Source organism: Amblyomma americanum, chromosome 1 (assembly GCF_052857255.1).
Source record: "Amblyomma americanum isolate KBUSLIRL-KWMA chromosome 1, ASM5285725v1, whole genome shotgun sequence".
NCBI lineage: Eukaryota > Metazoa > Arthropoda > Arachnida > Ixodida > Ixodidae > Amblyomma > Amblyomma americanum.
This window is the reverse complement of record NC_135497.1, coordinates 478,337,877-478,402,310: the sequence shown is the minus strand read 5'-3', so window position 1 is coordinate 478,402,310 and position 64,434 is coordinate 478,337,877. Positions and strand designations below refer to the sequence as shown.

Here is a 64,434-nt window from a genome sequence, read left to right as displayed (position 1 = left end):
CGTGCAGTTTGCCATCCGTCGTGTGTCATCCGGTTGTGAGAGATTGATTTCCCAATTCTCGTTGTTCTTTCTTTTCTAATGTGTTATCAAACTGATTCAAACCTAACGTTAAGTTAGCTGCTGTTAAAACGGACAGCCAAACCTTCCCTTCAAGCAAGCGCTTACCGATTGAAGAACAGGCCTGTGAAGTCGGTAGAAGCCTGTCCCGGTAATGCACATGCTTCGAGGTTCGATGGCATCATGTAGGAATTGGGCCTGGAAGGTAATCACTGTGTACAGGCTTTTTTGTTATATTATTGTTCAACACAATGCATAACTCACTGTGCTCAAAGCAGCAGCCACGGAATTTTTTGTGGTTTTAGGTTCTAATCCTCTCATCAGATATTACGTCACATCACGCAAATCGGGCTATTTCACGGTTATGGCATCTGTTGCACTGGTACGTGACATTGTAGTTCTTGTTGCATCCTCAAAAAATAAATTTAGAAGGCAAACTTACTCTGGCCCGAATCCAGAGATAAAGGGTAGGTTCTTGAGCTCTCCAGAACTTTTATAAGTGTTGCTCACTGGGCCTTAGAAATTATGAACTGCAATACAGAAAAACTACTTTGGATCTGTGAGATCTATAGATGCGGCTGGCCCCGCGATATCACATCATTTTGAGCAAAATATTTGAATTCTTTATTAATTCCCCTTAAGTATCTCATATTACATACACTCAGCTAAAACGAAAGTTTAGGGGGATTTATTTGTTCGTAAAACGCGAGTATGACAGTGTCAAAGCCATGACGTGAGAAAAAATGACGTGGCCACGAGCGCCGTTTCATTCTTCAGTCATAGCGTCTCAACTCGAGCCTTTGTAGGGCTCTTTTCAGGTGCCTATCACTGCGTCGGACACTGTGCGGGCTGGCTAAAATAGACATGAAAAACCAACATAGAAGCCTCATTTTCCCATCGCCTGTGGCAATGAGTTGAATTGCATGGACAGTACGCATGTTTTCATTGCCGAACGTAGACGAACCATGGGTAAGGGAGGAATGGTTCAAATCTAAGAGCAGCGCACCTGAGCAATTGTGTCGCTCAGCTCCACTCACCTGACTTATGCAGCAACCCCATCAGAGGGATATGGCGGATAAAACCCACGAATTTGTGTTCTTTGAAAAATCCCATATGTCTTTTTGTCACTCCGTTCAAATGCAAAACAGTCGTTTACTGCTGAGAACGGTAAAATGAATTTTTTTCACTCATATCATGCCGATAGTAGGGCACATGTTGGTACCCTCAGTTTACTATTTACTTGGTGGGCTTGAGCTCAAATTAAAGCAATCGTGTCACGTCTACGCACAGCGACTGTCATTTTATAAGCGGCGCCGTGGCCGTTTGCGTTGGCATCGCTTATCTAGGAATAGAAGGCACATCAAGGCCAGATATTTTTACCTTAATGCTTAAAATTTCAAGATTGCAAACGAAAGGCATACGCGTCCGCAGCATTTTGTCTAAGGTGGTTTGGTGCTGGATGGATTATTTTAGAAACGCATTTAAACGCTCCCTATTTTCACTGATGATCACTTAAATATTCCAATTACCAGTTCGGAATAATCGTTGCAGTACTCCCTTTCGGTTTAGTGCGTTCTTGCCTCCTGTTCAACGTATTCCAGCAATCATCTTTTTGCCAGGTTTTTTCTATCGTTGTCATGTATTTCTCTTTCCTTCCTGCTTTGATTCCTGTTAGTATTAATGGCAGGACTGTTCAGTATTTAAGAACCAAATACAGACCAGTATGTTCCATGAAGTAATGGTTGACGTGAAGCTGTACGGGTGTTTTCGCGGTGGTATTTGTAACTTATCGCCAAGAGAGACATATGTTGTATCTATCCGTTCCTCAAACGACGCTCGCAGTTTTCGCAGCGTCCGTGACCCTTTGGGCTCGAAAAATTGTTTACACTGTAGTGCATCGTGGCAGCGAAACTGAGCTAAGTACATTATCTTACAACTGTTGCGGATAACGCTGCAGATAATAAAATAATAGAAGAAGCAAATCTGCGTGCACAGCGTCAGGACGGTTCATGTCCACTTGCTGATGACTTTAAGAGCGAAGTCTTAGATGACTTGACATTCTCAACTGCATTGTGGTAAAAATAGTGCGCTAAATTCACATCAGCCGGATCAAGACGGAAAAAAATTTAATACAGTCGAAACTGGATATTTCGTACACAAAGCATATCAGGAAATTGGTCGATAGATAAAAGTTGCAACCGAAAAGGTAACTTGCAACCTAGAAGCAAGAATGCATTCCACCAGCACTTGTGATGAGAATCTTGCAGCGACGCGCCGGACGCCAGTGAGCTGGCATCGCACCGCTCGCTAGGCGCTGGTATGTCTAACCTGCTAAGCATGGAAGCCGCAGCTGACGGTTCCTTAGAACTAGCCACTGCCTGTCGTAGGATGTCTAATCCTGTAACCAGTAAAATATGAATAAAATAACCCGTCGTCAAATTAAGGGACAGTTAACAACCACAAAACGCTGCAGCTTTTGTGCATCTGCTTTGCATGCGGGAAGTGCAGGGTTCGATCCCCAGTGCCGTCGGGTACCCACAGGTGGTATAATGGGTACAAGTTTTTTTACCGGCGTGGCGTCCAGTCTGTCACGGGTGAAATGCTTTAGTAAATTGTTCTCCGACCCAAGATGTGCAACAGAAAAATACGTCATACCATGGCGGCCTTTAGCCAAAGCTGCTCTTACGCCGTTGAGATTCATCACCACCACCTTAAACAACGCCTTCGGCAGCGAAGCGAATAAAGCACTCCAGGCGAGGGCCACAGATAGGTTTACTGAAGTAGGCTTCAAAGCAGGGCAGCAATATGTCGTGGAAAATGGGTATAAGAGATCGAAACCCAGTCTCTGTTCATGAAACCTCTTAGAAGGGCGTCCCTAATGCGCGGAGCGCATTTCGAAATATTGAGCGACAGGCGAAAATGTTTGCTTATAGTGCGCCTCTTTCCTATACTTTTCACATGAGTTTCAAGATGGTAATCTCTGTGTCTGATATAGTCAATAATTTGAAATATCCGGTTCCGGTATATCTGGTATCGGATGTAGTCAGTTGCCGTGTAGCAAACTCAGCATCTCAAGCGAGGTAACCACGCCTAAAATCAGTTCTCTGTAATGTGCGTCCCTCTTCGGTGCTCAAATCCTGGCTATTCACCGCCATCCCGAGGAAACGGAGGAAACAGCAACAGCGGTAGCACAGCACCAGCCACGGGTCCAAGCGGCCAGTGGCTTCGACGATGGGACACTAAAGGCTGATGCACTGCTTCCACACAGGCACGCGGAGGACTTGAAGAGGGCTGGGTTCCAGGGGTCGTTGAGGAATACGTTAATTTTCGTGATCTTGGCCTGCTTGCTGCGTATCGCTTCGAGCGACGGGGCTATGTCAGCGCCACAGTGCGCCAGTCTTTAGCGAAGCTAACCGACCTGCAATGCCCGAAGCTGGGATCGGACATACCACGCCAGAACTGCTGAGGTGCAGCTCAGGGCGAGGTACATAAAACTCGTAAAAGACGAACACGGCATCGGCCAGTAGACTCAAGATTACAACCGCTTCGTCCCACTCTTCTCGAACGGGGGTCAAGGGTGTTTCGAACAGTGCTCCCAAAAGAAATCCAAAGCTGGCCGTTGTCGCGGCCAATATACCGACTCTCAGGAATGCCAAGAAGAAACTGCTTCTGAAGAAAATGTGGCGACTGGGATGACAGAGACCCGTCGTGTTTCTGGAAGAATTCGAGGAGTCTTGACGAGCGAAGCCGTTACACAGTAGATGTTGACGAGAGCCTTGATTACTGCGAACACGCGAATTGCGAGTAAAAGGGCCTTGGTGAAACTCTTGTTGGAGGCAATGCTATGGATCTTCTCACGCAGCAGGAACCCATGGAATGATGAGGAAATCACTATCCTGGACGCATGATAGCAGGTGGAAAGTGGTTTGCACCTCGTATTTGCCCCATCCAGAGTTGTTTACCCGAGGTCTTCAATGTAGAAACAACAGAGATATATGCATAGCCTTGCGTATCGGAGCGCTTCGCCAGTAACAGCAGGCGCGTCAGTCTTTTTCTTTTTTCTTTCAAAGAGAGCCAGGGGGATGGTCACTGTTGCTCGGCGTCCCGAACGAATCTGCGGCAATGTTTCGCAAAGCAGCGTTCTCAGTAAGCTGAAGTGGCATGCAGAAGAGCAATGTGGTGTTTGGCAGTCTGAATAACACTAGGCAGCTGAATATATTGAGAACCTCTGAAAACATGGAATACCAAGCACTTCACCCCATTTAGCGGAGGCTACAATAAAATAAGAAAAAAGTTTATTTCTACATCAGAACGTTGCATAAGTGCAAATACAGGGAGAGGTGTCATACCTCAAGGCTCCATCGGCCCCTTCTCTTAGTGAAATTGTAAACACAGTAAAATAAAAATAACACCAGCAGTTGTCATGCATAAGTAGTTAATTAATGTTGCAAATTATTTATTTATTGATACTGCGATCTTTTACAAGACCTTCGCAGGGTCTTGTCATAGATGGTTGTAATGTGACTGGCTTGATTTTGGATGTGTTTAAAAACAGTGATAAATCTGTGTGGTAGGTGTTTCCCCATAACGTGATACAGTTTGATAAGTTGCTGTGAACGAATGCATAAGGCAAAATTGCCATACACTGTTCAAAATAGTTCACGTCCGAAGAATTGTTCTTATTCCGTACGACCATTTAAACGTTGTATGAGTATGTTCGCAAACTTTAAAATAATATGAACAATGACACGAAGAAGTGTACACTTATTAGTTTGCAGGAATGTAACGCTGTTCAAAAGTAATCACCAGAGCAAATGAAAAGTCATTAGGATACGAACACAATACCATAGCATTTGCTTTAGCTCTGTTAATGTGCGAGCTATAGCGGAAGCCCCGCATAAGTTGCAGTGAAGATGAGCGCCTCACTTTGCCTTAAATAATTATTCTAAAAGAGCATAGTATAGTTTTAGACCAACATAAGGCGCTCAAAACGAACTCTATAACGCAATCATGCCATTAATATCAATTGAAATTAAGAGGGGGCAAGTATTGATCTTTTGTGGAACTGCTTTCCTAGTTCGCCTCTAGTTGGAAAGTTCACCCGAGATACGCGCAACATGTTGCGGATAGCATCACACCTAGCAAATAAAAATTCATAATTAGTTTAGTCAAACGCTTTCGTGAGGTCAATGAATACACTACAAGCTTAATAACCTTGGTCAATGGCAGTTTTATTCTTGTCGGTGAAGGTATTGAAGCTAAACTAGGAGAAACACTAGCTCGAAAACTGAACTGGTGCGTGGACAAGTTAGCAAACCTTGTTAAGTATTTCGTCACGTTAATTTTGAGAACATTTCTCGATTGTCCTACAAAACAAAAAAGCCTGTCGGTGCTCATCCCTGAAGAGACGAACTTGAGCTCAAGGTGGTCGCATGATATTTTAAGTGACTTTTTTGGGTGGGCAAACGGTGCTTTCTGTAAAGCAAATTGAATACGAATAGTTTAATTAAAATACGGAATACAATACGAATCGACTAGTGATTGAAATGAGCCGAATCGAAGGTTTTGGGCTAATATTCGCCACTTGTGCGAACATTTTTTTCAAAACGAGCAATCGTGCGAAACACTGAAGTGCCAGAGAAGATCCTGCTGTGCGGTGCTATAATTAAAAGGTGCAACACTAATTTCCACTAAGCAATCGCACCACGAATCCAGTATATTAACTGTATTACGGCAAAGTGATACACAAAAGATAACTGCATTTCCCACTCGCTGACGAAACGGAAACTGGACCAGTCGACAGCTGCGTAGGAGCCATGGCCTCCGAGATCGGGCATCAAAGCAGGGTTTGCTGATTTTGCCTCAGCACTGCCACGTCATCCGCTGTTGGAGGGTATGTGTGAGCATTTGGGGTTTTAAAGCGAAAGCTTTACTGGCCGCAGGTTGAGCAGTTTAGCGTGATTCCTGGAGAGCAGTGCTGCGCATGCGTGAGGAGCAGTGACGACATACGGCGCATTTCTCTCTCTCGCTCCCTAGTCACAACTGCGCATGCGCCACTAGTAGCAACAAGCCACAGGTGTGCCGCCACTGCGCTGCGCCGCGCCTTTCCTCAAAATGTAACTTTCAATTTTCTGTTTTCTCTTTCTTTACCTCTTTCCTTTATCCTTTCTTTTACAGCGCTGTTCGGGTGTCCACCGAGATATGTGAGATGGTTACTGTGCTTTGCGCGCTCGCCGCGCCATCTGGCATAATGTCCCACTGCGCGGCTTACCGCCACCGCCCTTTGGTATGACGTCACACCACGTTCCTCAACGTTGCGTGTGCCTCCGCTGGCTTCGCCAGCTGCGTCGCATGCATGATAACATGTCCGATGATTGAAAAGGAGAGCTCGGGTGCGCCGCAACGACATTTGTGTCGTCTTTAATGCGACATCATAGCTAGTCAACCAGACAAACCTGAACTTGCAATCAAGATTAACCAAGGCTAATCATGCTATGCCTTAGCTTCCAATACGATACGTACATCATGGCATAGCCGTGCTTAGCCACTGCCAATATTGTGATGTGTACCATGCCAGGTATTCTAATCGCGGCTTAATGGTACGCGGCATCGGTTTCAGTCCCGCATTTCGAAAAGTCGTCGAAGATAAAAATTCAGGGGCACTTTGTTGAGCTAAAGTGCGGTGAGGCGAAAGCCTTTAGCGCGGTTTTGTTCCTTGTGTCACTGATGTGTGGTTAATATGTTAATTAGGGACACAATGATTTGTGAATCTGAAATTCTGGACGCACTGGAGGGCATTTAGGAGGCATCCATCTGATTAGACGCCTCTCTGCAAACACTCTCCAGCGTCCTAGACAAGAAATACCTATGCGTTGGCAGGAAGTAGCGTAGCCGTTAGCACGCTCAGCTGTGGAACGGAAGGACGGTGGTTCGTAACTCATCGTGCACACAGGTGTTTTGTTTTCTTATGGAGTTAAAGAGTGTCACGACGGTTGGACGGAGACCGCATGAGCCATTAAAGGCTTTCCACTTAAGAGGGCAGGGCTTATTCGAACTTCGTGCCAGTTGTTCGGAAAGTATTCGAAACGTTCACAACATACTTGATTCATTTTGAATAATGATTATACCCTAGTTGATTCCTTCAAATAATAGAGTAGTGTGATGTTCGATTCCCTACATTTTCGAATATTCGCGCATTCTTAGATTTCCTTTATTCATCTGTCCGACCGCGCTCCTTGGAGTCTCCGCGCATTTCAAAGTCTTGTTCCGCGTCGCACGCGGGAACTTCCAGGTACTGCCGGCCCTTGCGCCTCCGTCGGCGTTTCCTTCTTGCTTTGCACACTTTCAAAGCCAGAAACAAAAACCAGCGCTTGCCCGCCGTGGCTTCAGCGTCTCTCGCGTACGAACTGGCGCCTCCAGACGCAGGTGTGAAGAGGTACGAGGGTTCGGTTCCATTTCCTAAAACTGGTATATCTTACCTCGAACCGGGAGGCATGCTGCAGAACGAACGTGAGATACTGAGCGCAGTTACATCGGCAGTTCTGTACACTGTATTACGAGGCAACACTGAGAAAAAATTCTAGGGTACACTTATGCTCTGCCTGAAGGGTATGACTCGATAGGGTTGATTGTTATTTAGCGCTTTTTACGCCGCACTATGGGGCCATGTTTCAAATACAAAGCTTCTATTGGCAATTCACATATGCTTTCATTACAAGCGTAACAAAAATAAGTGGACACATCTGCTTTGAATAAGCATGTTTTTTTTTCAAGTTAGTTTTTTTTTAACAATGGCGTTTCGGATATGTAGAATGCTAATGTCGTCTTAAATGTTTTTTTCTGGTCCGTTGAGACAATTTTTTTCTTCCTATCGAAGACAAACTTTGAGCTGCCTGCAGTGTCTTCGCAATTTATATCAAGCCAATTATAGAGAAAGGCACTATGTTTGAATAACGTTTTCTTTCACCGTGCGAGCTCTATCGCAATGAGCGGTTTGGAGGCCGTGGTAGCCATAAAACACCTCACGTAGCCCGGAGGTGAGAACCCGAATGCATGCGGCCAGTCCAGCGTACGCAGCAGGCGCTTGGGACCTTGTCCGTCTGATACGTTTTAGGTCACTTGACCTTTCTTGTTCGTTACATTTTATTTCACGTGACCTTGTCCGTCCAATACGTTTTACGTCACATAACCTTGCTTTTTCGTTACATTTTAGGTCACGTGACTTTGCCCGTCCGATGCGTTTTAGGTCACGTGAACTTGCTTGTTCGTTACATTTTAGGTCACGTGGCCTTGCCCGTCCGTTACATTATAGGTTACGTGACCTTGTCCGTCCGATACGGTTTAGATCACGGGACCTTGTTCGTTACAACCTAGGAGCTTATCGCAATCTGCCAGCTGGACAGTGAGCAAACTGCCCACTGTGGCGAGTGGCGTGATCCGCCACCAAGCAACAACTGCGCATACGCAACGTGACATCGCCACTCAAATTCAAACCAGAGTAATGAGTCGCAAACGGCATTCGCATTCTTGCTGTTGAGAGATATCTAAGTGCCTCCAACGAATTTTTTCGTGTTCCAAACGCCAACGTTCCAAAAAGGAGCATTTGCCCGAAACTCAGTACTAGCGAAAGACAGCATTTAGTCCTTTTTTTTTCGTTCACGAATGCAAACTACGACACGACACGTGTTGCGGTGTGGGTCAAACCGCTGCAACCAGTTGCATTGTTCGCAGGTGGTTGCACTTTTCGGCTATCGATCAATGTCTGCTAATTCGACAGTGGTTGCGGTCTCCGCATTTCGGTGAAAGAAAGCTTGTAAAAGAGATGTGTGACTATATTTCGGTGAAATTTAAAGAACCTAAACAGGTGAAAATCATTTAGTATCTAATATTGTCTAGTCCATGATGAGCGAGACAAGCCTTTTGACACTCCCCAAAATTTGCTCACAACAATTTTCTTTTCACATGTTGTGAATTGATAGAACCTTCTTATTTTTCCGCACCTGAGTCAACAGTTCCGCTGGCGCAGGAGAACGGTCGACCGTATACGGAAGCATGTCCTCAACGTGGTGCAGGTCTCGGCCTCGAACTCTTCGACGCCATGTGCGTCGTGTCGCGTTCAGAACGCGTGTGCGGCCCGGCGCTGACAAATGCCTGTCTGATCACGTAAGTTTGCCTCAGTGGTCTGGTGACGTAGCGCACACTCAGCCCACGACTGGCGAAGCTCGCGCGGGTCGATTCAATGCCACGGAGTCGAACGGGGCGCGGATAAGGCCCGGTGGCTAACAGCACACGCGCACTCTGGTAGAGCGCCGGAGTCGTGCACGTTACGCGCGACTCTTGCGTGCTCTTTGCCACCGTCATGGTGGAGTTCAGCGTCGTGACTTCTCTTAAGTGCAGCTAGGTCACCACGGGTTTTTCTTTGACTGAGGATAAATTCGAGTTGGCCTCCGTCACTTGATTACCGTACTGTGATGCAAAAGTGTGCTTTCTCTGGACATCAATGTTTTCTGAGCTGGGAATGGCCGGAAGTGAAATACAGGTGTCACCACCAGCGCCAATCTTCACAAGCAAACTGCAGTGAAATGAACGCATGTTTTGAGCTGGTCTCTGACTCTGGACCGCACAAATCTATATTCACTTAAACAAAGGATCACGAAGTCCATGCCGTTGCTAACACGACCATGAACGCCGCGAGTTTTAAGTTGAGTTGCAATAAAATACACCATTTTCAAATCCAGATTTCTCCGAGGCGAAAGCACCTTCCGCTGCCTAACGAGCATAAACAGAGACGCAGAAAACGATATGATTGCATCTTGTTAAGAATAAAATTTGGTGCAGTGGTCCTCAGGGCTCCTCCAAGAAAACACCTCGAGTGGCATGTACACGCAGCAAAAGAGTGTCCACTCGAGACGGGAGCTGCTGATTCCAAGCTGTGGCAATCGGCGGCCGTAACTGGCAACGGGAACAAAGCGCGTGCAGTAGGTTACGCTATACGCACAACCTGCAGGATGCGGAAGACCGAAGAAAGCGTGCACGCTGCTCACAGGCCGGTTAACCCTTGCGTGGTGGCTTTGTCACCCAAACTGGGTGACACCTGAACCGCGCCGTAAGAGAAGGGATAAAGGAGGGAGTGAAAGAAGAAAGTAGTAGTAGTAGTTGTAGTAAGAAACATTTATTCCAAAAAGGTAGGATAGAGAGGCGAAAATACAGATTTTGGGTGGAGTCCTTATTTCAGGACCCCAATGTCTACCGCAGTTGCTCTTGCTTGGGATATCAGCTTTCGCGGCGTCGCCAAGTCAGAGCTGAGTAGGGCAGACTCCCACTGTTCCTCGGAGCGATGTTTGTCTAGTTCGGGTGCTTGGGACCGGAGTAGCCCCATGTTACATATGTTGTTGGAATTCAGCCACCCCAGGGGCAGATTCTGTCATATCTGTCGGGGAAGATGATGTGGTACTTCTGTAGGTTAGGACAGGTATCGTCTGTAGTCGCCATTCCCTCGCCTCTGCCGCTGTTAGCTTACGTGGTGGGGGGATAGACTTGTCTTTGTGTTCGCAGAAGGAAGAGGCGCTCGCCGTACGTAGAGGGGAGAGGGGTGAGGTCGGGGAGGTTAGTCGCTCGGTTAGTATATCCTAGAGCTAGACTGTCCGCGGCATCGTTTCCCTCGAGCCCCTCTTGACCAGGAGTCCAAGTGATTTGGTGTTTGCATGTGGAATTTTGAACTTGTGGGGTAGTCAGAATGGGAGCGACGGAGTGTGGAAGTCTGCCAGAGAGGAAGAGGCGACACGCGGACTGAGAGTCGGTAATAAATTTCAGCTCATTTCCCGTAGCATCGCCATGCTGGATTGCGAGGGCAATTGCAGCAGTTTCTGCTATTGTGGAAGAGCAGATTCGTACGGAGGCGCTGGCGATTTCCTTGAAATTGCTGTCCAAGACGACCGCCACCGCGTTTGTTGAATCGGGGTACATGGCTGCGTCGACGTATACAGCATTTTGTGCCTTTCGATGTGTGCGGCGCAGATAGTCCACTCGCGCCTTTCGTCGTCCCTTTTGTGAGTCCGAGTGCATGTTCTTCGGGAGTGGAGCTACATACACGCGAGTTCGCAGAGTTGAGGGTAGGTCTCGGTTGTCCTGGACGGCGCGTATGTCAGCCGGGGAACCCACTCTTTCCAAGATTGCGCGTCCTGCTTTGGTGGTGAGGAGGCGTTCCTTTTACGATGCTAGGACGGCTTCTCGAATTTCTTCTCTTGTGTTGGTGAGTCGCAGGTCCTCGAGGTGGCAGCTGGTCGTGTACATCGGGAGGCCTAACGCATGTCTGTAGGCGGTACGGATGATGGCATCTGCTTTGTCTCGCTCATTCCCCAGAAGTGGTAGGAATGGGAGACCGTATGACAGGCGGCTCATAACTAGAGCCTGTATCAGTCGAATTGTATCCTCCTCTCTCATGCCTTTTCAGTTGCGGGTGATGCGCCAAATCATTGTGGGAGATCTGGAGTGCAGTTGTCCGGAGACGCTGTAACGTGTGGTTGGCTTTCCTGTCACTCTGAAGCCAATGGCCCAGGATGCGGATAAGAGGGACTTCCTTCATTTTCGTGCCTTCGAGGTAAACCTCGATGCCGCCGGGAGATTTGTAGGCATAGCCCTGAATGCGGATAATTTCGGATTTGTCGGGTGCTCAGTGGAGGCCGCAATTTGCTGCTTGTCTCTCTGCGCAATTGACTGACTCTTGTAGGGTGTTTTCTTTGTCGGCAAGGGAACCCCAGGTCGATCAGATGGTAATATCATCGGCGTAGATAGTATAGCCGATGCCTTCAATAGCCTCGAGTGCTTTTGCCATGCCAATCATTGCTATATTGAAGAGGAGAGGAGAGATTATAGAGCATTGGGGAGTGCCTTTGTTGGGTGTCTGCTCTGCGCCAGAGCGGACATCTTCTATGCCAATCGTGGCTGTGCGGTTGCTGAGAAAGTTTTGATGTAGTTGAAGGCCTTGGGTCCGCAATCCGGGTGGTTGAGTTCTTTCAAGATGGCGTCGTGACAAACGTTGTCAAAAGCGCCTTTCAGATCAAGTGCCATAATTAGGTGCTCGCCGCCTCTCGGGATGTTACTGAGTACTTCTTCCTTGAGAAGGAGGAAAGCGTCTTGCGTTGAAAGACCTTTCCTGAAGCCGATCATAGTTGGTGGAGATTGTTGTCCTCTATGTAGTTTTGGAGGCGGGTTTGGATAACGCGCTCGTATAGTTTGCCCAGGCAAGAGTTGAGGGAGATGGGTCGTAATGCTTCCAGGCTTGTGGTTTGCCTGGTTTTGGGATAGTAACGATTTCGGAGTGTTTTCAGTCTGCAGAAGGCTCTCCCGCCTCCCATAGGGTGTCATTTATGTAGGTAGTGAGGCCTCGATCTGCGACTTGGTGGTGGTGGTGGTAGTGGTTTTATTAAAAATAATAGTAAAAAGGAAGGAAAAGATTTTTGCCAGCCCCGGCATCTGCCATCGATACTGAAGCACCTGAGCTGGGGCAGCGGAAATAAAGGACAGCAGGCAGAATGGAGAAATGAAATGAAAGAGGTGAGGGGACAGGAATAGAGGACAGGGGGAGAAGTAATATGTACAAACTATTTACACAATAAGTAATGTGTCCAGGTTGTGCGCGTGATTAGTTCATTTTAGAGGAATTAAATCACACACGCGCACAGCACTGTGTAGGTTACAACTGGAGTGGGGCGTCCAGTTATTAATCGTTCAAGGTAGAACTCGCGGAGCGTTCGGTCACTGCGTGTAACTACCTGACGGAGAACAGACGGGACGTCAAGCCCGTGTGTTCGAGGAATGCACAGAGGCTCACCAAAGTTCGCTCACGAGTGCGCGCACTGCCTTGCGGCCACAATAGCGTCTTGATGGAGTCTGGTAGAATGCCCTGCGCCCTATAGGCCGCGAGCATATCCCGACGAGCATCGGCGAACGCGGAGCAGCGAAGGAGCAGATGTTCTAGTGTTTCCACTGCACCGCATCCGTCACACACATCACTCGTCGCGATTCCGTGACGCACCCGTCGTTCCCCGGGCCACACGCAGCCAATGCGCGCGCGGAGGATCATTGCACGTTGCGCCCGTGTAAGTGCGCGACAGCCGGTGACACTGTCGATGCGCTCACCTCCCGCGATGCGTGGGTCGGGGTGCTGCTTTCGGAGATGGTCGTGAATGGCCGCACGCACGTACTCCAGCGCAAGGGGCAGATCGCTGGCAGGTAGTTGGTGTGCAGCGGTCGCGAGGTCGTCAGCTTCTTCGTTGCCGGCGATGCCGCAGTGACCGGGCACCCACTGTGCACGCACGGCACAACCTCTCTGCGCGAGGCGCTCGATGCGCGAGCGAATTTCCCGCACTAGTGGGGTACCGCGGCCGTTAGATTGCAGGCGGCTGAGGGCGGCGCGGGAGTCGCACAGCAGAGCACTCCTGGGCGGCGGAGGGCCGAGGGTGAGCAGCAGGTCCAGCCCGAGCCGGATCCCCATGGTTTCGAATCATCCCATTTGTGATCTTGTCCGCGCCAGGTGCCAGATTGCGTGTGGCAGATCGAGCCGCGGCGTAAACCTCGGCAGTGGTGATGGGGGCGTTCAGCCTCTCATTTGGGCCTCCCGTGTACGAGATTGCGCTGGGAGGATAGGGGGTGTCTATTTATTTGGTTTTTTGCGCGATGAGGAGGGCCGCGTCGTCTCCGGGGTACAGATGAGCGATTTTCTTGAGTGTAGGGTTAGTGGCAGACCACGATGTTTGCGGATCGACGAGGCTGCGGAGGATCGCCCAGGTGCGGGAGGTCCCCAGCGTGCCGTGTAGTGACTCGCAAAATTCCTGCCAATTCTGTTGAGAGAGGTGTTGTGCATACTCTTATGCTCCTGCCGTGATCTGTGATATGCGGAGTCTCAGTGGACGATTGAGGCATTGGCGTTTCCATCTGCGAACCAGAGTCCGTCGGGTCTGCCACAACTTCAGAAGGTGACGATCGACCGCCGGATTATCGGGTGTGCATTGTACTTTGGGGGTGGCCTCCTTGTGTGCTTTCCGAATCTGTTCACTTCATTCGCTGATTGATTGAATGGGGTCTTCCGGAACGGGCTGTGCACGTTATTTAGTCCAGTCCGTGATTTTGGCTGTTCCCAGCGTGCGACGAATGTTTGCGGAGGTGATAGACATGCTTAAAATATAATGGTCGCTACCTAAGCTCTCTCCGAGATTTGTCCACGTAGCGTTATGGATGTTCTTGACGATTGTAATGTCAGGGCATGAATCGCGCGTGACGCTGATTCCTTCGCGGGTTGGGTATAAAGGATCAGTAAGTATTTCCAGGCCCAGAGCACAGCGAGCTCGTACCACGCTCAGACCACGCAGGGAGTTCGTTTTGTAGCCCCATTCCCTGTGGGGGGCGTTAAAGTCGCCGAGTGCGATAAGCTGATGCAAAACAGCTAGCTGATCTGCCTCTTGAAGTATGTCAGAGAAATCGGCCTTGGTTGCTCGTGGCGGGGGGGGGGGGGGTTATACACGTTCAGAACGAAGATGCTCTTGCGGCCCCTCTTGTTGAAAATGACCTCGATCATGTTGTAGTTGATCTCCTGTTCTCTCTAGGAGTGTTCGACGACCATGATGTCCTTAGAAACAAGGGTTGCAACTTTTGGCGAGCTCCTGTTGTGGACTGTGTAATATCCTGGGAGAGTCGGCGCCGGGTCGGCTCCTACCTCTTGCAGGAAAATTATATCGGGTCGAATGGGGGTGACCTTGATGTTTTGTTTCAACAGGCTTTGTTTTCTCTTGAAACTTCGGCAATTCCGTTGCCAGATCTCTAGGCGGTCAGAAGTGCCTGATTTAGAGAGCGGAGCCATCCTGGTGGCTGGTAAAGCACCTGACAGATTCGTTGTCGCTACTCATAGCGACCGCCGCGGTCGCGGACCGGTAGGTTTTTGCTCGAGGGTTGTCAGAGCTGGTAACACGTTTTCTGCTAGGGGCTTTGGTGTTTATCAGTGGTTGTAGGGTAACAAATTTGTCATGTGCGTCCAGGCGCGCGCCTATTTGCGCGATTTGGGCTGAGAGCTATGAGGTGAATGTTGTGAGAAGGGGGTTTATGTTGTTCATAATGCTATTCAAGAGACGTCCTCTATTTCTTCATGTGTTGGGGAGGGGGTGGTTGTCGGTTGGTGAGGTGTGGGAGTGGGTGTTGCCACTGGTGGTAGAAGTGGTTTGGGGGAAGTCTCAATGTCCCGGGGCGCGGGAGGTGGGGGAGGTTGGACATGAGGGGCGGTGAGAGGAGTGCACTTGCGGGCTAGCTCCGCTACCTGGGATTGTAGCTTGTTGATAGTGTGTGCCATTTTTGCGCAGTCTGAGCATTTGGGTGGAGTGGGTGTGTTCTAAGGAACAGTGGGAGAGTTCTTAACGAGCTCTGCCCAGCTCACATTTTTGTCCGTGGCCTTATCTTGCCCCTGGTGTGGCCGGCTAATTTCCTTTTTTTCTTTGGGTGCAGGAGGAGGAGGTGTAGACCGGTTGGTGGAGACGGATCTCTATCTGCTCCTACTGCAGCAGCTTTGGCTAGATGACTCGTCGTCCGTGCTGAACCAGCGCGGCGTCTGAGTTCAGGCCTGGTTGTCTTTCCTGGACCGGTGTTGTTCCTTCATGGGTGGGGTGGAGGATCGGACCGATAGTGGCTTTTGCTTGAGTGGTTTGAACCGACTGGGGCACTCCTTGCTGCCGTTTCGTGTGTTCCTCCGCACAGAGCACACTTCGGCAGGCACTGATGTCCGTGAAGAGGAATTTCGGCCCCGCATTTCCTGCAGGCCGCCAAGGTCTGGTGTGGGGCACACACCGGAGCGATGACGCGGCTGCATGCACACATAACAGAATTGTCGTGCTGAGTGGTACAGATGGCAACGAAACTCCGCGCTCTTGAAGTACACAACTTTGGGGGTGGTCGGGCCGTAGAAAGTGATCAGCATTGACGATGTTTTGCCCATGCGTCGTACGTCGAGTACGGTGGTCCCGCGTGAGCGGATGTATAGGCCCGTCTGGAGAGTTTCCGGTGTCACGAGGTCCGGAATTCCGTAGATTACGCACGTCAGTCGTGCTCTGTTAAAGATATGTAGGCGTCCACGTCATGAGTGAGGTCTCCTAGGGAGAGTGTTTGATTTGTCGAAGTTCGTTGGCAACTTCTGAGTGCGGAGTGCTCGCTACGAGGATTTTGATCCGTAGTGGGGGCGGAGGAGGTACCTTCCTTCCACCTGCTGCGGTTCTGGACAGGCGTTGCTTACTGCTTGGACAAGATCGAGATTTGAGAAGTCCTTTAAAGCGACTACTCGGCCAGGTCGAATCACGATTTTGATGTCCGTTTGCGGTAGAGGCGGGAGGCGGACTCGAAGGCCGCGTTTCTTTGGCGTAGGATCTTTTTGATTTGGGGGGGGGGGGGGTCCTGGAAGTCGGTGCTGCCCTGCACTTGGCTGTTGGTTTCAGTCCGGGCTGCTTTGCGAAGCTTCCGTTCTTGATGTCTGCTCAAGGCTATCTTCCAGCCGTTGGGCAGAGGGGTAGTAGGCGGTGACGAGGCCGGGGACGAACTGGTTGTCGGACCGTTCTCCGTTCGGTCTTGAGAGTCGTTTAAGTTCATGTCGGAATCCAAGACTTAATTTGTTGTGGGTGGCAGGGACGCCTCCGAGCTCATTTTCAGCGCCGCGCAGCGTGGCGCGGGGCGAGGCGTGGGCTGGAGGACCGCCCTTGTTGTGCTAGGCACAACGCGAGGCCTAGCGTCCTAGGCCTAGGACTAAAAATTCGACAACTTATAAAACATCGGCGATGACGACGCGTGCCGTGCAAGCGGCAGAAGGATGAACGGGCTCGGCGCTGGCTGTACGGAGTGAGAGTTCAGAAGATGGGGTGGTGACTTTGCGAAGCGAGCGGCAGAAGTTTTCATGAATTACAGAAACGGGGGCCCCAGTGTCCACAAGCGCAAGTGTCCACAAGCGCAAGTGTCTTGACACCGTCGACAAACACATCAAGAAGATTCGGCGGAGAAAGCCGAGCACTTAATCAGGGCGAGGAGTGCGCAGTTCTTGCCCCAGGAACTGCGGCTGCTAGTTTTCCGAATCGGTGGGGACGTTGCGACACCTCATGGGTGACAGTGAGCGGCGGCGAGGGGAGGGTTGGCGACCGAGGGCTGGCGACCGAGCTCGCGGTAAGGAGAGATCCCCTGAGGTGGTGGTCCGAAAGGTTGGCGAAAGGTGCGGTCTACACCGGGGTAGTCCGGCAGAGGTTGGACAGGCGCAGGAAGAGTGCGTCGACAGAGGCGCGCGACGTGGCCCGGAAGACCGCAGGCGTAGCATATCGGTCTATTGTCAGCTGTGCTCCAAGGGTTGTAGGTGGCGGGCGTGAAGCGGTTCCGTGGAGCAACAGGTGCAGGCACCGCTGGAGGAACGTACGCATAAGCCTGTGGTCGCGGTGGTCGTGTGACAGCTTCGGCATACGTGAGAGGGGCGGGAGCGAGGGCAGGCGGCACGGCAACCGGAGGACCGTAGCTCAACGTGGCAGCAAAAGGGATTGGTGGGATCGGAGCATTTGGAGCCAAGGAGGCTGCTTCCCGAAGAGTAGGGAGTGCATCGGCGACCTCCTGCGTGATGGCGTGCCAGACCTCAGCACTGAGGGCGGGCGGTGACTGGTGTTGGCGAGATAGGAGCGAGAGCTGCCGGGCGACCTCGTCCCGCACGAAGTCTTTGATTGTAGCGAGAAAATCGGGGTCGATGGCCAGGCCGGAGATGTCGGCAGGCCGACGGGCGCTAAGACGTTGCTTGCGCAACTCGTCGAAACTTTGCCACAGGGTATACACCGAGGCAACGGTGGTGAGACTCTTCGCCAACAACATCTGAAAAGCACCGTCGTCGATACCCTTCAAGATGTACTTTATCTTGTCATCCTCTGACATAGCCGGATCAACACGCTTGCAGAGGTCAACTACGTCTTCAATGTAGCTGGTGAAAGTCTCGCCCGTGTGCTAAGCTCTGACGCGCAAGCTTTGCTCAGCGCGCAGTTTGCGCACGGCGGGACGGCCGAAAACCTCCGAAAGTGTGCTCTTAAGAACGGCCCAAGTGGGGATGTCGGCCTCATGGTTGCGGAACCAGAGGTTCGCGGCATCGCTGAGGTAGAAGATGACATTGGTAAGCTTGAAGCGGTCGTCTCAATTGTTATGACGGCGCACCCGTTCGTAGGATTCCAGCAAATCTTCCACATCCTGGTCGCTGTGGCCACTGATAACAGCGGGGTCCCGCTGCCGCATGGCACTGGAGCAGGTGACTGGCTGCGACGGGGCGGCGGGCTGTTGACTTGCCTTGGTCGTTGACATCGGGATGGTGCGGCTGCGGAGGTCCACGGTGATGGGGAAAAGGGGAACGCAGCAACCTCCACCAAATGTAGAGCGGTTTATTGGCACGTTGGAAGCGCCGGCGGCGAAGACTTAGTACACGTAATCGAAGAGCCAGCGAGGCGAAAGACTGGGGCACAAGCGGCAGCGTTCCAGCACGAGCAACCGACGGACTTCTTCTATATCTCAGTAAACGAGGGCGCAAGCGCTTCGTCGTCGTTGGCGTCGGGGCTGTATCATGTTCTTCGTTCCAGTATAATAAAATTCGGTGTACCACAAGGCTCTATTCTCGGCAATCTATTTTCACTTTATACATTAATGATATTATAAATACACACTCAACTTCAAATATGGTCCTCTACGCTGATGATACCAATGTCTTTTCTGGTCCCAATCTCAGCTTGCTTGAATATCGACCCAATATCTGGCTCAATAAGTGGGGGCATGGCTTGATGCAATAAGCTTGAACTAAACGCAAAAAAAAACTAAATATGCGCTTTTCCGCGCCAAAAATAAGCCTCTTGATCATAATATCCGACTAAAAGTTAATAACACAGAAGTTGAGCAGGTTAATTCTAGGGTAATTTCTAGGAGTTCGTTCCCGCAGTGACTTGGGCTGAACCGATCACGTCAACAGTCTGCGGATACGAATATCAAGATCAATTGGGTTATTTCAACGACTTCGTTATCTTCCATTCCATGTCAAAAACTGTTATATTTTTCTCTTATTCATTCTCATATAGAGCATAGTCGCTGAGTGTAGGAAAAATGTAATAAAACTAATTCGGATAGGTTTTCTCTACATAAAAGAGCCATGCGCATTTTGGGTAGATATTCTATTAGTACAAATGGCGTGTTTACCTCTTGTAAGGTGTAACAATTTTTTTCTAAGCTACAAACACTACTTAGTACTCGTTATCTACCAAAAAATAAAACATGACTTTGAATCTGTCTCTCCTTATCTTAAAAGAGAATTCACGCATAACTTGAGCACAATTTCTTTGATTGCTTCTAGGCCTCGCACTCATTATGGCACCACGACTACAGATCACCAAATAACAGATCTTTGCAACACATATCCAACATTAATTGCTTATGCCCAGGCGAGTGTCACCATTCACCAATTCAAGAAGATAATGAGCCATCTTTTGAACACCCCCGTGTGAAATTTTGTTATGCATACCTGCTGCATTTCAATGTTATTCCCACTGTTCTCTTCGAATGTGCTTTTTTTTCCTTTTCTACACCACTTACTATCGCTCGTTGTTGATGACTTCTTCAGTATTATTTTCTGCCTGACGAGTGTTTGTGTAGTTACAATGTTGAATTCCTGCCTCGCTGGGTTTGATGTATCACTGTTCTCACTGATTTGTTGCTTCGTACCATCTGCACCGACGTGTAATGCGGGTGTTAGGCCTCGACAGGAGATATCTTAGTCTTCTTTAGCCTCTCCCTGCGGACACCATGTATTGTTGTGCAAAATAAATAAATAAATAATAAAACACGAACGGTGTAACGATAAGGTATTCTATTTCTTATCGCAATCTTTTATTTATTTGGCCTCCACGTACGCGCCATCGAATTTTTCTGTTTCTTAAAATAAAGCCACTCAAAAAACAACGGCGCGCCACGCAAGCTTCTAATTTTGGGAAAAAAGTACGACAGCAGAGCACACTGAAGTGAAATGTCAAGCTACTTCAATCTCATCTTCAGAGAGTACCCTGCCCTTTCCCTCGCGATCCTCTGCTAAACATTTTGGCTCCAGTTTTTGGCAGTACTTAGTCTCTCTCCTGTAGTTGCTCCTGCAAGTCAAAGGGATGCACTGCTGTCCACAATGCGCAATGGTCCTCTCAAAAGCACCTCGTCGTCTTAGATATCATCTGTTTGTAACAGTTCCCTTCGCGTATACCGTAGTTTCCTTAAAACAGAATTCTGTGGAAACGAAACGGTCATATCAAATAATGTAAACGTACTACACAAAATTTATAAATATGTCACGTGCTCAACGGCTTTGTCCTGAGACAACTTTAGAGCGTGTAAGGGCAATTGTTCGGGACACTGACATAGGATATGTCGTTGAGTTTACGTCAGAAGCGAAGCCAGAAGGGTGCTAACATATTAAAAAATACATGTGGATTGTGTCAGCGCTTGCATTCCAGCTTTCGTCGTCTGCAAGGCAGGGGATGGGCAGGAAATAGAGGCCCACTGTTCGACAAATGTTCAAAGAAGAGGGAGAAAACACAGAGGAAATATACTTGGCGCATATGGTCTCTGTAACACATATGTTTATGAAAGTATGTTTATGAGAGACATCACAATGCAATAAGAGAGAGATCTTAGAAAAATGTACTATCGCTACTGAAAGGAACATGACGGTTTGTTCACAGAGCACAGCTGCACCTGTAGACCCGAGTGCGCACCGAAGAAGCCTAGTTCCACGCTGGCGCGTTTCTCAGCTGGTCGCACTCGTTTAGTGATAGTGGTGTTGGCTTCGTAGTTGTGGAGTGTCGTTTCCCTAAAACATAGATGCTACAATTATACAGCGCCAGACGAGCGCTAAGCAATCCTCTGTTGCAGATGCACCGCGTCTCTTTGTTGCTTAGCCACAAACCGGCGATCGCACCAAGAAGAAATATTAGCGATCAAACGTTATTTCACCCTCCTACCGGCGCGAGCTTGAAGTTAGGCAGAAGAGAACATACCTTAAGAACACAGGAGTCATCATATATACGATGGCTGAGAACACTGCATAAATTATTAAAGGCACTAGTTATCCTATTGTGAAACTGTTGTTCTGGAATATTCTGGCGATACAAGTTTACGGATTAAATTTTCTCAATAAAAACGATAACGTCGTCTCTGACTGTCTTTTCGACATTTTAACGCAGTTTGGCCTTTGATGTTGTGTTCTGTTTTGTTTCGCACATGGAATTAAACTGTGCGTAAGGTAAGGAGGTTGAGGACGCGGTTAACTCCAGAATCCCCTCTCCCGCTCCCCAGGGCCGCAGATGAACTCAATGTGTTATGTGTGCTAGCCGGCCTTTCCCGTTAAGGCTGCAGATTAACTCAGTGTGTTATGTTCATACTTCGGAATCAGTTGCCCTGATTTTGCTTGTGCCCAGCAGACATGTACCGTGTCACTAATGCTGGGCAGTGTTGGCTCTACCAGTAAAGAATGAAGACGTTTTACTGTGTACAATGAATGCGTGCCACCGTCCCTTAAACACTCCACCGCTAAGTGATCATAGCAATCGTCGGTTGTTCCTCAGTTCAAGTAAGGCCTCATCTTTCGTTGTAAGGCCTAGGTCAGTACTACAGCAGACGGGTCACGCATGCCGGTCGTTTTTTGTATGTGTGAGTTTAAATTGTCGCTCGTATCAGTCCTATTGGAAAACAAGCACTGCAAGCAGAGTACTAGACTTACTGAGTGGTGTTCTTGCATGACCCTTTTGAGAGGAAGAATGCTACGTGTTTTTCTGAATATGATTTACTTCTTTGTGTGCGAACGAACGAACAAGCTAGAATACCTTAAAAAGAGAGTTGAACTTTTGAAGTACTTTTGTCAATGCAAATTTGTTTGCTTCTGGTTTGTATTTTCCACCGGTTGAACAAAAGTTGTTGTTGTAAATGTGTTTACAAATTTCCCCACACATTTTAAAAAGCAACTGCACAGCAGCAGCAATAAAAACAGTATGCCAGGGTGAGATTTCTGCTGAGCGGTAGCTGTTGCGGTATCTCCATGAGAGGAAATTTTTACCTGTCTTGCGCACCATTGTCAATAAATATTTTTAGGAAAAATCGGAAGCAGGAAGAAATATATTGAGCGCAGGGTATTTTTCTTTATATTTTAATAAGTGCAGAGTAGCTTTTCTTCTCTTCTTCATCGAAAAAAGTTTTCGCACACTACTCGACGATTTGCGTTTATTTATTTGTTCTATTCATATTCTGTTGTGGAAGTTTTATTATATCTTGACTAGAAGAACAAAACGTTGGCTTTATTGTGTTTGTTACGCATTTGTTTAGGTAGCTGAGACCTGCACGAAACTAAAACAGAAAAATATTGCTGTAATATTCATGTACGTTGTTAACACTTTATTTCAAATATTTTTCGAAGTACGGACTCTTTCCGGCAGTATATGACTCCAAACGAAAGAAACGTCCAAACACACAGAACATATTGCTTCCAAGGCATTTGTGTATTAGCGCTTTGTGATGACGACTCCAATGAGAAAAATCCTGGACTAGGCGTAACCCGCCGACAGAGGTGGAGGATGGCGTCCAGAAGATTTTCATGGTCGTTCCCTTTTCTGAAAAGGCATGTTAAGTGCGAAATCAAGCTATAAATCCAGCTCTTCTTGAAGGCCTTTATTATGTGTGAAAGTGACGCATGGCATTTCAATAGGCGCCCCCTAAAAAAATAAAAAAACTTGCGCATAAAAAGAGTTTATTTTTTTACGGGAGTTTAATACCCTTAACCTACTCAGGCTATGACTGAGTGTCGCTTCGTTGGGGAGGGAATTGGGGCTCTCTCTTATCCTGCCCTCTGCGGGGATCACTCCTCAGAGCTATCAGGCTACGAGGGACGCCTTAGTGATTGTCTCCAGAAATGTCGACAACCATGGATCTTTAACCTACACTGACATCGCAACAGAAAGTGTGCCTAACGCATTCATGGCTTACCCTATGCCTGAGAAATCTGCCTTCGAAGTTGGACTTGTAAAATATGGAATGGTAAAACATTTTTGCTTGAAAAATAGGACTAAAGACCACCGCGGATAGCAAACAAGCATGACGAAACACCTGAACGATTCTCATTGTCAGCGGTTCGTTTTGTGCTCTCTAAACATTAATTTAGTTAATCATAGTACACAACACAACCCAGCCAAGTTAGCCCAAAAGTTTCACGTTAAGAGACGGCAATCGAAGGAGAGTATAACAACAAATAAGCGGAATTTTAGCTGAGTTGTTGTGTGCTGATCGTTTCTTGTTCTCCACTTTCATTATACATGTTTAGTGGAAAAAAAGGATGCTACAAGCGCGAAGAAACAATAGCGCCTTAGGAAATCAGGTTAAAACCCTGGAAGTCTATATTTTAGAAGAGGGGATATTTTATTAGCGAAAAGCATCTGGCAAGTTCAAGCTAGGCTGCCGTATTCAGCGTGTTTATAAGATTACCCGACTGAGATACTTATCAATACTGTGCAGCAAACCTCTAGTTTCTTGGAACGTAACAACATTTCGCCTCCTAGAACAATCAGAATCACTCTAAAAACTTTGAGAGAAAAGCCAACAAAAAATGAATATTATGCCCCCAAGAACAAACTGACTCCTGCCACATAAAGTTCGAGTACACTGGCTTAAAGAAATTGTAGTGCGAACTGGCAATAAGCAACCAAAAGGTCTTTATGCAGCCAAACAATCCTCTAACCCTACTGAGATAACTTCTACTAATTCCTTCAATAATACGACGTAATAAATAAATGGTTGCATTTGCGCAAAGAAAAACATTCAGCGCAAATTCTTTCCATCATATCGCTGAAAAGCTCCCTTTATTTTTTATATTTTCTACTGACCTGTAGGTAGTTTTTGTTTACGTGCTTATTTACTCACATGGTAGTGTGTGAACCCAAGAAGGTTGGATACTTTGCATCTTCAAGCCGTTGTGCACATTTGCCAACTACACGTAGCAGCTGTAATCCGAGTCAGGTTGACGGCCCCTCAATATGACTGTCGAAACATTGCTGTTGTGATCATCACAATTGAACGAAGGAAAATCAGAGCCTGGTCCTAAGCAGTGGCCCCAGCATTCATTTAGGAGACAGCTCTTGACACTGGATACGTGCACCAGGATTTCCACGGATGTGTTGCTAACGGCTCTGCCCACAGCCTTGAAATCTCCAGGATCTTCATGGGATGGAAGAAGGCCACACAGGAAACTATGTATTTCCTTTGCACTCTTAATATGTTTTTAAATGAGGGAAGCATCGGAGGAGAGTACGCATGCACGCAACAAGGCAGTAGCGGGGAACGACAAAGGAACGTGCGATTAAACCTGGAAAGATCAGAGTCGGCACTTTGGTTACTTATATTCGGCATGTAAGCGTCAGCTTCTCCTGTCCTGCAAATGACACTGCACTTGATCATAGTTCGTCTCGTATTTCGCCGAATACAACAACACCCAACACACCTTAATAACGTGCCTCATAAATTGTTCTTTAACGTCGAAAAATATTAACTAGAGGCCACTCATTAGTAGCTGAAATACAATCTTGGTAGGCTTATAGGAAATAACGCCTAGAACATGATGGATGCCACACGAATGCTGTACTGCAGCACAAAAAATTTATGTAAACCACCCAGCGTTATTTACGTACTCGGTCATCGCAAGCCCATGGGGGACCCTGCTTAGGGCCTCCAGTGAGGCGCTGCCTACAGGCGGGAATTAAATGCTGCCAACTTCTGCTCAGCAGTCATGCACCCAGGCCATATAAGCACTGCCAATAGTTGGAGTAATATTCTGGGAGAATGTTGCCAGTGTTGGTGTAGTGTCATTAACAGCCGGTCACTTTTTGCATCCACAACGTTGTCAGAACATGTAGCCTAGCGTGTCAAAGCGATTGCTAAATCATAATGATTTAATTTCATGGCGTAGACTCACTGCAGATGGCAGTTTCAAAGTGCTGAGGCCTCTATTTAATTTAGTCGTCTACAGTGGCGTTATAAACCCCTAAATATTTCTCCTACTAACATCCAAAACATTATTCAATTTATCCTATAGCTAACAGTTCTCGCTCACCATGACTGCAGTTAAGCTGCAAGGCAGAAGATTAGAAGTGAAAGCTGCCAAGTTTTAATCAACATTAGTGACTTCGTACACCAGCGGGGTGATCCTTTGCTGCCATATTTTATTTAGAGGAAAACAGTTTAGACAAGACAAGACTGTTGGTGTATTTCTTTATGTACTAGGTTCTACAGAATGTGCTACACGTTGACTGTTTATTTCATTGATTTGCTGAGAATAAAGAACGCTACCTCACTGCCGTGCAGCGGCACACTGTTCGAATAATGAAAAGGCGCCGCAGAAGAATATACATACTGTATTTTCACAGTTAGTTTCGAGAATAACATTCTTCTAGTTGTTGTCGTTTTTTTAGGAATATACTTCAGCACTTCCTAACATCCCCTAAAGAAGGCCACGCAATAACCGGTCAACATGTTTTTCTTAGAACTGAAATATTCACCAGTGAGTTCAGTGCTTTTCGTACGGGTCGTTCTTTTGCACTTCAGTGTGTAGAAATTCTAGACAGTGTGCACGTACGCGCTAGATTCCTATAGTTAGGCTCATAGGCAGCTGAGCTCAGCTATGCACCTAGGCCTGTAGACCACTGTGTTGTAAAGACGTATCATACTGTAGTGTCCAGAGTTTAGATTCATTCTCTCATGTCTTGGTTGCTGGTAAAAGCGCTCAGCTCCTCAATAGCCACTGTAATGAGCAAGTTTATATGCGCGCAATATTAAGCAGTACCTGCACCAGGGCTGTGTATGCCTCTGAGAGTGACGCTTGCAGACGTACGCCCAGGTGTACCGACAATGTAGGTGCGTATGTTGAAGGTGAAGGTACTGCAGGCTTCCAGGTGACCGCAAGTGAGCGGTGTCTGGTTCGGACGAAGAATGGTGCCGTTTCGGCATGCGTCCATGCGCTAGAGTTCACCACCAGCGTTTTCGCTTCCCTCATCTGAGGCCGCGATGATGTAGTAGTCGAAGTCGCCCCTTGGTCGCTCCCACGCGACGGTGAATCAGTCAACGCCAATTCCTTATAAGGTCAGATTTGTCACATCGGGCGGCGCTGGAAAGAACGTCCATTCGTGAATGCAGTGGGTATAAAATGCAGGCGACATCTTTACAGGGTCAAAACTAATTCCACTTTCAGATAAACAATGGCGTTTTGAAGAGTAGTTATATTTAGTAAGCTAAAAAACAGAACACTATTCTGAGACTATTTAGATCAGTGGGTTGTAGGGAAACGGTTTTAGGTTTTAAAGCGTAAAATAGTGATTGTACTCAAAATGAACGATGATGCCATCCCCAATTTGAGAAGTACTTGTGAACAGGTGAACTGTTGTAGCCTGCTTCATATTTTATGAATAATATTTCGCCATAAAGCGCTAAAACAGTTTCGAGGTGATTTTAGAAAAAATACAGAGGTGCATTTAAATATTCGTATATGGGAAAATACGCAAACTCACGAGAAGAGAAAACATCTTGCCGTATTTATGGGTCTAACAACGGCTGCAAACAATTCACTGACTGCATATCAGTCTCCATATAATTCCAGAAAGCGAAATGCATTTCAGTTTAACCCGAACGCATAGACTAACAATATATGGCAAGCTGTCTACTGATGGCGTTGCTCCGCCGCAACATTCCCTGTCTGGAGTTTTCACAAGCTATGTGTATTAATACGTCTTAACATACACATTAATGATGCGCAGTAACATAATGACAAGAACAGCTGCTAGACTAGGCTAAAGAAAAAAAAAACGAACTTTGTGTGGGCTTTGCTGCATAATCGCTGAAGTCAGCGAAATCGGCATGCAACCTCATGCTTGGTCGATGCTTGATATTGATCCTCATTTCCGTGTCGTGGCGTCACCACTTTCTCATCTCGACGCCACGTTCCAATTGGCCCGGATGGATGGATAGAAGGTAGGAGCGTCCCTTTTGAAACAGGGTGATGGCAGTTGCCACCGTGCTCAGCATTATTTTCCTTTATTCGTGCTTAAGTGTGTAGTAAGTTAAAAAATTCACCATTTTCTCTGAATACGTCTTCCTACAGTTTTAACCTTACGTCACCTTTCTGCTTTTGAGCCACCAATCTTCCAATCGCTTTTTGCTAATTTCCACCGCTGATTGCTTTACATGGTCATTGATATCTTTAAAACCTATAAGGCCTCAGGACAAGTGACTGTGCCTGCATCGACATCGGGATGGATACCATCACATTTCAATACGATGTGTTCTATTGTTTCTGCAGATTTACCGCACACAGTACATGTGTCATCTTCTTCGTTAAATTTCTTTTTGTAGCTGCGCCTCCTAAGACACCCTGACTTAGCTTCAAAGACTGCCTCTTGAGTTATCACAAAATGCTTCCTTCCTGATCTGCCTTTTCCAGTATGGATAAATTTTTGCACTTTGCTTCTTGCAACGTATGCCAGCGCCCTCTACATGGGCTATGAGACCTCGTTCAAGGCAATTGTCGACCAATACGTCAGTATGACTCAGGGACACATGTGCATCCTTATAAGTACAAAAAGCGCTACAGCATGCACAGTAACACAACCGCTACCCCTCCATCCCAGTGATCACATTGCAAACAACGGGCCAAAAAAGTTGTGCTATTTCAAGGATTGAAACGGCATACGCATTAACCCTCTCGCCTTTCCGAACCAACTCCTCATCCATTCGGCCAGGCGCCAGCAGCTCCGACACCGCGACCCCCGATCTGATTGCTCACAGCGCCGTTCAGTGGCGCTGCAATTATTGCTTGCTTTTAGCAGCACCTTTGGTATGCGCTGTGATAAACGAAAAAAGAAACCACCCCAAATTGGCCACGGCGTAGGATTAAGCTCTTGAGACGGCGTGCTAAAAGGTATTCATGATCGCTGGAGTTTCTTTCTCGTGGAAGAGATCTATGCTTCTTACCCAGCGCAGACATACTCTCTCCCAGCTCACCATTCCTCGACTTCATACCTGAAAGAGCTGTTCACTTTGAAGACAAGTGAAATAGTTTAAGTTTCTATATAATTATTTTAGAGCGTCCTATTTCTGTTTCTCACTCTATTCTCGCATGAGGTCGTGCGCTTAATTTATGCCAAAAAATTAGTAATTGGAACAGTCATTTCGTTGAACGAGTTTCTTCTGGTGTTCTTTTCAAATCTGCTTTTTCCTAGCCTTTCTTGGCTCCTAAACAATACAAAACCTTTCAATTGAGCGATTGCCTGATCTCAAACTAATGGTTAGTTCAATACGATTTACGCGATTGATCTGCACATGCTCAAACCAGTAACGGCCCATAATGAAAACGATATTTACAGCACTACTCTTCGCCGCTGCAATAGTAAATTCAACTATAATGTCCTAGTATACTTTATCCGTACTAAACACGTCAAAATCAGTCAAATCATCACAATCGTGCATCATGTAAATTCTGGCACTGGCCCCTGCATTGTTTTAGTCAATACTCTGGTATTAAACATCCATCTAGCGAGCGCCACCTCTCCTGGAGGATGCGGCGAATAGGGTGGGACCCGTATAGCTCGATTATTGTTTGACATAATACATAATATTTTATAGTGAGCCAGGCATGTTCATTTCTGGACCGAGTTCGCAAGCGGCACTGTATTTTTGTGAACGTTGGCTTCATATTTGCAGCATCTCACGGTTTTCTATTTCTTCTTTGTGGCACTACGCGAAGCGGCGGCGATTGCCATCGTCATGCTGAAAAAGGCTCGAACTCGAGCAGTTAATGTGACTTTGTCCGCTCTTCTTCCTGGATGCGACTTCTTCCTGGATGAGGCATTGAGTCAATGGTCGTGCCGGCTTCACTGTTCTTTTAGTTCGACATAAGACGCGCGACCAACTCTACCTATATGCCCGCCAATCCATGCCGCCGGCACCTTGTGGGCTTCGTGCCTGAATTTAGCGACTGCGTATAAAACAGACATTTCGTGTTGTGTCTGAGTTTCTACAAAGCTGTCACTGGGAATACAGCTTAAGAAGACAGCTGCCTTCTACTCCCGACAGGCAGGCAGATTATTTAGCACGCTACTCGCTCCAGCGCCCCCCCCCCCCCCCCAGCGATATTTTTATCCGATTCGCTATCGTCTAGTTTTTGGGGCTCTTCTTATCGCTAAATTTAATGAAACGTGAATTCGTTCTTGGGCTCTCCTGTAGTCGTCTGTGCGCCATTTTGTACCACGCTTTTCCTTCACTTGTACGATCCGTCTACGCGATGCTATCTGGTTGCCATTTGCTACGCTAGAGGACACTGCTCGCTTCCACACGGCTTTCCCTTGATGGCGGCACGTTCTCGCTCAAACTGATCATTCCGGCAGTCTGGACACTTCACCTAGCTATCAGAGAGATAACTGCCGAGCCAGTTGGTTTTCAGACATATTGCCGCAAGTTTCAGCTCAACGAAGACACCACAAGAAAGAGCAAAACATGGGCACTTACAACAACTGTTAAACCAGGTGAACGCAGTCGACATTTAACGACCCCCCCCCCCCTCCCGCAGGCATACGCTGCAGGATTTTGAACGGCGACTGGCTGAAGCATTCCGCCCATCTTATTTATTACATACCGCGCTTTAGTCAAAGCGCACTCATATATCATTTTCACCGAACTCGCTGACAGAGACGTCTGATCAACTCCGAAACAATATATATAAGCATGATCAGTGTGGTTATCTCCAACGAGCTTCTTAGCCAGCAGTGCCACAGGGAACCATAAAAGCATCCCATATTCATCTCATCCACACAGATTTATTTGCCATGTGTGCAAGAATGACGCCTGCATTACACTTCGCATACTTGCGCAACAGAAACGAAGGAACAAACGAAACGCACAAGCAGCATTGTGCTAAGCCATTTCATATTTGGAAACGCTGCGCGTGCAGTCATCCACGTTTTGCGCTTTGATATTTACTGGTACATACTGCGACGAAACGTGACGAGACCGCGCCACGAACTGGTGATCTTTTTCATATCAAAGTTAATGCGGAACTTAAGTATAGATTCATGATGCCTTCTTCTTAAAAACACACTCTTAACAAAAACTGCGATATAATCTGAAACCTGGCGCACGCCAAATATTCGAAAAGACCCCTATATTTTGAAAGCATGTCATTTACGGAAACAGAATAAAACGAATTGGTAGGAGTTATTCTGTGGATTAGGGGGTAGATTAATGTCAATTTGTGGGAATTATTGGCTGGATTAAGGTGGAAGAGAGAGTAGGGTTAGCATAGTTTCATGTGTCAATCCAATGATAGGTACGAACATCCTAGTTCTCAGATTTTGCAATTTGGCTGTGATAGTGACGTCATGGCCCTCTCGGCCAAACATGAAATCTCTTCCCGGCGAAACTGAGTGGTTTTCTAAAGACGACAACATATATTGCACTTCGAGGCGAAAAAACTTAACTTCTACCAAATGATTCGGCTTTCAGACGACATAAGCCTTGCTTACTGCGAACTAAGCTTGGGAAGCGGCGTTTAAGTATGTTTCAATAATCGTCCAAGGTAACTTGCATACGCTTGCGCGCGATTAATTTTAGTCGGGGTTAAGCATTCTTCGCTTCAAATTCAACTTATTCCCCGACCAGACAATATTTTTTCAAAGCTTAGATTTCATTTTAAATGATATAGCGTCAAAAAAAAATTAACCTCAGTGAGATTGGCGGTAAATACTTACGTGTTTAAAAACTCCCGCTCACTGAAACATTTTTTAGAGCGCGTAATAGCGCTGTGTGCTCAAAATAGCCGAATAAATTAGCGTGTCCAGAACATACCATCCAAATACGATGTCTCTTTAGAGAGCGCTCAGAATTGCTCAGAAGTGACCACTTGAAGACGCCATGTAGTACCCACATAAGTTTTCTCAATTCAGCGACCCCGCAATAGCATGGCTGTTTTCAGCAAAATTTAATCAAAGAGCCGTTTTCCATAAGCTCTCCATTTTAAAATGCTCATCTGGTTCTCTGGTTCTATCTGGTTCTCTGTAGCCATCCATATACTTTGTTTTTCAAGCGTCTGTGTAAAGAGACCCGACCATTGGGTAGAAGGCGCCTGGGCCTCACCATTGGCTCCATATCGCAGCCAATCAATGCCGGCCAATGGGAAGGTCTGGCCGAATGCTGTACACAGAGCTATGTGGTACATCTCACCAGTGGGTGCATACCGCAGTCAACGCCAGCCAACGGTGAGGTTCGGTCGTCAACCACGCAATAGCCAGGTCGCTTCTACACGTGCTTGAAAGACGCGGGCATATCTGATTTCCGCAATGATAGAGGACCAGACGGACACGAAATCGTAATTTTAAAATGAACAGCTTATAGAATACGGCCCCGGATTAGATGATGGCGTCATAATTGTAATGGCTATGCCATCACCACGAAAATTGACTGCCTCAAAGAAAACTGAAATTTTAAAGGGCTAGGGATTGAACACTTTACACATCCCTCAGGCGCTTACAAAATATCAGCTAACCGCCTGCAAGGAGTTGAGAAAGGCTCAGTCTTACCGAACGAGGGCGTCCTCACCAAAGCAGCCGTGGGACTGCTTTAAATGGTGTCTTGTCCACAAAGTGCAGTAGATGCGACCAGGACGCAGTACTCTGTGTCCGGAGTGGTAACAAATTCCAGCCACGGCAGCGGAGTTTCTTGATGCACGCACTTCTGGACGCCGTCGGTCGAATTGCAAACTTGGAAGGCGTCGCAGATTTTCACGGTGTAGGCATCCGTCGTGCCCTGAGTGGACGATGAGGAGATCCACTGCAAGCGTGTCAGTGATGGTGACAGGCCTGTGAATGTCACATTCTTGGGTGGATGTAGATCTGTGAAAATAAAGTGATGAGGTAAGTGTGGCGTATCTGCATAATTCGTCGCGCTATACCTTACTTGTATTCAGTTTCGGGATAAGCCATAAAATTGCCCCGTCTTGAACTGCTTACCAGATGACACAAATCATTCTTTTTAGCGAAATATAAACTCCACTTCAACTTATCGCAGCGTTCAAAAGTATAGGTTGCTTGCTCAAGGCAAAAGATTTAGAACTCTAAGGAAAACATCATTCACGCGCACTTTAACAAGTCCTCACGTATTTCTTGTTCAAACAGATTTGCGCCCAGAATGCAACATCATGCACACTCGTTTTATCAGCCGGGATACATATTCTGTCCGTGCTATCGAAAGAGAATCTGCACAGAAAGACAACGGGAGCGATAACTATTTCCTTGTCAGCGGTCGCTTTTCACAGTACAGAATGTCGGTTACTAAGCCAACATCTCATTTCAAATTTAAGTCCTCATTCACTTGAAGAGTTTGACGCACACCATTTGCTAAAGTTTTCCACAATTGTCGTCCTTATTATAACATGCCGTCATAGCACCTCTTGCTGGTATGATATTACTGAAAGCATTTCGTGTTAGAACTCGCGCTCATCCAGTGTGTCGTATTTCATGCGCCCAAGTTCTTGTAACTCTTCTCATTCAGGCCTTTCATTCAGCCTGCAGCCGTATTCTGTAACGATCCATTTTCTTGACACTCTATTCTGTGCTATTTCATTGGTTGCTCGTCCCACTGCAGCAGTGCGTTAGAGCAGACGTAACTCCTGCCGTGATAGAAACGTGGCCAAGATGCGCCCGGCTTGAATTAACGCCTCCCGAGGTCGTGTCACATAGGCCGGCAGCGTCGGCGCCTACAAGTGATTGATCACGACACACTTTACGCACCAGACAACGTTCATCGTCGTTTGGCGAAGAAACTGGTCGTCGTTTTTTACGACAAATTGGCGCCGCGTGGTTCCAGGGATTCATAACGTTTGGATGTGCAGAACAACGCGGCTTAGCGACAGCGGCGCTCCGACCAGCTGTGTGTGTGATTCGCCGAAAGCTTTACTACGTGATTCTGCTTTCATCCTGCTGACGTGGAGCAGAAATATAATGGCAATGGAATGCATCGCTATAGAATACGGTCCCCGGTCAGATATCTGTGCCACTGCGCCGTGCGAAACAAGGAAGATATGCGCGGGTGCATTACGCTCGAAGCAGAGCATAGCGTATCATCCGCCAGTCACGGCGGCGAGAGGTTGCCGTACTGTGTATCAATTGAATTCCTTTCCATTCCATTTTCTCCTCTGTCGTTAATTTCTTCTCCTACTGAAACATGGCATCAGAGAATACCATTCGCTGGTCGTCACAGAAACGCGCCCTCACATGCCGCTTCTTTTCGTGAATGCGTCTCGAGCTCCTGTGGCACTGGAGGAGTGGCCGGCGATGAGTTAGTGCAGCATGGGGCGTGTCGATCAGCCGGACTGGAAGCTGCGGCAGGACCAGATCGGCTGTGTCAATCTTTGGATGTGCGGTATTGCTACGGGCTGTTGCTTTCGCTCAGTGACGTCACTACCAAGAGAAAAAGAATATGAAGTGGATCATTAGGGATGCTGTTTTGTGGGTTTTACAGCTCCAAAGCGACTCAAGCTATGAAGCACGCCGTAGTGAAGTGCTCCGGATAATTTCGACCACTTGGAGTCTGTTCACTTGCATTGACATCGCATAGCACACTAGCCTCTACCATTTCATCTCCACAGAAAGGCGACCTTCGCGGCCCGGGACAGAACCCGCGTCTTTCGGGACAGCAACCAAGCGCCATAACCACTGAGCCACCGCAGCGGCGACAGGCCATTATAGAATACGCCCCTTGGGCTATTCGATGGTTCATCCTGATAGGAAACAGAATTTCATGTTGCAACAGCGTGCCTCCAGCCTTTGTGCAAGATAATTTTGACAGCATATATTCAATTGCACTATTAGAAAACAAACTTAATTTTATTAGAATCCCCCGTCACGAGTGTAAACACTTGAGGCTTTCAATGCAGCAGCCTTAGAGCGCGCGTTTTAGGGCAACCTCAGCGGTACAAGAAAAAAGTTTTAATTGTTCGATGATCTTGAGGATGTCAACGTCACATGGAATTGAAATCAAAAATGGGATAAATAGTTATTTTAAAGAAAAAACGTGACTCCAAATGTTTCTAAGAAGTAAGAATATAAATAAATTAACTGGGTTGAAAACAAGATTTAGTTTAAAATAGAATCAAACCAGGAAATTTGAAGTCCCGAGTCGTGCAACCTACGCCAAGGCCATCCGGAAACGAGCGCTCTGCAGGGTAAATTGAGGTCCTGCGTGTCTTGCGTTGAAGCAAAAAGTAGTTAAAAGTAGAAAAAAATGAAGTTTATAATAATAAAAACACATATCTAAAGCAATCAAAAACAATAAAATGTAAGGAGTAATAAAGAATAGTTACTGTGCCTGCGAAGTGAAAAGTCAAAACGACCCCCAGGCCACTTAGGAACCTAATAACGCTAGCTCGTGCTACACATAAGGCGGAACTTCATATCACTGTAATTACTTTTAATCAAAAAACTTGTGCTCCCGTCTCATCCAACTACACCAGCTGTTTCACCAAAGGCTCTCAGAAGCTTTCAAACAAGTATTTTGAGTCAGAAGAGCGCTTTGGTTGTCACAGCAGAGTCACAGGAGTAGTTGATCAGACTAAAAGTAAGACGTGCTAACTAGCAGGCAGGCTGTCTAATACCTTATATTTCATTTTCACGACTACCTTTAGTCTCCTCATTTATTGAGAGGCTTGTAAGCCAGCGTAAGCAATGCCCATATTAGCTTTAAGTTTTTTTTTAAATTCTATTATCGTCGCAACTGCAGCGCATTAAATTCAGGGGCCACGAAAAGCGGATACCACAGTAGTGCGACCGACGAGAAAGGACGTCAGCGCCACCTACAAATGGTCGTCACATAACGCCACTTCTGCCACGTACTGCCCGCTCCCATTCTGGCGCGGCGAGAAGATCACGTGACACTCGCATACCTGTGAGGCGCAGTTGTAGCCGTTCTGGTAGCGTGCTGTCGCTTTCGCTCATGTGCGGCTAAAAATTGCTTGCGCTGCAGCGGCTATGAGAATGGCATCTTAGAGATCCTAAAAAAAACATTTGGAGTCACTTGAACTCCGCCTCAAGGCTATCATACGGTACCATTAATAGGTTTCTTCGACAGACCGGGGCCCTCTTTACACATAAGTTCGCTGACACGAACACTGTATTTAATAATACCATCACATAACGAGGAGTGCATCCTTAAGAGAACAGAGCGATAGAATTAGTGATTCCTGCTCTGCACGTGCTCTTTCTCTTTCAACCTGGTTTTTTCTACATGGCATACAAGTTGATCTGGTCATTCCCGGCACTAAATTCACAGATCTTGGACGTCGTCGTACGCAAAAGATGCGCGACGGCGCAGGCGGGTCGCTGTTTCAAGCAGCGACAACGGTGGGAATTTCTAAATTCAGTTAGCTCATAGCAAACTTGACAAGGCTTTTGCGCAACGAGGCGTTGAGCAGATGGCAATTGAACTGAATTTATTTTAATTATTTCACAGACTCTCGGACTGGCAGTGGTGTCAATAAAATGCCCAAGACTGATGCCCGAAAGCTCTGTAAAGCAATGTAGCTCTTCTTCTTGGTTTACGGTTTAGGGTGTTTAACGTCCCAAACCGACTCAGGCTATCAGGGGCGCCGTAGTGAAGGGCTCCGAAAATTCGACAAGCTGGGGTTCTTCAAAGCGCAGTGACATCGCACAGCACATGACCCACTAGAGTTTTGCCTCTATCGAAATTCGACCGCCGCGGCCGGGTTCGAACCCCCGTCTGGGTCAGCAGCCGAGCGTCATAACCACTCGGCCACCCCGATCTTTCACATGGTGTGGGCATGTATTCAGAGTGCTCAACTTCAACCTTCATCTACCCCTACCGAGAGGCATGGCCCTCCTCAACTGCCGCAAACTGGGGTCCCAAATGGCGCTGCATGGTAAACAGGGTGCGAGACGGGGCCTGGTCGTGCGGTGTCCCAGACTAAGGATACCGACCATGTACGTGGTCTTCTCTTTTTTTTAACATTAAAGAAGTTTTTCAGCACCACCACAGCGGCGGCTATATATAGCTTTCGTGTGAAGCCTTATGATTGTAGCGGCGTGGATGATAAACCACAGTTACTCGTTTATTTGCCTTAACGTCGTATGAAGAAAAGACCGGCCGCTTTAGATGGCTAGTTGCGCATCCACGCATCGAAAATCTCTTTGCATCTGTTCACTCAACCCAGCGGGCTCAGTCCGTACAAAAGTCACTGTAGAGGTTCACTTAATTCGTTTTTATCATGACGCTATCAGCACAAAAAACCGTCTACAGCAGCTTGTTCAGCCATTGTGTAACGATAGCAATACAACGCCACCTCTTCGAGCCTTCAGCGTGGCCAACGGGGACACCGTGGCCTCCCCTGATAACGTGGTTTGTCACGTGACCGGCCACGTGGTTGGTCACGTGGTAAGGCCCAGCTCCTGCTGCCGACGGCGTGGCGCGCCGGAGAAACAGAGCTGTAAGAGCTGTGCGCATGCGCCGTGTCAAGTGGGACGAAGATGAAGAAGCAACGCCCGGCGAAAGGAGCGGCGAACCACTGAGTTTGCAATTCGACTGAGCGAGTTCTACTCGGCCACATGTAGAAATCGCGTCACTCCAGGTCTAACAAAAGCTAAATTTACCACAGCCATTTTTAAAGGAGGTGTTATTTCAACTCTACGATGCTACTGTCCCTTTACCACTAGTGATCATTCGTTATGAGCTGTTCTTCATTGGCGTTCTTAGACACAAGAAAAGTTATGTCTACGTAAATAGATAGGTAATTCATTACCAATGATGAAAAATATTAATTCAGGCAACATCCCTCTGCAATTCACAGCTTTAAGTTCGCCTACCTTCACAGTAGATGGCGAGAAATTTCCCTGAAAAACGTTTTCTCTCTCTTTAGACAATATTGTAACGTAGGGCACTTGAGTACACCTGACTGGCGCAGCGCGGACGTCATTGTATTTTAAATGCATAGCGCAAGTGAACATTGCTACCAAATATTTTATTCAAAAACTGCATGTTAAATGTTCGGATGCCACGACAGTTATTACCATAAGCCGCTGCAATGGTACTACCATCGATTACCTTTTGCCTTCAAGGCCATCATATTTCACTGCCGGAATTTGGAGTATAATGGTCATTCACTACAATTCTGGAAGCAACCGTACTACAGCATACCTTTTCCTTGTATAAATATTTCATGCACGGTGACCCCCTGGGAAGTACGTTCTGGAGGACCGTTGACGTGCGTGTAAATGGTCAGGCTGGCGTTAGTGCAGCTCTTCACGTGATGGCAAGTGATGTGCGTCTGCTGTGGTCGAAGGAGTGCTCCACTTGCGCATGAACCTACACGTTGGTTTTCGGAGCCATCAAGTGCACTGTCGCTGTCCTTGACCACCATCCAGTAGTAATCGAACGAGCCCCCGGGCCGTTCCCAACTGACAGTAAAGAAATCTTCGCCCGTGGCTGTAAATGCAGCGTTGCTCACGTCTGGAGGACCTGAGAAGACATTTTTTGATAATCAGCCTTGATTGCAACTTTTGTTTATTAGGTTTGTGTTTTGGTGAAGCGTTTTTGCTTGGTGCAGGTTTGCATCCAAGTCCCTTTTGACATACCAGGTGTTTCAGGGAAGCCGGTTACTAAATATTTTAAATGCAGGGTCTTTAAGAAAAGGGGAATTTTTTGAGCAATATTACTACTACTGTTGGCGGACGTAAGAAAAAACCGAATCATGATTAGTAAAATGATTACCTTATTTTTAATACCTTACTTTTTCACCATTATTGATATGCACCAGATTGTGATTAGAGAATTGTAGCCGACCACTCGTAATAACCATATTTGTTTTCGGAATTTCGAAAACGAGATCTCTCTTGCCGCTGTGGCCCGACTAATTTGGCCCAATTCTCGCGCCGCTCGAAATACGCGCACTTGCGGGAGGCCGCAGAGCGACGTTGTGCACATGCAAAGTGACATCCTCTGCACTGCCCTCCCTGCAGTAGCAGAGTGGCGAGGAGCGGGGAGCACTGCAGTTCGGGTGGAGCTAAGATTGTTGCGTGGTACGTGCTCACGGAGTGTCCCAATTTGATTGATGTCTCTTTGAGCCCTCCTAAAAACGCGTGGTTTTCTAATTCTGCGTGAAATGGCTCGAATGATGCGGAAAAGACACTCCTCTTTTCGAAATTTTAAAACATATATGGCTGTTACTAATGGCCGGCTTCAATTACAATGAGGTGCCTATCTAAAATAAGCAAACATTTAAATAAAAGATTTTATTTAATCACTTTAGTAATTAAAAGAGTTCGCTTGTTTTCTGACGCCTGCCAGCAATGGTATTAATACATCGCAAAAAGCTTCCCTTTTCCACACAAACCTTTTTTTCGGAATTAGTAGCCAGTTTCTCTGAAACACCTGCCAGATGTTGCACCACCCTGCTTGTAATGTCTTGCTCTGCAAGAAACACCGTTCGCGGCCTCTGATGCTGAGATCCTGTGCCATTGCGATTTAGCTGCTATCATGGAGACACAACAAAGAACCGTAGTGGAACTGGCAGATATAGTGATCAATTTTTAAGAGGAACACAAGCGATTTGCGAGAAGAACTGAAGAGACGCGCACAAGAAGAAGCTTTCAGCGGTCGCCAGACGCGGATTGTTCGAAAGTCAGACACAGGTGCTACATTTCGAATCTGCCCACTACTTTCAACAGCTCTATGTTCTGTCATGACGAACCACCTTTTCCCGTCAACCACTTTTATCAACTCCTACACATTGCAGGAAAATCACTTCCCAAATTTTGTTACCATTCAAGGTGAAAGTTTGACAGCTGTATCAGCACTAGCTCTCAACCCAGTTTCATGACACCAATGTCCACAGCAACGCCCGCGTGTCTTACCTGTGAATCCATAACGTGAACTCATCGGCAGCATTGTCTGAGTGCCAGCTGAGAACTTTATAAAAGTAGGAGTCACTTTGGCGAAGACTCAAGTACAAAAGTTCCTCACCACAAATTTCGGCGCTCAAAATGCCACCTATCGCAAAAATGTGTTATCAAAATATATTAGTGGAAGACCAAATATGCATTACCTTCGGATATTGTACCAAGTCAGGCCTGGTATGTTCTAGAGCCGAAGTGTATATCGAAGGTAAGCGTTGTGACCCATTGCCATAAGGTGTTCTTGCTCCGCTGTCTTACGCCGGCAACTGTTACGCTATTGATTCCAGGCTTGTTTGTTTCGCAGACTTCCGCTTTAGATCAAATGAGTTTTACATGAATTTAAAGACTTTAGTGAGAAAATTGCCGGGCGGCACGTTGCCCCCAAATTGAAGCACGCAAAATCGCACTTAAAGTAAGATTTCTTTAGAAAACAAGAAGAGGACTCTGATTGGTGTGACTACCTCCAAGACATTGCGTTTCTTGTACATGCAAAACGTTGATGGAAACTACTGAAAACGCTAACAGTTAAGACGGAAGAGAAGAACACACATTGTATTTTTTTCTATTCCTTCCAATCTGTTTGTTAGCACTGGCCATTCATTTCTATCTGTTTGTATCAACCATGCCGACTAAGCCCTCTTCTTGCATGCTATAGGTGCGTGAACAGAAATCGGAATTACTTACGAAATGCAGGTGTTCGAACTTCAGCTACGGCGGCGGCGCTCTGGAGAACTTCTGGCCCGCAAAGTACGGTAGTGGTGACCAAAACACAGTACGCGGTATCTATAGTGCTGTCATTTTCTTGCCACGTGTCAAATGTCTGGACGTGTGTGAAAGCAGTGACGTCTGCTTCCGGATGACACGTGCGAAAGGCGCTGCCGAGCTTTACCGCGTAGCCTGCCAGAGTGCCGTGCCAATCTGCAGGAGGCATTCATTGGATCCGGCTGCTGAAGACTCCTGCGACTATCGTCATGTTCCTTGGCGGATCCGGATCTGGTTAAAAAGCAGGTAAGAAAGCATCGCTATGAACAACGTTCACCCCACAAAAACTTTTTGCTGCTTGACCCTGCAGCAACAGAACCAGAGGCAGTAGTTTTATTTTGTTTAGGAACAGCAGCTACAACATGATTATCTTACTGAGGATCAAGTTGTCCTGCAACGTTCCTTGTGTGGAAGATACGATTTGATGACTGTGCGATGGCTGCACACAAATATCTTAACGCAGAGTTGCGTGCTAATTATTTTTTCTCTATTTCAGATTTCCTGTGCATTCAGCAACTTGATACAGGGAATTATTACGTGTGCGAAAGAACAGTAAGTCTACATTCTGCTGACTTGTGACATGATAGGAAGGGGGCATAAAATTGTGAAATATTATAGCTGTCAAGTGTTGTGTGGAAGAGTTTGAAAACGAGAATGTGGAAACTGTGTTGTGACTGAGTGCGAACATGCGTGCAGAGAAACCACTGAAAGTATTCATTACCACTATCGTTTCAAACTCTTAAAGGCGGGAATCAAGTGTTTCCCTAATTTGTTGTACTGCTGGTGTGCCGAACTGCACACATATCAAAAGCCTTTGACTGACTTCTTTTTTTCTTAATTGCGGCTTCGCTAACCCGAGGAAAAATATAAAGTCAAATAAAACAAATTGAAATAAATGACTGTCAACTGCGCACTTTTGCATGCTAAATTCATTCATGCCACAAGGAATCCAACGATAAACCTTGGAGCAATTGCCCACTCGCTCTGCTAACAGACCACTTCTTTATTCGCCTGTCGTCGTCTACCTCAACAGCAATATGAACTGCAAAAGAAAGGTTTCGGGATTCAGGCAGCCTGTAATTGTGAATATCTGTTTCTGTTCTTCGCAAGAACCTTTGTTTTTCACACACTTGCCTCCGATATAGACACAGGACACAATAGACGGCAATAGAAAAGTTCTTCATTATCCATGCAACTTCAAGGTCAAAATGCATCCTCTGCAAATAGCAGTGAATATCAATGAACACTAAGAGAATGTAGTAAATGCAGAGTGGATATGTACCTTTCCCAGGGATGAAGATGCCCCGTAGTACGGTACCTGTGGAAGTGAGCTCAGGTGATACATCGAGGTGAGTCCTCAACGTAAAGCTGACATTGGTACATGCTTCGAGGCGGTCACAAGTGACGCTTATCTGGTTGGGGTGAAGGATTCTGCCTCTTGTGCAGAATCCGGAGGGGTACGGTTCCGCAGCGCCTCTGACCGCATTTTGGCCGCCGGTCACCTCTAACCAAGTAGTAGCTGAAGCGACCTTCTGGTCGCCCCCATGTCACAGTGATGGAGCCAACGTCCACAGACGCCAAAGCAAGCTTGTTTACTTCAGGAAGGGCTGCAATAAAGTTTGTTCGCAACCTCGTATCAGTCAGCCGGTTGTTCCAATAGGCCTCATAACAAAGCTATCCTTTCGAGATATTTGCATCCACAGAGATCCATGTCTGTGGTTGTTACTTGACAGATTAAGCCTCATTTAAGATGACATACGTACACAAGCTTCTTCTTCCATGCATTGTTTCCATCCGCAAAGCTGCCAATAGCACACCGTAGCAGGTTACATATACCGATATCTTACCATTTTTATTTGACCAGAGCTTTTGAACAAATGGGACACACTGCCAAGTAGGTCCGCACTCCCAATGAGCGTAAGACGCATATATCAAAACTGGATTATTTATGCAACACTTTAAACTTTCGCCTATCGTGCTCGACTTTGCAACCATTAAGCCAACATAAACGAAGAAGCAAAATTAATAATCCGCATGCTTTATCGCCTTCGTGCTCTGCACCCTATTCAATGCCCGAACTAGACAATGCCTTAAGACAGAACACAGCCTCTTTGTCGCACTCTTAAGGATAATTTCACAAGTGGCATATGAAAATCACAGAATGTAGGTTTCTTCTTAAAATCCTAGTCAGCCGCACAAGTTAAAACAATTCGAGACCCACCCTGGATAGGAGAAGTTTATAGAACTTTCTCTCTCGCCAACACCAAATTTTTATAATTTCCCTGTCCCACATGCTATAACAGTGAAGCATAAGTTTAGGATTTCTTATGACAACTGTAATAAATATCGTATCTCTCCTGAACTTTTCTGTATCACACCCAAATCTCCGCATGTTTTCGCGCAGTACCTGAGCGCAGTTTCTGTAAGACAGACTAGAACTGAAAACTTTTCACACAGGATTGCAGACGCTATGAAATGGAGCGAGCTTCTTCTAGGACCTGGCTTATATACCGTCTTGCTTGGAGCTCAGAGCACTCATGTGAATTACAGTGGTTGTGTGAGGGTTAAATAAATAGTAGAAAGTAAAAAATCCTGCCGCTCTAAAAGGCTCAGTGTACATTTAACGCACTAAATGAATAACTGCGCCTATCAGGAGTTGCCAGACGTTTAAGCACGTTTACTCGGGGCAGTGAGAAGGAAACGAGGTTTAACGCATCTGACCTCCAGCTCAGGCGGAAGTCAAAGGTGGTACTGAGGAACGCATTGTGGCTTGCTTGAAAATATGAGCGTCATGCGATCGTATGTCTAAGTGAGTTCATCGACGTCGGTCTAGCAAGAAAAACAAACAAAGCTTCCGAGCACACAAAGGCCAAGCCTTCATGGGTTGTGTACAGCAGACAGAGCCCTTTGTGCGGTCACTGCTCCACGCTTCTGGGTCTATCGCGTTCTTCAAGTGCAGCTATCATTAGCGTAAATAGAGTTTCGCAGCAGCGTTTGCTCGGACGGTCGTGCGCATCAGAGTGATTTTTCAGTTTTAAATCAAGCAACATTCTGGAGCAAAGTTTCGTTAATACAGTGGTTTTGGCTCAGCTGGCGGGATGAAAATATTTATATATTTGGCGCCTCCTTCGAAAGAGTGCTATTACAACTTGACTATACGACGCTATTCGACGAAGCAGTTCCTTTGGAGCTTTTAGGAACCAGCGCATGAAGCAGCCATTCACAAGGGATATTATGCCTGCATTGTATAATTACATTGTGCATTGAGGATTGACATCTGGTAGCTTAATGGCTGCGTTACACATGGGATCCAGTTCAGTTTGAATTCAGTTATTCAGTTAGCATTCAGAAAGATTTTATTCAGTTTTAAAGTTTAGTTTTAAGTCATATTTTGGGGGCTTTTTATTTTTGTGCGCTTATATTTTGCACGCTTTGTGCGCTTGGGGCAATTTATGCAGCAATCAGAATTTGGTGATCAGGAACCTATGCTACCTATGCTTTGAAAAGTGAAAGAGAACAAAGTTTATCCTGAATTCAAAGCTCTAAAGTTCGCTACTGTGACCACTCTGCACATTGACCTCTGGACTTGAAGAGACATTTTTCTACAAGTACGACTTATGTTGACCGTGCTCGTCTAGTTTGCGTTTGCTTCATTTTAAAGCCTGGCGTTGGCCACTCATTGCATACAGGAACGACTTCTACTTTATGAATTTATTCATATGAATACCCGCATGCGGCAATTGTCAGCATGAACATGGCCGTCACTTACGAGTAGGACAGCGTTCCGCTTCGTAATTCACGCTTTCTTCGTAAAATCTGTGAGCGCAGAGCAAGGACATGGTGAAAGCCAGAACTTGGCGCGAGAAACATAGTTTCTAAAAGAAAAATGAGGGTTCACGGAAGTTTCTCATGGCACGAAACAGAGCCTATGCACGAATATGGGGCGCGATCTCGCAATAGGAGACATCAGCGAAACGTTTGTATTTTTCACAATACAAACGGAAGATTTATAGTGTTCAATTTTAAGCGCTAACAATTTTTAAAACAATATTTGCTTTCGAAAGTCTGTTCAAGGCTAAAAAACTGTTTTCGACGATTGGCTATATTCGGCGTCTTGAAGACAAAGCCCTCTGTCAAGCCATGGGCAAATTTTTTGCTCGTTTACGCCTATCTGCTTTTCTACTCGTTTATTGTAATGTACAGTACGCATATTTTAGTAGAGCACATGCTGAATGTAAAACAAGGTTTCCTGGCAATAGTTTTGGAATAATTCTTATTGCTATAATGAAATATCTTTGCAACAGTTTTTATCTCGGCAGTCGCCGTCATGTTTTGGGCCGATGTACAATACGCATAAATATGAGAGTACCTAGAAGGTATTCCATGCGATTGTAATATCTGCGAGAGCTGTAGCCTACTGACGGTGGCTCGATGAATAGTGCATTGCAAGCTTATATCGAAGAGAGTGTGGCTGAGGCGCTCAGTCAGTCTGTTTTTTCGGAGGGCGATAAGCGGTGGTGAGGTTATGCTTAGCGGAGAAGGAATCGAGAGCGTCGTCGACAACATTTGAGACAAAGCAGTGGCTGCGTTCGGCACAAAACTGGCAGGGAGCACCATCATGTCTGATGACACTGTTTAGAAGAAAGCCAGCAACATCAGTAATAGTACTAGAAGGGAGTGCGCACTTCATTGCGTGGCCGTGACCACCGTAATGGACAGTGACCATTACGACCGAACTACTTCCGCAGGTGGACTCAAGAAACAGATCCGAAACTTTGAAGCGCGCACGATAGAACGGTTCGGGTTGTTCGTCAGAACGTTTCAGCAGGTCCGCTGAGAATGCGGTAGGGTGCCTTTGGAGCTAAGGTGACAGGCCCAATTTTCGAAACTTCTTGGCAGCCGCCGTGGTGGCTGAGGGGTTATGGCACTCGGCTGCTGGCCCGAAAGACGCGGGTTCGATCCCGGCCGCGGCACTCCAATTTCGATGGAGGCGAAATTCTAGAGGCCCGTGTACTGTGTGATGGCAGAGCACGTTGAAGAACCCCAGGTGGTCGAAATTTCCTGAGACCTTCACTACAGCGTCCCTCATAGCCTGAGACGTTTTGGGACGTTAAACCCATATAAACCAAACAAAACCGAAACTTTATGGAAAAGGTAGCGCAAGAAAGGACCAGGGTGAAACCAATTATTTGCAATACGCTGACAATTATCTATGTTGCATGGGTATTAGGCATGTTGCATGGGTGTCGGTGTTGCAATGTGCTTGTACCAATACTAGTCACAGGTATTAGCATATCAGCGTACAGAACGAAGTAGACGTAGCCGAAAGAGTCGTCCATGCACGCGGTTATAAGCACGCGAGGCGCCCAGACGACCTGCAGTGGGGAGGTCATGGAGCTCTTTGAGGACAGCACTTCGGATGTGCCTTGGCACAAGAAGCAAAAGGTAGCGGCCAAGTGGGTAAAACTTCTACGAAAAAAAGGGTGGCGTTCTAGCATTGCTAAGCACGAAATGTTGTACAAAAGCACAATTTTTCCGGGTTGATACCAGGTGATTCCGGGTTGATTCTGGGTTGATACCTAAATTTCTGCCACCCTCTGCTACGCTCGAATTTTTTTGAAATCCACTTCGTTACCCTAAAAGACCAGGAGTTATCTTGCCTTCGCACTACATGCCCTGCCCAAGCCAATTTCTCCCTTCTTATTTCGACAAGGATGTCATTACGACGCATTTGTTATCTCGCCTATTCCGCCCGTTTTGTTATCTGCCCGCTTCCGGTCTCCTAAAGTTGCACCTATATTTTTTGTTTCCATAGCTCGCTGCGCTGTCCTTAACTCAAGCTGAACCCATTCCGCCAGACCCAACGTTTCTGCCCCATATGTCAGTACCGGTAAGATACAGCTTGTTGAAGGTGGGGATCGGTGTCGCTTCTCGACTCAACCTCGGTCAAGACGGCGCCCGCTAAGACCCAGACAGGAGCGCCGCTGAGTGAAAGAGTTTTTTAGTGGAGAAAAAAGATTTTTTTTAATTACATATTTACAAGCACGTGAGTTCAGAAGTGACCTTATCTCCGAAGAAAGGATCTTAAAGGGACCTAGAAACGGGGTCTCAGTAAAGGTGCGATATGTCTGGGATGTTAAAAGACGACGGTTCATAGTTACCCCCCAGCAAGAAATATTTCAATGCGTTTTGTGGAAGCTGAGATATATGCAGACAAAATTTGAACTTCCGCGTCTTCGCGCCTTTCTCTCTCCTCTCTCACGCCAAAACGGCGGCGCTGCTCCACCGGCCCCACTCACTCGGCCCCTCCCCTACCGTCGCCGGCTGCGGCGGACACGGAGTGGCGGCGGCCACGGTAGCGCGTGACGTCTGAAAGAATTTGGCGCTTTGAACCAATAATAACCCCCGGCTGCTGACGTCATTTGCAAGACGTGACGTCGTATGCCAGGTTTTAGTGCGAAAGCCTGGCACCACTCATCGCCGCCAGGTGGGAAAACGGGAATTTTTAAAAGGGTACTGTAAATTTCCAGCTCGCTTTAGAGGTCTCGTACTCTACATGGAAGCTCTGATGCCTGTACTCTACATAGTGCAAGCATTTTAAAGCCAAGCTCACACACCCCGTTCTGTGGTCCTTTAAGGTAGGATCATAATGGAGGACGCAAAAGGAGGATGATCTTCATTGCACTCGCTGACTAGTTTTAAACAGTTCTTCGTCCCTAGATTCCACAGGCTGAGGATGTCCTCGCCGGGGTGGGAGCGGCCTCAAACTTGCATTCCTGCGCACAAACACGCACCACCGCACATAGGGACACGCCCCCGTGACTTGTCGAGCCAGGGAGAGAGGAGAATGCCGTCGGGTCCACGTCGACTGCGGAGAGGATGTTTTCTGGCCAGCCAAAAGTTCCGACGCGGTGCTGACACCTGTTTCTTCATTCGAAGAATTCAGCGACCAAGGCCGGAGCCCCAGGTCGGCCTACTTGAACACCAAATTGGTTGTGCCTTTAGCGAGGCCGGTGAAGGTATCGGACGACGACCGCTAGCCAGCCGCCGTATTCCCACGCTGACCGTCCTCCACCGGGTTCGAGGCCGCATTAGTTCCCCCATCTTAGTCATGACCATTAGGGATTAGCTGCCGCTCGTTTACTGCGGCGGCCTCTCCGCTCCGCCCGGAATCCACCTAAGCGACGCCCTTCGGGGTACATGGTCAAGAAGGTGGGAGTGATGCTTATCGCGTGACTCGGAACCATCCCGAAGAAGCTTAGTGTTGGTTTCCAGCAGGTGACCCTTGCCGACGACGTCGCTAATACAGACGGGCGGTCACCGGATTGTAACAAGCTCTCGTAAACTTTTCTACCCAACTAGGCACCGAAAAAGGCATTCATCAGGCTTTCGAATGTGGCTGGCTCGTTGCATAAACAGAAAGGCGCCGGCTTAAATTTGTACAATCGACCAGGTGTGTAAAATGGTATCTATTCTTGGTAATGGTCACCCACTGTAATTTATCAAGAGCCGTAGCCACGATCGATGGAGAAGAAAAATTCCGCTCCAGAAAGACATTCTAGGCCGCCACTAATACGTCGCCCTGGGCAATGCTACGAAAAACCTCAACAGTAAAGAGTGCTTTACGCCGGAAAGACTGCTTAGAATAGGTCCGAAGCCATCATGTTTATTTCATTCAGTAATCATGACGTCCAAATCTTTCTCTCGCAACCACGCACTATTTGGTGGAGCTGGGTACGCTCGCCTTTTCCGAGTTCTGGCGCATACCCGCCATTCGTCTTCTTGGATTTTTGTACCAATGGCGCCATTCTCGCCTGCCCCCTACCCAACTCCCCCGCAAGACACTAGCAGCACAATCAAACCTAGCGTGATCGACCCCTACTATCTCACTATGATGATGTGATAACACTACGACAGGAGCCAGGACGGCGCCTTTTTCTCAACGCATTCGGAGTATCTGTGCTGCTTGGATTCAGGCATGTGGCGACAGGTGGACATGAAGCTCCCAGGAAAGTGCTCATTGGACCATACAATTACTCATGAAGGCAATTATTTTCATTCTATTTATTCATTTCCTCACTACCCGCACTGTACCGGCAGCATTCAAAATATATAAGTAATAGATCGCGATAGTTGCTCGATGGCCCTGGTACTGCTAAGAATGAGACTAGCCCAAAGAAAGCAGTTTTCGTTAGACTCGCAGCCACTAAGTTATAATTAAACCTATCAACATATAGTCTTGTTTCATCGTTGGCCAGTGCGTAACGACAGTGACGTTGTATGAAAGGCTAAGTTGTAGAAAAAATATCGTAAGAACAGTTTCAAAAGGCTATATTTTATTTTGCCCAGTTTCTAGCGCTACAATCCGCGCCGTTAATTCTAGCCAATTTTTTATAAATTAAGCAGCAAGTTTTGGGGCTTGCGTATGCCCTCCCGTCACCAGCCTGTGCTCGTGGCCTATAAACAGATGAAGCGGCTTACAATGTAAATTATCCTCTAACAGCACCTCGCTAAGTTTTGCGCAGCTACACGCAATGTGGGCTAATAATGAGCACGGCGCGCAATATGGTGACAAGGAACCAAGAGCAACAACGACTAACAATCGCCATCGGTCTGCAGCACTGAAAAAGTAATAAAAAAAGAATAATTTGACAATCTGAGAAGCACGTGAAAAAGAATGAGGATATTATGTCAAGACCACACTGGTGGTTTTTGCTACTAGCTGATAAATCTAACTGACCGAATGTCCTGTGAACTGGGCATGTGTGAACGACAGGCCTTAATAAGAAAAGAACGGATGCACGAACACAAAACTATAATGAGAATTGAGCTTCAAGTTGCGTCTTGAAGAAGGTCTGTTTCTTCCGTTCTCAATTTTGTTGAGAGTACGGACAACACCATTCAAGGGCAGATATAAATATGTCCCACACTAACCTCATGCACACGCCTCCGTCCGCTTTCCCATTCTTTGTACATAAAGATGATGTGCTATGTAGGCAACGATATGTCTACTCTCCCAAATAAGCAGTGGGCCTCGAGAGTATTTCAAGGAAAAATACAAAGGGCACTCACCGTCGCTGTTATATGCGCCGCTCTCAAACGAACAACTCTGTGCCTGCAAAGTGATGAATTTCTCTCATCAGTCCCAACCTTAACAATATGTCTAACTAGCATGTAATGACCCATTTCCTTTATTCCGCTAGTGGCATGCGGGCAGTGTGTCTTAATTCAAGGGCAAACTTATTGCACCAGGTGCGGAGGCTGTGCAATTTATAGGAATGTGACACTTAATCAAACCTGAAGATGTTTTAGAATTTAAGAAGCCTAACGGGGTGGAATGTGGAGGCTTCCAAATTATGCATGTCTAGCCTTTTAGTTCTAGATTATAAAATGCGAACGGTAACGCTGGAAAAAGCTGCAACCTTTTCTCTTATATTTCGTCTATCGTAAAGGCTTTATTTTGGAAGTAATTCTATGCCTTTGGGCATTTTTCGCTCTGGCTCGTCGTTATCGCCTTCAGCATATAATTTCTGAAGGCGCTCTGTGTATTTATTTAAAAAAAATGTTTTTAAGCACAACCCAAAGCGCAAGTTTTGTAAATGCTTGTGATTGTGCAAAACACGTTGCTGTTATTAGAAAAAATTTGAGCTACGTAAAGTTTTGATTATTTTTGAAGCACAGAAAAGCGTGACGCGTGCGTAGGCTATCACTACGTACTCTGCAAGACACGTTTATACTCACCCATAGTGTCTTGTACTACCTCCTCGACGATTACAGGCTACTTCACGATGATTTTTTTAAATAAATAAAAGCCCTTGAATCTATACAGCAATAAGAGATTTTTACATAGAAAACGAAAATGCTGGAATACTAAAATTTGGAGTATTCTTTTCCAATTTTACGACGGCTTGCCATCGTCACATGATTACGGTGAAAAGCAGCATACTTACTTTTGCCTAAATTTTGTCATTTTAATAGGTTTCTCTACAGGAAAGTCACGCGAATGCCGAGACTGGCCTCAAATCCAAACGATACTTTTTCTGGCAGAGAAAGTTCAATCCTATCTATATGAACATATAATCCTGAATCCTCTTAGTTATTTACTCTCATTACTCGGCAAGTTACTGCTGCCTCTGCACGCAACATTGTCAACGGTTTTCTGCATTGCCCTCATTAACTACTGAAGCGGCCGAGATTCGCTGTACATTAGAGATAATAGAAATTTTTCTATCCAATTTTGTCATTTTTCTCTGTTCACTTTCCCGTGGCCAGACAATTACAAATTAAGGTGAGCAAAGAAGTAAGTGCACACTACCTCACCCCTCTCCCGTAGTAAGAAGTAAGTCAAAGTGGGCCCCGTGACAGCAAGGCAGGGGAGAGAGATAAATACTATGATGGGGATGCGGCCGAGCATACGACGGATGTTTGTTTTAGGCCTCACTTGTTGCCGTTCATCAGGCATCGCTTCGAATCCTCCGACAAACTTTAGAGACGCATTCTCGGTTTCGTATCGAACATGCGTCAAGCTTTCTCCGCCTTCCATTTCGAACTGAAAGAAAGTATGGAATCACTCATTCCATTGCGCCTGCTCACGGGCGCTTAGAGCCAAGCATAGAGCGCTTTCAGATTCTACCTTTGCTTTAACTTCACCATAACGCTATTAGTAAAGAAATGCGCTTACTCAAGATTCAAAGTTTGCTCACCACCCTTAGAGACTTGTTCCTTCTCGTCGACTGCTTCAAGGAACAGAGCTGGAATGCGAACAGTCCTTGAGTTGCAGCAGGCAAGAAAATCCTGCCTATAACTTTAACACACTTGCGTATTCGGCATTGAAGTTAGAAGCTATGATCCAAATTCACTAGTTGCAGGGCCTCGCGGACAGTAGTCGACGAGGTCTGCGTTTGGACGCGCACTGAAATAGAGAACGCGGCGTTTCATTGCCGCACAGCCCTCGAGCCTTGTTGCCGCATTGACGCTTTACTGCCAATAGAGGGCTTCCAATTCTGAGCGCTGCGAGGATGTATTGCGCACATAGAGGGCGAAGAAAGAGGTGGTGATAGCAACAAGCAAGTTTCCGATGGGAAGAAAGTAGCGGAAAAAAGCACAAGCAGCAAAGCTCTGCCCCCCCCCCCCCTTACGGCATAATTCATACTACTAGTATAGTTGTAATCACCGGGCGGGGCACGATGTGATGCTGTAGCCTGCAAGCCAGATCACAGCGTTTTTCTATTTAATAAATGCTGCAGCAGTCGACAAAAAAAAAACGGTAACGTGGAGCGTGCAGCAACGCTGCTTTTCAAGTACAAGGTTTACGGTTTTGTTCTCAGCGAAAGGATGTGTGCTCGAGCGTTGTTTGCAAACAGAACGTAGTTGAATCGCCTCCTGCTTATCGGGAACTTGTTTTGAAATCACCTGATCTGTGTAGCTACATAGTACAAATGCTGTGCCTAGAGATGCCTGAGCCCAGGGTGCTACCAAGTTCCTGTTCAAGCGATTTCCTAGCTGCATTGAGTATGTTGCCTGCGTAAAAAATGACTAGGCGCTGTCTGCAATGTATTGCGTATTGCAGCAAAGTGGCCAAGTCATGTGTGGGCCTTTTGTGATTTTCATCACGGGCTGCGGTTTATGGGAGAGAAGATGCTAACAAAAGCACTCTAAACAGTCACTGCTCTTTTTTCTGCATTGTTGATGGAGAAAAATATAAATGATCTTTTTTTCTGTGCTTTTTAGGGGTATTTTTAAAAGAGAACAATAGGCATGAGTCTTGCTCCTACAGCACAGGTTCAAGCAACTGCTCTAATGCAGCAGAAAAAAGTATATCCTGAGTTGCTTACTGAAGGGACATTTGGCCGTCTTCATATATATTAGAAGGGCGAAGAAAAAAAACCTTATTCTAAGACAGTACAAGTGCGACTTATTAAAGAGCTCCTCTATTTCTGAGGGCTCCTGGTCATATGCCGAGTTTGTTTGTCCAGAACAACAAGCTCCTGAGCCCTCTCTTCAGAATAGGCACCACGCTTAAGCAGGATTCAATGAGTTTCACATACCTTTTATGAAACACCTCGGAGCAACCTTACATGTGTTTTCTTTTTAAGTAGGTACTAAGAGCCAGCAAACCATTTTGTTCCAATTCAGGACATCACTCCCCATCCTCTCGTGATTCATGCCCCACGCACAGTCAACGCGGACATGGGTCGCTGAGTAAAATTTACGTGTGAAACTCGCTAGCTTGAAACCGAAACTATACAGATACGCTAGTCATCGAAGAACGTACTGAAGTTTTTTTATTATATCAGATATAGGGTTCATCCTGTGTTTCCTCGTCGATGCGTTTCCTGGGCTTCCTTTTCGCAGCAGCAGCTGCTTGGCGTTATGGCATGGGTTTAGTAAAAAGGCAGTGAATGCAAAGCCCCAGCAGGACGCAACATCCACCACGCGATGAAGAGAAGTAATAAGAAAGGAAGACATTGGAGCACTCGCCACTCTTACTAGCCCCTTTAAGATGGCGGTGCCGCGCGCGGCGTCCACTGGTCGTTTCATGACCATTTGAGTAAACGCTGTGGCCTTTCTGTTTGCTTTAGAAAAACACATTTTAAGTTTTTAGAAACTTGGAAGAAGAAATCCAATTATACTAATGTTGTTCTAAGGGCTTTACATGTCATTTCATACCGGCAAATTGCGCAGTATCGTAAAGTGAATTTTTGTTCAGCTTGCCTGCCTGCTTATTTCAAAAAAAAATTGCAAAATTATTCCACTCAGAAAGAAAATTGTTCGGCAGCATTAAGAAGCGCTTTTGATAATGCTTAGTAACATTTAATGAAAAGTAGAAAAATGATATTTAAGGAAATGAAATTGTGCAGTAATTTTTTCACATATCCGCGGACACCCGAACTGCACCGTACGGGAAGAAAGGAAGGTGGCAGTAAAAGAAGAGGCAAGGAGATGCTGTCGTGGAAAGCTCCACAAATATTCCGGTCACCTGAGTATCTTTAACGTGCACTGACACCGTAAAGCAGACCGGAGTCTTTTCGTTTCACCTCCATCAAAACGCGGCCCCCACGGTAAGGTTCGAACCAGGCAACTTCGGCTCAATAGCCGAGCGCCCTAAGTACTGAGCCACCGCGACCGGCAGGTTTTTCAGATATACGAGAGATGAATTCACGGCACACTGGAAGGGCATTTAGCTTTGAAACTCATGCATATCGACACCCTTTGAACGCACACGTCACGCCTATTCGATATAAAGAAAAAATGTAAAAACCGAGATTCCATCATATTTTAATTACGAACGCAGTAAACGTGAACATTAAATATCTACGGCCTCAGTTCATCAGGCTGGAGGAAAATGCGCTTCTTGAGATGTTTTCAGAGACAAAAATTATTCGATACTGTTGGCAGCTTCTATACCAGGTGCCCGAATTAATCTATAAATGTAATGCATTTGTACTTTTCCAAAAATAACTAAACCCGTGTATGTGGAGTAAATGTAGAGCTCGTTTGAGTAAGATTGCAAATTGGATTGGATTGGGGCAAACTTTATTTGTGCCCGCAGTTGGGTGCTCGCGCGCCCCGACGAGGGCCTACGCCGTCTACGAGGTTGCCGTTACTCGGCGCGGGTCTCCACTGGCCGTTGCCGGCTCGCTGGGTCCCTGCCTTTCGAGCGCCCCGAGGAGCTGCTGGACGGCCCATAGCTGTTGGTCTTGGTCGTTACTCTTCGCGGCTACCTCCAGCCGCGGCGGGATTGTTCTTGATCTTGCTTCCCTTGGATTTTTGATGCAGTCCCACAAGATGTGCGTGTTATCTGCCGTCTCTCTCCGGCAGACTCTACACGTAACAGTCGGGTAGGTCTCGGGGTACATGCGATGCATCTGTCCCGGGCTCCGTAACGATCCGGTCTGGAGCTGTCTCAGTAGTACCGCCTCCGCTCGACTCAGCCTCGAGTGCGGGGGTGGGAGAGTCCTGCGAGCCAGGCGGTAGGCCTTCTGATTTCGCTGTAGTCCGTCATGCGGTCCTTGGCTCCGAACCGCGTCGGACGGTGTGTTGCCGGGGCGCGGTTGGTTAGCGCTCGCGCCGCTGCATGTGCCGTCTCATTGTGGTTCTCACTGCGTTCCGACGCGTCGCCCGCGTGCGCCGGAAACCACTTGATTCTTACTCTGCTGTCTTGCAGTTTGGTCGCTCGTAGTACGCGCTCGGCCTCCCTGCAGACTTGGCCTTTGGCGAAGTTTCGCACCGCCTGTCTCGAGTCACTCAGCACCGTGTTGCAGTCTGCGTCGGCGATGGCCAGGGCGATGGCCACCTCCTCCGCTTGTTCCGTTCCGGCGCTTCTCACGCTCACTGCCGTCCTCGTGGCGCCGGTCGACGCCTCTATGACGACCGCTGCGAAGGCGTTCCGTTGGTATTCGGCCGCATCCACGTACCGCGCGTGCTCGTCGTTGGCGTGCAGGTCGATGAGAGCCTTGGCCCTCGCCGCTCTTCTTCCCTTGTTAAACTCGGGGTTCATGTTCTTGGGTATGGGGTCGATTCTGGTCTGGCGTCGGACCTCTTCGAGGACAGGGAGCTTCATCTCCACCTCGTTCGAGTGTCCTATTCCCAGGTCGTCCAGTATCTTCCTCCCGGCTTTGGTCGTGGACTGGCGCTCCAGTTGAGAGGTCCATTGCGCTTCGGCTATTTCTTCGAGCGTGTTATGCATCCCGAGTTGTAAGAGGCGGGTCGTGCTCGTGGACTCGAACAGGCCCAGCGCCGTCCTGTTCGCTCTTTTGATGATTACATTGATTTTGTTGCGTTCGTGTTGCAGCCATCTGTGGTAGGCTGCAACGTACGCGACGTGGCTGATGATGAAGGATTGAACGAGCCTGATTAGGCTCTCCTCTCTCATGCCAGCCTTCCGAGAAGTGACTCTTTTGAGGAGTCGCATAGCGTTTGCCGCTTTTGCCGTGAGACGGGCGATGGTTTCGCCGTTTCTTCCATGCTTTTCGATGACCATGCCTAGGATCCTGATTTTGCTGACCTCGGAGATCACGTTGCCGGATTTGGTTACGATTCAGATTTTTTCGTATTCGCGTTGTCTGGTCTTGCCTCTGCCATTGTTGGTGGGTGGGAATATGAGGAGCTCCGATTTGCTCGGCGAACATCTCAGTCCGGTGCCTTCCAGCTGGTCTTCCATCGCGTCGACGGCGGCTTGCAGCGCGCCCTCGATGTACGCATCGCTGCCGCCGGTAACCCACAGTGTGATATCGTCCGCGTAGATGGTGTGCCTGACGTCTTCGATGTCCGCCAGCTTCTCGGCCACTCCGATCATTACCAGCTTGAACAGCATGGGCGAAATGACCGATCCCTGTGGAGCGCCGGTGCTCCCGAGCTTATTCTCTTGCGTTTGTAGGTCGCCTGCTCGTAGCTCAGCGGTCCTCTCCGTGAGGAAGTCCTTGCCGTAGTTGTAGGATCTTTCGCAAAAGATTGCAAAAGATGTTTCCATCGCACACAAGAACGGCGTTTAATTATGTAGGAATGCCATACTTGCCTGGGCGCGGCTTAAGCTCTTGAGATATCATCTGTATGATCCTTTCGAGTCTGGATGGAGGCAGACGAGAAGGAAAGGCAGGGAGGTTTGCTACCCTGCACTAGGAGAAAAGTGGCGAGGGGATAAAAAGATGAAGGAGAAAGTAAACTAGCAGAGAACTGAAGTAACTATCCAAACTCAGCAAGTGCTCGGTAAAGCGACAGCTTATCGTGCAGGCCAGAATTTCTAAAAAAATGAAGCAGTGCTTTGGAGGCGTTCACCCCCAAAGATGGCTGCGGCCAGTGGCCGATGTATGATAAACGCTCTTTTTGTAGTCTGAAGGCCTGAAGCTACCTTGCCAATAAGCACTATAAAATCTAACTGCTTCAATATAGGCACATCCAGTGATGTATTGCATGAAGTCTACTATTTATTCATTATACAGATGCTTACAGCGCCCTGAAACGAGTATTATTTCAGGGGGACATAAAAAATGCTACAGGTTAACACAATTCAGCACAAAAATGTAACGCATGTTCAAAACATAACGCAAGATACACAACGTATTCAAACAAGAAAAAAAATATTCTAGACAATGTGTATAAAAGAACTGGATACAAAAACTACCATTTTGTATACAAAGCACACGAAGAAAATTTTATACACTAAGTAAACAAAAATTCGCAGAGAGCACCGTCAAAGCTAGAGGACGGCTCTGACGGCACTCCGGCAAACCATTCCAATCATGAATTGTCTTTGCGAAATACGCATATTTGAATATGTTGATTCGACACTTATATTCACAAACTTTAAACGAATGATCTATTCTCGCGGATCTGTAGGTCGGATCAAGTATATGTGTTTCTTTCATTATACCCGTTCCACCTGAATAAATTTTATGGAGTAGCTTTAGGCTGATGCATTTCCTTCTTTCTTGCAGAAAGGGCCAGCCCAGGTTTAATATTTTTATTATTTAGATTATTATTATTAGAGCAATGCATGCACTACATATTAATGTACCGTCGTATAGTGGGTTTTACTTCTTACCAGCGTTTCTTGTCTCCAAGGGATACAACAATTGGAAAAACCTACGAGCCATATGCCGGAAGAAAAAGGCCTTGCTGCAACCGCATCTTGATTTCACTTTCTAGAAAACCGCGATTGTCAGGATCATATCTGTATATAGAGGTGGAATTTAGGGCACAGTATTTGCCAAGATGCCAATGGGGATTGGATGCCTGTGTATTCACCAAGGTCATTAATACGACGGGCAAAAGGAGCGTTCCTTCCGGCCATAACATCTCTGATGGCTCACGACTGGCCCAAAGAAAGCTGCCCTACATGTTGAGCTGGTGGAATGTTTTGAACGGGTGCTGAGAGGTATTGTGATGACTGTGATGCCAGGTGGAGTGGCAGAGGGACTGCTTTCCTCTAGGGTATGAGCCAGTAACCGGCCCGGGGGTCTGCTGTTCTGATGGCAAAGGACCATTCTCCAGAAAATCATTAGAAGTAGACCCTGCAAAATAAAAATCTAGAACGAGCAGCACGAACAGCGTTCGCCACGCGCTGGCCAAGCTTCTAAGTGGCAATAAAGTGATATTTGTGTCTGCGTGTTGAAACTGGACTGGCATTGATTGGTCCACTATCGAGCGAGCATGCGCTGATGAAACCCAATCTTTCCCTAATGTGAGGAGGAGCATGTTTTTCTCGAAGACTTAGGCTCCCACAACTCCTGAAACCGGGCCAATGGTTAATATTATGAAGGCTGCTCGAATAGGTAGCACAGTACTGCCTGCCACAACGAGTAGAGGAGGCTCAGTCTAAAGGACCAGCATCCAAATTACAAGCATAGCTTTGGTAATTAGTGGGGCCCTTAGGGTGATGACAATCCTCACGTCACGTCAATCAACTATTACGCAGAGCTCTCTACGCAGGCATGTGCAGCGCTGAGAGGTACTCTATGGCATGAGTGTAGAAGAAAGCTCACGCATGCTTATTCTCAGCCTTCAAAAGCACTCACAGCCACGTCACTGTCGACTTCTACATATATACAAAAATTATCGCACACAGACCATCAGAATGAGGGATGCGTATTGTTTCAAAAGTTAACGGTGACTAACGGCTGTTAAACGTAGCTTATTGAAAGAGGTTACTAATAAAAGATTCAAAGCAAGTTAAAACATTTCAATTCAAGAATAGCGCTGAAAGCTGCAAAAATAACGATAGATTGTAAACCTTGTCTATTGTTGTTGAACATCCTGAGAAAATTGCATTATTTAGTGACCTTTTCTGGGGTAGCGCTGATTGAATAATTAAAATGGAACAAGACAGAAAAAGAACATTTAATAACATAATGCACCAACTAGCCGAACAATGTTTTACTAAACTTTAATAGTTGCTAGCAATTAAAATGAGCACGGAAAGCTGCGTTGGCGAGATCTAAATAATACATGAGAGGTGGTAAGAAATAAATGGTGGAGAGTAGAAAATATTAAATTAGTTTAGATGTAATGTTTGTTCGAGAAACTGATCAGCGATTAACAGCGATTAACCTTGCTGGCCCTTTTTTTAAATTCTAAATCTGGCATACCGCCACAGCCAAAAAACTTATATGTTAGAAAAAAGAGGTGTGCAATTTAGTTTTTATCCGGAAGTGTAAGTTTATATTTTCACTTCACAACGATAACGGCACTTTCAAACAGTAAGTCGGCTTCTGAGTGCCGATAGATACAATTCACACTAGAAACATCGCAAAAACACGGAGGTGCCGCGTGATTACACAGTACAGTTGCACAGCTTCAACAAAAAAAGCTGAAAGAAATATTTTACAAGCTGAACGAGCTGCAGCTTTTAAGGCCATACCATCAACATAATTAGGAGAAAGCTTGTTACTTTTATGAGTATTCAAAAAAGATTTGAACCGGCGGTTTAGGGTTAAGATACATTTTTTTTTCGTTCTGAGAGGAAAATCCTCTAAGTCAGAGAGTGATTGATCTCATTAAGCCTAGTGAAAAATATCGCAGCGATCACGTGTGTTAATAGATTTCGATGAGCGCAGCAGATGTTTTTTCTTATATAAAAGCCGTGTAGTGGTACCGCTGTATCACGGCGCTTTGCTGTTAGAAAGAATGCACCTGAGGAGAAAAGGGGCATGAGTCGGTTTCTTTATTTGCAAATTATAAAAATGCCACTATCTCTAGTATAATCAGCCGTTCCAGATAGTCAAACTATGTACCTTAGAAGCCGGTTATGTTTTCATTGATACTGTCGAAGTGACAGCTCTACAACAAGAATGTATTTTGTTCATAAAATGGGTCACGGTAGTCAGATTTGGAGGTCAGAAAGCAGCACGGACTGGTTGCTTATGCCAGGAAGGTGGTTAATAGGATATAGACTTTCTGTTTCTGTTGTTCTTTTGAGCGCAGTGTGTTATCCGACACCACCGTTTGCTGACATGACGCCGTCACCAGCTGCGCGACGTTAAACCTGGAGCTTAAACCTAGAAATTTTTGGCAGCCTGCATTGGTGGGTTCACAATGGGGAATTGGCACACTAGATGATATGACACAAGATTATTCCTCCTTCCAGATTTATCAGGCAAGCTATAAATGCTCAAATAATGAACAACACAGCATCATGAAGACTGCCAACATGATGCTAATGCCGCACTGCTCCTAACCTGAAGCGGTTGTCAGTTCACCAAGGCATAGAAGAAAAAAATTGAACGAAGCGAAAAGATCTCCCAATACAAAAAAAAAAATAGAAGGAGTCGATGAAGCCTGTGTGTCAAAGCAACATAAATGACAACGGTGTCTAGCGAGAGATCTGCTGCAGCCATGTACCGTATTCTGGCTTATTTCAGCAAACGGCACACCAATAGATGCTTGTAAATGTCTGTTTAGACGTCTCGGCAGAGGCACGCTGAACACGCAAGAGGAAGAAGCATCGGATGCCTGTCGACATGACGGTGTCGACGAAGGTAAGGACAATCACTGGTCCTGATTTCTTTTCTTCCCCCTCTTTCGTTTTGAATACTTATAGCATTTTCACGCTTTCCTGCGGCGTTTCTATGTGTCTTTTGTTAACGGGTTGTCAGTAACATCCCTTTTCTTCGCACTTTTCACCTCTGCGTCGGTCTATCTTTGCAATGTCCTTAATTGTTCCCTTCCATTGTTTTAGTTGCCTCTCATGTTTTGCCCACAAACGCTCTATGTGAGTTTTTTTCCTACTCGTCCTGTTTTCTCATATAACCACGTTTCATGTATTTATGATACTGCTCTCTTTCTCTTTCTTTAACGCTTTTGTATGGAACATTAGCGCCATAGACTTCGGTTTCCTCTTCATTCATTTATATTTGTTGTTCCGCTTTTGTCTTTAAATATTATCGTTTTATATTTTGAGTGGTTAGCAAAATTTCGTTTATCTTGAATTGGCTTTAAGCCCGGCAAAGCGTTCCTCGGCCTGATTACCTCCCTCTTTCATTGATGTGGTACCTTATATGTTTTCCTGCAAGGATAATAAGAAGGGTAACAAAAATAGGACCGGGGGGGGTGATCAAGAGTGAACGAACTAAACCCTGCATGGAGCACCAGAGGTGCTCTTTTCTCGAGCAGAGGGAGATCCTCGAGCATGACACAGTAGTTTTGGTGCTCGGGAGTCAGGGACTACAGGAAAGCCGCTAAAACGTGCTGGATTTGTGTGGCTGAGCCCATCACGTGGGACATCACACGCTTACGTCAGATTGAGCCAGAAAACTGGGTCACTGTGGGAAACTTTCGAGACATCTCGGCAAAGCACGGTGCAGCCACCGATGCTATAAAATAGTCGCATTTTTCAAAGAAGGTCATTGTTGAATGCATTCCGGGCATTGAGAACGGGAGAAGTGAGGATGCAGAAAAAACTTTCTGCCTCCTCCACGCTGCCTCTTACACGGAGGAAGAGAAATTCGCCACTCTGAACTTCATCTATATATCAATGGTCAGACTGACAAGGACAGTTATTTGGAGCAGTTTTTCAACTGTTCATCGTTCAATTGTCAAAATAAAGCTATCTTCACTACATGACGTCACAGAAGCTTGGCTCAATATTTATTGGCGGCATTCTTCATATCCCCGGTAGGGTGAGAAAAAAAACTGCAAAACAACGGGAGCCATTTTCTTCAAATTCTTAATCAGTCGGTGTGGTCGGGTTCCGTTACAAAACGTCGTCCACCTAACCATGGAAAATATGATGCACCAAGAGCGGACGCCTGGTGTGCATGGAGAAGCATCGTAACAGCGAAAAAGCAAGAACATAGACGCGAATGCGTAATTCTTCGATATTATGCACTTCCTGGATATAATAAATTGTCTCAGCTACTTTGAACAATAACGACGGGTTGACACGACCAAGATACAGTTTTTGCTTTGAAGTTGGAACGAGAATTTTGGAGCGATAATTCTTAAACCAGTAAAAACTAAGAAAATAGAGAAACTAAGGCAATTCGACATCGTTCCGTCATGCAGGCTCCGCATTTTCACAGCTCATTAGACTCCAGTGTTCAGCATTAATCCGAGTTTTCTTATCTTGGCGCGCCTGCGTGAGCAGTTATCCTGATGCGCCTGCGTGGAGGCTTTTGTTTTGTTTGTGGTTTTTCTCTCTCTTTGTGTGTTTCATGAATAAACGCACAGTTGCGAGTAAGCACTTCTGTTGTTTGGTCTTCCTGGTCCGATGGTCCTGAGTGCGCTTTATATATTTTTCCAACATTAAAAACTATTTTATCAAATCATTTAAAGGAATCCTCTTCGTGCCAGGTGTAGCCATCGTTTTCTCAGAATCTGAATAACCTCATCAGCCTGCCTCGCTTTCTCCCGCACCCTGCTGCTCTTGGCTTCCCACGGAACCAAGTCCGTTGCGCTCTACGACCAACGCCTATCTTGCCGTAGCATTATATGCTCTGCTTATGCTCATTTCTTCTGTAGTGACCGAATTTTAGAGAGCAGCTCTCAGGTGCCCGTTTGTGGGTTCAGCCGCGCAGCCGTTAAAGGCGTAACCCTGCGTTTAGCAGGATGCGGGAGAAAATTAGATGGGCGAATGAGGTTAAGAATTTTACGGGGATACGGAGGCCGCAGCTGGAACAGAATATGCTAAATTAGAGAGATGTCGAAGAGACCTTTATCCTGCAGCGGGCGGAGTCCGGCTGTTGATGATGACGATGAAAATAAAGCTCATATATACCTTAATCTACAGGAACACTGGTATGTTTTCTTTCATGAGGTTTGAGCAGGTGCCAAAGTAAGCAAATCTGATCTCATTGTACAAGTTAACTGTACCTCGTGGTTTATATCTGCGTGCACTGCCAGCCCTGAGTGCCTATATTCTATTAGCCATGCCAAAGCTTTCCTTTCTATTCTAAAATTTTATTTCCTTCCAGGGCAGTTGTACGGTACTTTCTTTTTCTCGATATTACTTTTACATCCACCGTTTCCCTTTGCCTGTCTGGGTCACTATACAATTTTGCATTCGTCGCCTGAACTTCTCTGCCAGGCTGTGATCATCGAATAACACAACAGTAACGGGCTCTGTACTGACTTTTATCGTCAACTTTTCATTAACAAGGTCTCTCAATGCCTCCTGTAAAGACATAGCGAATTGTATTAGAATGATCGTGCGTCCGTACCTGACAGCTTTCCTTATCGACAATTTATTAGCTTCTCCATGAAATATTTAGCCTGTGCAGCCTCAATTTACATTTGGCAATTCTTTTACTTATGATTCCTTTACTGCCTGTTCAGTAATTTCTGCATAGTTACGGAAGTTTTTTCTTGCATTTTATGAAAGGTATATATAGGAGTTACTTATATTCTCTTTGTTCCCTTTGCTTGGGATAGTGCATGTATATTGTCTATTAAAGAGTAACTTTCAAAATTGCAATTTTGTACTTTGGTTGATTAAATCCTTGTTTTGCCGATTTCTACAGGCATTTGCTTGAGAACTACATTGCAGCGCATAGTAAGCTGATCAGTGCCAGATTTTAAACAGAAGCAATCCTCTTCTTGGTGGATTCATATAATGTTAGCGCTATTTCAAGAATATGGTGCTCTCACAGTGATCATAACTCTGAATTGATATCTGTGTTATTATAGTTCTTAAGCTGAACACTAAGGTCATCGTTCTTATAAAAGCGGTATATCGGTTCGTTCTCGCCGTTAACTTCTTGATGTGCTGCTTCCCTATTAGTTAACGCTGGTATTTTTTTCGTTATAAGCTCATTCGAGACTTTACTATTCTACGGTCAGTATATCTCACATTGGCCAACACTTCCGCAACTTGCGCGATGGACAGATGTGCTCACAGTCAGCAGCGTAATACATTATTTCAATACGCCCAGAGAGCTCTTCGAAGTCCACTTGAGCTTCTAACGTAAGTGGTAAAAAGGTATTAATGTCACGTGAAATATTTCTTTCTTCAACCTCTCTTGTGCATTCTCTTCCACAGTTCCTGGAAGCTAAGCCAATGTTACGCACTGCCTAGTATCCTCTCTGTAACCCGCCTGCCTTTTCATCGAAATCCCACAGCAGTTCAGTCTTTAATGTATGTTTGCTGTTCTGATGTCAGATTTCATGTCATCGTGGGAGCGTTTGATTATCTGGTGAGTCTGACTGGATGTAGGCGCGACGTCCTGTAGCAACTTCTGTTGTATCATGTTTTTCTGCGGAATCACGATAACTGCTGCCCTCTTTAATGCGGCTGAATTCGACCGTCATCATCATCATCGGCCTTAATGCACCCACTGCAGGGCAAAGGCCTCACCCATTGTCTCCAATCAACACTGTCCTTTGCCAACTACGCCCATTTCTCAATCTCATCCGCCCACCTAACCTTCTGCCTCCCCATGAGACGCTTGCCTTCTATTAGAGTCCTCTCGATAACCCTTTAGGACCACCGGTTATCTTGTCTTCACATTACATTCCTTGCCCAAGCCCATATCTTCCTCTTGATTTCGACTAGGATGTCATTAACCAGCGTTTGTTCTCTCACCCACTCTGCCAGCTACCGGTCTCTTCAAGTTGCACCTATTAATTTTTTTTCCATGGCTCGCTACCTTGTCCTTAATTTAAGGTGAACCCTTTTCGTTAGCCTCCACGTTTCTGACCCGTCGGTGATTACAGGCAAGATACAGCTCCTGTACACTTTCCTCTTGAGGGATATCGATAAACTGCCATTCGTGATCTAAGAGAGCCTGACGTATGCGCTCCACCCAAATTGTATACTCCTAGTTATTTCCCTATCATGATCCGGATAAGCTGTCACTCCCTGCCCTAAGTAGACGTATTAATTTACAACTTCAAGCACCTCGCTGCCAGATGTGAGCTGTTATTGCCTAGCTAGACTCTTCGATATTTCTTTGGTTTCCTGCAGATTAAATTTTAGACCCACCGTTCTGCTGTGCCTGTCTAACTCATTGGCCATGATCTGCAGTTAACCTCCCGAGTGACTCAGCAACGCAATCACAGATCATTTAGGTATTCTTCATTTACTCTTATCCCCAAATGATCACAATCGTGGACACAGAAAACATGCTGTAAATAAACGGTGAATAGCACTGGTGAGATCGTGTCTCCTTGCCTGTCGCCCTTCATTAGTGGAATTTTATTGCTGCCGTTATGATGGACAGTGGTAGCCGCGTTGTCCAGTATTTTCACATAACACTCTTTTATACCCTATTTCAGCATTTACTGTATGGCTGCTGGGGTTTTAATTGAGTCAAATACTTTGTAATACTGTAAATACTTTGTAGGACACGGGCTTTAGAATCTTCAGAGGCTGGCGCTCAACGAAGAAGACGACGAGAAGCGCCGAACATTGCGAAGCTCGAGCGCCGAACACTCCGGAGCTCGAGCGCCGAACGCTCGGTCGCTCGTGTGTGGTCTGGACGGAACGCGGTCTCTGTTCTGTGCCTGGACGGTTCGGCTGGTTGTTCGTGACGCTGTGCTTATTACTGTGCTGTGCTCTTATTACTGTGGTGTGCTGTGGTGTGCTGTGTGTGCTGTATTAGTAGTGTGCTGTGTTCTTGTTACAAGTGGTGGA

At 46.4% G+C, this 64,434-nt stretch overlaps 1 protein-coding gene across 1 annotated transcript; it reads right to left on the bottom strand.

The window, feature by feature from the left end:
• Positions 1–22,569: 22,569 nt before the first annotated feature.
• Positions 22,570–41,241, bottom strand: LOC144104940 (uncharacterized). Its single transcript, XM_077638174.1, has 7 exons — positions 41,152–41,241; positions 39,792–40,100; positions 37,351–37,671; positions 31,728–32,039; positions 25,949–26,269; positions 24,034–24,327; positions 22,570–22,730 (listed from the first exon to the last, which is right to left on the bottom strand). The coding sequence occupies exons 2-4, from the start codon at positions 40,036–40,038 to the stop codon at positions 31,768–31,770; spliced, it is 840 nt and encodes a 279-aa protein (XP_077494300.1). The 5' UTR covers positions 40,039–40,100; positions 41,152–41,241; the 3' UTR covers positions 22,570–22,730; positions 24,034–24,327; positions 25,949–26,269; positions 31,728–31,767.
• Positions 41,242–64,434: the final 23,193 nt, after the last annotated feature.

What these genes read in the sequence shown, in the direction of transcription:
- LOC144104940 (XM_077638174.1), bottom strand. Translation starts at nt 40,038, where the DNA reads ATGCCTCCTGCAGATTGGCACGGCACTCTGGCAGGCTACGCGGTAAAG. An exon ending in AGTTCGAACACCTGCATTTC is followed by an intron (nt 37,672 to 39,791) that starts GTAAGTAATTCC and finishes ATGTCTTCTCAG; the next exon opens with GTCCTCCAGACGTGAGCAAC. An exon ending in AATATTTATACAAGGAAAAG is followed by an intron (nt 32,040 to 37,350) that starts GTATGCTGTAGT and finishes TTATTTTCACAG; the next exon opens with ATCTACATCCACCCAAGAAT.